Raw genomic sequence first — 72,089 nt, 5'->3', positions numbered from 1 at the left:
AGGCCAGGTGTGACATCAGCAAAATACCTGTATTCCAGATTAATTCAGAATTGCAAAAGGCAGAGTAAACTAGATGGCTCAAGACCCTGCTTCTCAGGTGACTGATGGCAGGCTTGGATAACAGATAAGACTGTACTTTAGATTAGCAGAGCCCCTACATTTCTCATGTTCCTCCACTGCAGCGCTCCTTAGCAAGAGATCAGCTTTTTTCTCAGTATCTCTGAGCTGTGATGATGTGAGCCTCATAGAGGAAAGAACAATATCAACTTTGTGAAAGAAGATCTGTAAACAACGAGTAGCATTGCATTGTTGCATGATTTATTTGAAGGATCACACAGTAAAAGCTTACTGAATCATACACAACAATCTGGCTGAGCTTCACCAGTCTGAATTTGGCCCATTGCTTTTGTCTAATACCCTGTACATGTTGGGCTCTGCACATTCATGTTCATGGTGTAACAGGCACAGAAAAATATCTGGATAACTAATTAATATTTGGAAAGCATTTGTGCGTTCCAAATTCTTTGGTTGTATATAACAATTTAATTTTCATGTTTAGTGCAACAGCTTAATTGTTTGAACTGGCCATAAATTACAAAAATCTTAATAATCATTTCACCACAAGAGTGATTGTATGTCACATTTTCTTCAGAAAAATCTTTTAAAAAGTATGAGAAGTGCCTTATTTATATAATGAAAGGAAAAAAAAAGTGTCCATTCAACTGGGTTAATGAATTTAATTAAACTGATTTTAAAATACAGATAATGCTCAGATTAGCCTTCCGTCCTGTGTTCCAGACAGAATCTAGATGCTCTTCTGATGTACATGATGATTCCCACAGGATTCCATAGTGACAACACTGTGTGTATTTGTAGACTATCTTCAGTTTCCATTTTGGTGGCTTCTAGAAGAATCTGTCTCTAACTGTGCATGAATCTGCCAATTCCTCACATCAGCTCTGACAGTCCACAGGCAATCTAGTGAGCTGAATTAATTAGGAAACGTTGGGGCTTTTTTTTTAAATTCTACATTTGGATACTAAGTCATTCTGGATGCTCTTAGGCATCATGCCTGATTGCTCTTAGGCATGTCACAATATTCTCAGACAAAACAGACAAGGTTTCCAGCACTGTGAGATGAAATCTGACCTTGCATTTATCAGTCAGTTAAAACTTCTATGTGATTATTTGCTTCACTCAACACACTTTTATAAGTTAATTTTGCCAGTGTCTTTATTGCATCCACTTCCCATTTTGACAATGCCCAAGAACTACATGAAATTGTTTCAAATTAATATTGGGCTTGGCACATCAAACTGATTAGTAGCTGTTACTACGATTTTATATTCCAGCACTGTGAGCTCAATTGTTTTCCAGTGCATTGCATGTATTATTTTACAGCAAAGCTTAAAAGACTTTTTTGCTGCTGAAAGCCTCTTGCAAATTCATTCTGTTTTGACCGGACGACAGGATATCAGCAGGGGATGACTAAAAACCAGCAATAAGAGAAAAAAGTTTCCCCCTAGGAGACTCAGACTCAGCTGGAATGCAGACTTCCCTTTAGATAGGGAAGAATTTTTAATTATGTAGAAAGAATAACTGAGAAAAGAAGAAAATGCAGATAATTAACGAGTGGCTTCACTTAACAAGAGCAAGCATTCATCTGACTATTTTCAAAGAGAAAGTAACTATAACAATATTCAGAGTATGAGCAATAAACTACTTCTTCAGGTACTCTTTTCTGTCTTCTAGAATAAAACACCCCAAAGTGACTGTGTCACTTAAACTTTTGTAAAGGGAAGAAAATCCTCTGAGTCTTCTTATGCATATTCTGATCAGCTCGTGGAAATGTCAGAATCTTCACACAAGTAACTGGTGTGTGAAAGTCTTCAGCATTCAAAAGAAAAGGGAAGAAAAAAGCCTGAATAGTCTGCCTTCACTGTAATCACGTGGGTTTGTAATCAAATGGTATTATCCCAATTCAAACAAGTTGAAGAGCAAGTCCAGAACAGAAGTCAATCAAAGAAATGGGACAGCAGCTGTTAGAACTTGCCTTCTTTGACACAGGGATGTACACTGTTGGCTTTTGTTCATCTTGTCCCACTAAAGCCACCATGTCCTTCTCTGGAAAGCTGTTTTTCAGCTGTTGGTCCCCAGCCTGTGTTGGTGGCTGGAGGTTTTCTATTCCAGAATTTCAAATTTGAATGTTTTATTTGGTTTTGTTTGTTTGGTTTTTGTTTTTGGTTTTGTTTGGTTTGTTGTTTTTTGGTTGGTTGATTTGGTTTTGGTTGGTTTTTTTTTCATTTTTGAGTTTTTTGAGGTTCTTAAAAATCCATAAGTCAACCTATATTCAACCCTAAACTAACTGATTTTTTATTAGATTAAAAAATAAGTTAAAAATTAAAAGATATTTTTCTTCAGATGGAAAAATTTCTTCCCTGAAAGGCTTGTCAAGCATAGGGACAGGCTGCCCATGGAAGTGGTTGAGCCACCATCCCTGCAGGTATTAAACAGGTGGGATAAGATGGGTATTAAGATGCGTGGATGTGGCATTGAGGGACATACTTTAGTGGTGGTCTCGGCAGTGCTGTGTTAACAAAGATCTTATCCAGCCTAAAAAGTCGCATCATTCTGTGATTCTACAGTTCTCAAAAGCATTTCAAACCTGCAAGGCTGCATTCTGCTAACCACTGAGTAAAGTCTGAATGCAAGTGGTGATGCTAACAAATAACCCTTGGTTAGAGAACTGTTTTCAAGGAGACAGAAGGGCAGTAACTCAGACACAACACTTGAGTTCATCTTCAGAGCCACCATTTTGCTTTGACCGAGCAGCAGTGTAAAGATTTCATTTTAGGAGGAAATGTAGGGCTGAATGAACCTTCTCAATTTTTTTTTAATTTTTTTTTCAAGCTTAGGCTACTTAGATCAAACATATTCATACTGAAAGCAGACATTCTTACTCAGGAGCCTGATATCTCTCCATTGTGAGACAGCTTTATTCACAGCCTGTAGATATGGGCAGCTACAGCCATTTCAGGGAAAAGGGTTACTGGTATCTTTATCATGATTATGCAGGAATTGCTGCTAAAATAATTTGCTTTTAGGCTCTCCATGGACCTAAATGGACACGGAAAAATGATGGATAAATGATGGTAGTCTAAACGGCCTTTAATCTTCTTATTGGCAAGAATTATACTTCTCTGGGAACTGATGGGATTTTTTTATTCTGCCTGGAATAAAAAAAAAAAAGATTATCTTATTATTGCTATTATCACTTGCAGCACAGTTTCTCCTGCTGATGGCAAGGGTAATCAAGGTGATGGAAACCCACACACTTGATTCTCACTCAGTGATATTAAAAGATGTGAAGAGGCAAGTCCTGGGCTCCTTAAATTAGAAAAACTTCTACTGAAAAAAAAGGCACCTGAAGAGTAATTTACACTTAAGATTAAATTAGGCACAAAATAGCCATTTTTTAGTCTTGCTCTCAGCTTATATTTGTGTCAGTTATAATTATGTATGCTATATATAAACTAACTTTTAAAAAAAAAAATCACATTTTACCCTGCCCAGATTACCAGACATTTAACATAACATATTTATATGACATGTTAGGAATTTATTGTCACAAATTTCAAAATTTGCTTTACCCTGATAAACTCTCTCTACATATAGATGCATATTCAAACTATTCTGCAGTGCTTCCAAATGCTAACTGGGAAAAAAAAGGCTTTAAAGATAGTGATAGATAAATTCTCTGAGATGAACAAAGGGACAAGGAAGGTACTTAAAAGACACTGCTGATGCATTTTCAAATGACAAGAACTGTTGGCAGCATCAGAACAAGCTGTTCTTATAATAGTGGTCTTGTAAGGTTTTATTGATGCTTACATTTTTGTGCCTATATCAAACCTCAGGACAGAGACTGCATCCTTTGGTTAGGCTTTGTTTGTCATTTCACTTTTACTGATTTCCTGTTGCTAGTAAACTAAAGCAAACAGTACACACTACCCTAGAAATAATGTCTCTGGTCCCTCCTGTGCACACCACAGCAAGGAAGGAACTCTGGTGGAGATGGGCTAACCCACACAGAACACCATCCCACCTTCTCCTAAGAACCCCTGAGTTGTATGAGTCCATTCCTGTGGCTGTCCTGATGTGGACATCTGGGCTGTGATTGATAGATGGAAGCTGAATCTAATGGACAACTGCCTTTCCATTCCAGTTAGCTACATGGCCTTTACTTTCCCTGAGTCATTTACCTTCCATATAGTTTTTCATTACACACATCCTTACACACATTCATGACTGTTAATTTCAGGCACTCAGCTGAGTTTTCTCAAAGGTGAGAGGGAAATGTCAGTGAAAATGCACTTGCCTCAAAAATGGAATCATTTTCTAGGAGCAATTCTCTCACTTTCTTGGTCTTGAGAGGGAATCTTAAGAACATTTTTCCAGCTTAAGGAGGGGTCATCACTCCTCTAGGCTTATAGTTGGATAAGTTCCTGAACATGAGGAAAAAAGAAACCCACATCAAATCCCCCCAGTCAACAGATTGTCCAAGTCTTTCTAAGATTGCTGGAGCTCACTGAAGTAATACTAAAAACATTAATTCAAGTAACAGCATTAATAAAAAAAGACAAAAAATAGTGTCCTGACCAGTCAGATTTTGTCATCCCTGACAACTGTATCTCCTGCATTCATGAGGTGCTTTCACTCACGAAAACCTCTCTCAGGAAACCTCAACTTGCAAATATGGAGAAATGACAAGGTTCTGCTTGGTATTTCTGCATGCTTTAAGAACTGGCTGAAAGACAGTGGTGAGGGCTGAAGTTAAAACAGTCATTAAGGAAAGTGGGATGCTGGCATGAAAAACTAGAGCAACCGACACTCACCCACCATCAGAGAAAGGAGTAACTTACGGTCTTTTTAACTGCAACTGCTTTACTCCTTTTTCTGTATCTCCATGGAGCTCAGCTGCAGACTGGCTGGCTGACCTGACAGGAAAGGGAAGATGGGTACTTGTGTAAAAAAAAAAATTACAGTCACACACGGCCTGTAAACCAGCCCAGCCAAGGTCTTCAGCAAGATCCTCAGGACAACTGAAAGCCAAACCCATGCTCAAAGCATCTTTATTCCTTTTTGATTGTGAATGGAAACCTAAAGTCAAATCTGGTCTAAAGTCACTTAAGCCAAATCTGGTTTGAGACCCATGAAGTAGCAGTGCAAGCTACATCATTTCTTTGACAAGGGTATTGCTAGTGGCTTGCTGCAGTCTTGCCTTGTGTCTCTTGTTGGCACAAAGCCCCTTTGGCAGCTGTGAGGAATGAAAATTCTCCCTCTAGGCTGCTGTGTGGTCATTTCTATGGAGTTTCTGAGCCCTGTATTCTGGTGTGTTTTCCATCTCATTAGAGAAGGTGATACATAATCCTGGGACAGAAGTCTGGCCCTGGCTTCTGGAGACCAAAGCACTGCACAACATAAATATAAAACTGTCAGAGCTGCTTGTGGGATTGCTTCCAGTTAACTCAATCAGGGTGCCAAGGGACTTGGTCTCAGGCAGCAGCTATGACAGATCTACATAAACTTGGTGCCATTGAGATGACACCTACAGCCACACAAACAGCACTCAGAAGAACAATGATCCAGGCTATTTTAACATTAAGAAAAACTACTCCTGATGAGGGGCGGGTTATACACTTGCCAAGATCATGGAATCACAGAATCTTAGAATGGCTTGGGTTGGAAGGGACCTTAAAGATCATCTTGTTCCAGTGCCCCTGCCATGGGCAGGGACAGCTTCTCTAGACCAGGCTGATCAAAGCCCCATCCAGCCTGGGCTTGAAGACATCCAACGATGGGGCACACATAGCTTCTATGTGCAACCAGTGCCAGTGTCTCACCTCCCTCACAGCAAATTCCCTCCTAATATCTAAATCTACCCTCTGACAGTTTAAACCATCACCTCTTCTATCACTACATCCACTTGTGAAAAGTCTCTCTCCTGCTCTCTTGCTGGTGTCCTTTATGTTCTGGAAGGTGCTATAAGGTCTCCCCAGAGCCTTCTCTTCCCCAGGCTGAATAATCCCAACACTCTTTCTTAAACTGTCTTGCGCATGATGAGTAGACCTGGTGTATTGACACTCAGCAGTGAAGAAGCATAATTGAGATACAGATCCTGAAGGACCCACATCTGTCAGAAATACCTCTGTGACATGACACAGGCTGGTGATGATGGAAGCCTAGGCATCAGATGTCTCTTATGAGTCCTTTCATTGCTTTGAAGTGTTTTTGTGCTGTAATGAAACCAGTTAAGCGCAGGGAAATATTTTTAGGCAGAGTGTACAATACTTTAAAATATCTAGAATGAGTTCTGAGTGCCTGAAAAACCCTATTTTGGATATACGTTATATAGCCAGATAGGACTTGAAGAATTACTAAAACATCATTTTCACCCCCTTTATTTGCTTTAGGAGATCAAAGTAATAACTTCATAGTAATACCTTCATTTGATCATAGTTTAATACTAATAACTTCACTTATTTTCTAGTTAAAATAATCAGAAGAGTTTATATTCTCCTTGAAAGCAAGCTGTGTTGTAGTAGCTGCTTAATGAATTAGCAACACTCACCATCTTGGCTTCTTCTGGTAGGGAGAAAGCAGCTCAAGTTCTTTCCAAGGAAAATAATCCCATTTCACTACATGTGTCCTTATTTTGTACCCCAGTGGAGGAGCTCAGAGGAAAATTGTTGCATTCCTTGAAAATCAATGTTCATAGAAGTTGTGCATTATGACATCTCAGCATGATCCAGTTAAATTTTTCCAGTTAAGTCAACTTAAATATATTGCTTAGTCTTCTGTGTCCTTTACAGACACTCACATGTAGTGTTTGCTCTTTTTTCAATATTAAATTATGAGATTGTAAAACCAGCACTCAGAATTTTCTTTCAAAAATTCAGAAACTTGGTAAAAAGAGAAGCCAAATAAATTATGAGTTTGAAAATTCTTTAACCTCCACTTTAAGTGCTCCATATTGTAGTGACAAGTCATAATCTGATAGTGGGAGACCTTTCAATGTGTTGTTTTGAGGTTTTTTTCCTAGAAATCTTGCATATTGGAATGATTTAAGTGTGTTGCATCTTTTTCCTGCCAACACGTGGTAGTTTCAAACCAGCCAGGCTGATGTGCATGGCAGTTCTGCAGGGAACTCTGCAGTGGCAGTCATGGTGTTTTGTTTCCAACAATAAATTCCTGCTAACTCATTAACTGGAAGTTTGAAAATGCCTTGAAAGAAGACAGGCCTGTGCTTTCATCCTTCTAAAAGCTGGGGGAGAAAGAGTGTGTGCTATCATTACAGTCATGTGGTATTTATTTCCCATCTAGCTAAATGTCAGCCTTTTAAAAATCCGGCTTAAAGACTCATTTCAACAGGACACATCAAAGTCAGATTCTCAGGTGAGCTGGATGGTGTGGAAAAGTAGAAAACAAATAGCGATTTGCAGACATGGAGAGTATCCAGCTGTGAAACCACATTTCTGTGTTAATCTTAAAGGGAGTTCAAGAAAAGTTGAGAGTTTAATCTGCTCTTTATTCTTCTGGTCCATTTTTGCTTTGGAATGGGCAGAAAGGTGGTTTCACCTTTCAGTTCTTATGCAACAGAACAAATTTATAAAAATGTTTACATTTTTTTCCCAAAGGTTTTTGCTCTGACTGTGCCTATTATAAAAGTGTTGTAACAACAAGAGCTTAAAAAAAATGTTTCTTGCCCTTAGGTTGTGCAAATAGCAGCACTGTGTGCCCTCTGCCAACACGACTCAGTGACTTTTAAGATGAATAAGAGGGCCTTTACAATTCAGTTGGTTCTCCTTCCTTAATAGCTGCATTTTCCTAAACCTACCAATTTTTTTTCTGATGAAAAAAAATTCAAAGGGAAAGAAAAAAAAAAGAGAAGCAAAGAAATGGAGGAAAGCATGGACCACAGACAAGGCTAGTTCAGTTTCCAGCTCTTTGAAGAAGGAAGCAGAAGGCAGAAAGCAGAACTTTGTAATATAATTTTTTGTTATTTCCTCTGCTTTTCACAGCACCTTGGCTATTTGATCTCTAGCAAAGAGGCACTGTAGCCATTTTTACACCAGAGGCTTGTCTTTATATACCCCTTTTTTTTATACCCCCCTTTTTTTTCACACTGAATGGCAAGAGAAACTACTGAGTGATCTTCAAAACCACTTGCAAGCAAAATGGCAAGCTATCACACCATTGTTCTCGTAATTTTTCTTTCTGAGGCTCACTTTAAATTTTTTCTTTTTTTTTTGAATTATGCTCTCCCTATGAATGCAGTGCTACTTGACCTTTAAATATCAAAATCCCTTTGAATGGCATTACTGTGAACTCTGGAGCCATACACCACATGTGAATGGCTAATATACATAGGAGTCAATAGATATATTTCATCATGCACAGTCAGGCTTATGAATTAATTTTATTATTCCTATCACCTCCCCACCCCCACGAAAACAAATTTTCAGCTAGCTACTGCTATTTTAAGAAGAGAGCAGGGAGAGAATATACTGGCAGGCTGATTGACATAAGTCAGCCAACTCTTCCAGCTAAAGGTCTGAGTCTGCAAGCTGTTCCTTGTGGGTGGATCTCTGTGCTTAGATTGAGAAGCCTGAAGAATTCAAACAGAAATCAGCTACCGCTAAGTTACAAGCCATAAACTCACACTTTAAAGTTATTCAAGTAAAGAAACACTTACAGAGTGCACTCACTTTACCTACTATTATTATTATTATTATTATTATTATTACTATTTATTACTATTTTCCATTTGCTCCCAATCAGTTTTAACATACAAGTGTTCTCCGTATTTTTTGTGTGCGTTTCTCTCACTTTGGGCAGTAAGAGGAGGAGTACATCTACCTGGACAAAATCCAAAATCTGAGCCAAATATCCTAGCTCTTTCCTTGGAAAGGTATGGAGAAAGTCAGAGCAGGGAAGCCAGAGATGAGAAGGGAACTGAAAATATTCCCAGTACAGTTGACAGTTTCATTCAGGCTCATGTCCTTAACCTAAGGGTGTTTGGCAAGGATTCAGTCATAAGAGATGTTCTGTACCAATCTCAGCTAGGACAAAATAGCAAATTTGGTCCAGTTCTCATGCCAGTAAAGAAAGGAAGAAAAAAGGGCCCTTTCCTCCATCAGTTTCTGAAGCAGAACATGACAGATCTTGAAAATATTAATTCAAAGTAATGGCCATGGCACTCTGCAGAAGAGACTATGAATTTCTACTTGTGGCTGTCCTTTTGCCTGCAAAAGTGGACTGCTCTGTTTTAACCTTTGGAGGACCCTTGTCCCTGCAGAGAAGGCATTTAGCCTTCAGGAAGGGAGGATGAAAAACATTATTAACTTGCTATGATTTCTCACACTCACTTGGTCTAGACTGATGGAAGTGGCTGTCACAAAGAATCAGGATCAGGGCTCTGCTGTGCTGCAGAAGCAGTCCATGGCCTGAGCAGCCTGCAGGAAACTAGGCACTGCAGAAATCTGGGTATTACATCTTTCTAGGTGGCCAGCCAATAAACCCAAATAATCCCATCTTTTAATGTATGAAAAATATTACCATGAACAGTTTCCACCATTCATTCAATTTTCTTGTTTCATTTTTCTGAGTTAGAGGACTCTTGCAGGATTTAACCAGTAATGCCTGTCACGTTGAGTTGGAAACACCTCTAGAACACGACAGAATTATAGTGCTTACAACGCCCACAGGAAACAGTTGTTATCCCACAGACAAGTGAGAAATTGAGTCACTGTATCATCATCATCTCCTACAGCCCAGCCGTGTCCTAATTATAACATCATTCCACATTCAGGACTGCCTAAATAAAATGAAGCCTTAAAGGTAAGTGCCTCCATACACTGCATTGTCCTGCTGTCTCACATTTGAATTACAGACCCTAGGCTGGGTCACCACCTCAAGGTGACCAAAGTGGTGGTGTAGACCAAAGTAAGGCCTTCAATATTCACCTTCAAAAGCTTCAAAAATGCTTTATCCTGAGGATCCAGTCTATGGCCATCACTGGAACTTTCCACCCAGCCATGCGAAGCTCCCTCCTGTGTGCTCACTAGTACACACGCTGACCCAGCACTATGTTGGTTTACTGAGTTTCCTCCCAATCAAAGGAGCTCACTGCATTACTTAATGGCCCTTAGAAAGCAAATTTAGAAGTAATCATCTATTCTTAGCTCAACCACTTCCCCTTTTAAAAATGTTTTCCAAAGAGCCCAGCCCAGATGAATGGGATGTCATCCACAGAGCTTTACAGCTTGCCTGCAATTCCTACCCAGCAGCCTGAAGAAGGTACCCAATAGTTAAAGGTACAATACAGCAACAAGAATGAAATCCCTCTTTTTATGAACCCAAGAAAATCCTCTTCCTGTTAGATAATTGTCACCTGAGAACAAAACTACAGGTATTGCAGATTTGTCTGCAATAATAGTTTGTGAACTGTGGTTTGTCATAAACCAGCTTCAAGTTTTCTCATGGAATGCACATCTCCTCCAAGTGAGCAGACAGGCTGTACATTCACTCCCTACCGAGCACGATTCCACTGGTAATAGTGATGGCAATAGATAATCCCAGAAAGCGATACCTGGATTCCTCCATGCCAAAACCACTGCGTCCAGCAGCTGAAATAGTGCCTTCTACCTGAAAATTCAAAGACAAAACCAAGACTCATAAATATGAGTCATTAAAAGTCATTAAAAACCTTTGATATTAAGTACTTCTCACATATGTGTCCATTTGTAAAGTTGAAAATACAATACATATTTTAGAAAAATAAGCATCAACATCTGGTAGTGTGTTTTCTTTTTTTCTTTTTTTATTTCTTTTTTTTTTTCTGATATCAAATACTGTCTTTATTCCAGAAAAGCTACATGCACATGTTGTCTAGACTAACTTCAATTTCCTACCTTTTCTGCCAGAAAAATCAAACAGTTTTTCTTGAAAACTATTTGCATTTCTCTGGTTTGTGTTTCCACTACCCAGTAAAGAGTCAGATGCCACAAAATAACTTTAAATGTTGTCATCTTTAATGCTTCCAGCACAGCTTTGGTTTAAAACAAGATGTATACAAATAGGAAATGCTTATTTGATAACAGTGTCATACCTGGAAAGAAAATGTTCCAGTATTTCTACGCACACTGAAGAAGCCTGAACTTATCAAGAGTCACCAGCCTGATTAATCAGCTCATAGACAAAAGACTTTTCATACCACTGCCTTGTAAAAATTTTCAAAATCACAACTTCAGGCTCTTAAATATCAGTTGTATATGAGGTCAGTGAAAAAATAGAAGAGGAAAACTGACCCGTTATATTTAAAATAATGATTCTTGGGCAACAACAAAGTGAAATAACTAAACTGGAAAGAGCATCCCTCACGGAGATGTGCATAATTGAAACGTTGATTTGCCTCTTGATTTGAGTGGGTGAAAAGGTTACACAAAACCTCTTCAGCATTCCTTAATAAGGAAACCTTTTTCTTTTCCTTGATTAAGATTACTCTCAGTGTTTTTATACACATACATTTCAAAATGTGAAATGCCATTTTTTTAAAAAAGGCAACTAATAACCTATTTTATTTAACCATTTCAGCAGAGTGTTCTCTGTTTGTCAAACACCAGAGAATTCTGATCAACTGAAAAGCATGTGTGCTGCAATGTGCATGCAATGACATCAGAGATGCATTCATTTCTGCTCTGTAGAAAACTCCAGTAACAAGAAACCCTCTGCAGGCTAAACTGTTCCAAGGACCTTTGAGTTCTGAAATGGAGCACAGTACAAAATTTTCTGGTTAAGTCTCATTCCATTATGAAGTGGCCAATAACTGAAATGGAAGCTCTCCCCACTTGGGTTGGATAAGATAAAGCAGAGTTGACAGGAGCTCTTCATCACTCCTGATCATCACCCTGGACTACTGGCTGGCTGGCTTAGGCTTCCCCCCATTCAGCATCTTAGTACTGAAAATCTCATCCTACAATTTTTAACTTTTCCCATGCAACATACAGTGTGTCAGCAGCACATTCCCCTTCTGGAAAGTAATTTGTCAGTCCTATATAATTCAGGCCCTCTTTGAATATACTCTCAAAAGTCCTTTGAAAATCTGGCTCTTAGCATAAAACATATTCTATATTATCTGGACCATTTTTTTAGGGGTCCAGAAGTCTACTAGATGCTCTTAGGCCATCTTCACACCATTATATGGGTAAAGAACCTCAGATATGCTTGCACTCCACAGCTCAAAAGAATGCCAAAAGCATGCAGGTTTACTTTAGAATACCTACTTTTTTCTTTATATAAGAATATTACTAGTCCATTAAACTTATTAATCTTTATCTTTACAAGTAAAGAAATTATGGCCTCAGCAAACCTCTTTTGTTCTGTAGCAGAAGTATCTTCCTTGCCTCTGAGCGCTATTTTAGATTTAAAATAGTACCTCGAATGTATTTCTTAAGTAAACTTTTCAAAGGCTTTTATAGGGTAACCTTCCTTCTCTCCCCTGCTTTGTGCCTGTTTATTTAAATTTGAAGTTTATATGAATTTTGATTCTACAGTGTTTTTATAGTCATGCTGAACTTTTCCTCAGAACAACTCAAAACTTATTCTGGCTTTCATTGCATATACCTGTTATTTAGATTTTAGGGGGGGTCATTTGGGGTTGGGGATTTTTTGGTGGTGGTGGGGTTCTTTCATTGTTGCACCTCATCAGAGCACTGTCTGAGAAAGCTGCAGGATGCTTAGTTCTCTGTAGTGTTAGCATGTTCTTTTTCCCATTTCCTGTATATTTGGGCACAGACTGTTCTGTCTTTCTTATTTGGAAATGCCATGGGTGCTGTTCCTAAGTGAGATTTGTCCATAGAGCCATCCTAAGCAGTACAATTCAAGGAATTTACAGTGAAAGTTTTGATAGTGAGAGGACAGAGGACAGTTCAGAGAGGACATAGCAGGCACCGCTGTGGCACTGGCACTAGGAAGCAGATGGTTACCAGGCCAAAAAATAATAATTGAACCCTTCTTCTATGGCTCAGGCTGCAGGTGACCAACTTTAATAAAACAAGTTGAAGCCCTAAGCCTGCAGCCCTGTGAAATGCTGCAGTGAGAAAGGATGTGCTGCAGACATCAGAAAACAGAAGAACCAGCAATTTAAACAATTAAGTAGGCAGGGGAGATTACCAGGAGTGAGACAGCTATTTTTGCCAAGATTTTTGGAATACATGCCCTAGAAAGAATTATAACTTCCCCCACTGAATGCCAGCCCAGGGGAACAGCATGAAATGCCAGATGTCTGCAGAGCCTTTCATACAAGCTCCATCTTTTTATCCTTCTTATTCTTCTTAGGAAAGGCTAATTGCAATGATATCCACATTGTGACAAAATGAGCCAATGGTGGAGAACGTGCTGCTGTCCTGAGCCATGAGATACTGTCAGGTGCTGATATCTACCATTAAAAGCCTTCATGTTGATTGAATTGTAGATTTTTCTTCTGATTGTCACACGTCTAAAACGTGTGGCTTCTGGTTACATGTGAGATCATGAAGCAGGGTCGTGGAGAGGACAGGGCAAGTGCATGAACCCACCACCCCTGTAAGGTAACTCTTGCACAAGTGCCATGTGCTAACACTGTAAACCCCGGGCTGCCAGGAACAATCTGGGGCATGATAATCCCATAATGAGCAACAGCAGGTGCTGAAGTGCTTAAAGTAAATCACTCCTGCAGTCAGCGAATTGTTATTTATGTCAGCACCACCAAAGAGTGAAAATCTGACAGGATGGGTGGCAGCCAGTGACCCCTGAAACTGGGGACTGGGAGCTGCAAGGGATCCCTGGGCAGGCAGGGCAGGGACCATCTCACTGCCCCCACCAGGAGCAGCACAAACTGGGGATGGAGCACCAGGGGCATCTCCCTGGGAACAGGGACAGCCAAGGCTGGGGCAGGACAGCTGCCTGCCACGGGAGATGGGGATCAGGCCCTGTGAGGGGAACCAGGGTCAGGCCCAGCCCACGATGACTGAAGCATCAATGCAGAGCCAAGGAACTGAGAGTTTTATAGTATCAAGTTTGTTGTTTTCTAATTTTGATTAGGCTGGAAAGAGAGATTTCTTCTATCTCCCTCAAGTCTTTTGTTGATTTGTATTGTGAGGAATTCCTAGTCCTTTTCCAGCTCAGCGTGTCTGTGGGTACACCCGGGAACACCAGCCACTGGGTGTATTGATACAATATCAGCCAAGGCAGCAATGAGCACAGCATAACACAGAATGTTTCCAGGATTGGTGCTTTCTTCCAGATGTCTGGAGTAGAAAATTCAGCACAGACATACGGTCCTCCATTCCTCGCCTCTCCAGGCAGTGAAGGACCCGGGGCTCGCGCACCTCTCTGAGCCGTGGCACAGGAGCAGCGTTCATCCTCACTGCACAGGTGTCCATGAGACTGAAGGTCTGGCCTGATAAGGGATTTCTGATGGCAGCCTAAGGCAACGTAGATGATTTCATCCAAACACTTTAAGTGTATTTGGCAAAATATTCTTGCCCTAGGAATATATTATACTAATGAAATTATGCTGTCAGCCATTGCAGGCCTGGCAGGAATTTCAAACTATTTTAATCCTCCAAGAACACATTTGCCCAGGCAATAATTTGACTTGCCATCAGTAAATCCTTAACTCAGCTTTTTAAGAGACAGGAAGACACAAAAAGGGGATCGATCGGTGGGTTATTGATTCCTATCACAATTGCATCTAATTTTCTTCTAAAGTCTGTAGCAAATTGATCTATGGGTTGTATTTTCCCACCTGTATATTAGAGGTCTACAGGTTTTAGGGAGGGATTTTAGCATAATGCAGCAGCTTGTTGGTTTGATTTCAAAAGAACATGGAGCTTGCCAAATGTACTCACAGGGAAGAAAAAAAAGGAAGGTAATTTGTCCTTGTAAGTACTGATGCAACATGAGAATAGATCTGTGGGCCTTCTAAATTCAACGCCTAAAGAACAGGTCCTCTGTTGAGTGATGGGATGCTGCAAGAGAAAAAGATCAGCCCAAAGGAGTCAAATTGCAACTCAGTATTACTTCTTGGCTGAGACCCTCTACTGATCTTGGGTGTCACTGTCCCTAGCCAGAGCAAGAAAAATAAAGAAATTTACAAGAACAGGGTTCAGCTTGCCTTTCTACATGCTGAGCAGGTTATTCTGAATTTGTCATCCTATATTCTCTTTCTAGTCAGGGGAAAGAAATCCAGTTGATGTGTCATCTGATCCATTTTAAGCATCTCTGTTAGAATGGAAGGAGCTGCACTCTGAAGGTGTCGGGTTTTTTTTTCCCATTGACTACTCATTGAGTATACAGTGATTAGCTCAGACTTATACATATGACTTTTAAGCTGCAAACTGGGACAAATGATTCCCAGGCTAATTTTCCTTCTTTTCCATCTTTTTCAAAGATTTCTCAGTATCCTATTCCTAATCAGCACAGGATGAGTCAAAAGTGCACAGCCTTGTTGCTTCATCCTTCCCCCAAAATAACCCTTCAGCTGTGCCTAATTTTTCTGGTCCCAGTCTGCATTGCTCTGTTACACCACATCATTCCTGAGCAGATTCCCCATGGGACACTTGCTAGTTGTGTGGAGGGATCACACAGATGCAGGGGGAAGCGCCTGCTGTAGGGTGTGGTTGTGAGGCCTGTCCTGGATCTCCCATGGAGTCCTTCTCTTTTCAGAGCTGACATTTTTCCCTTTGACAAGACATGCACAGCAACTGGTGCCACAGTGCTGTGTCACACTGGATTGTGCTCATCAGGAAATACCCTGATATCAGTCTTTGCTGGTAAATCTCTTCAGTCAGATGCAGCAGCCACAGCTGTTTCTGCACCGACAGAGCACCAATATTATCCATCTTCATTGTAAGACAAAAATAAACCCATTTGATTTAGGTCAGACTTACTTAGATTCATTGTGGTTTTACCAGCTGGCTTCCCTCCAGCACCGGTATATATATCTTTGTGTCACTTCTCAGCACCAGAAACATACTGAAACTCCCCAAATTACAGATGGGCTCCTGAAGCAGAATTCATCTCCCAGGCAACAAAGGGAGGGGTGAGAAATTACATAGGAACCAGAGCACAGGAACTTTACCAGCCAAGAAATGGAGCCTGTGAGAGCCCTTTCTGTGGGGTGGTGCATTGAGTTGCCCCCAGAACATGTTGACCCACCTCATGCAGGGGGGGGAAAGCCTGGCCCCACCTGCATGCTACTCCTGTAGACACAAGACTCATTTGAACTCTACGTGGTTCTTAGTTGGTAGTTTATGGCGCAGATTAGAGAAGTGCCGAAAAACTGGATACTAAGATGGAACTTAAGGAACTAAATCCGATGTTTGTACTTTTGGAAGAGAGGGTTAAACTGATCTGCCAAGTAAATAAGGCACTGCCACCTTTGAAAAGCCTCATTACCCAGACTAGAGCTGTCTGCCATTAGTGTGACACCTGTGTATAAAGAGACAAAAAAGTGGCAATTAGCTCTAATTTTAGTCCACGCACATTGTATCTGCTTCCAACTAGAGTTAGTTCAAAGTACAGTTTATGTTTGACACCAGTCTGGCAAAAACAGCAGAAGCTTAATAACACAGAGGTTTGCTTGCTTATTTATTAATTTATTTATTTGCTTGCTACTGTGTCAATCACATTTGGAAAAAGGCCTGCACAGCATCCTCCTCTACTGGAAATGTATTAAGGCTCAATTATGCACTTCATCTTTACCAGTGGAGATGGAATATCATAGGAATCAGGGAAACTGTCAGCTGTACCACCTAGTCAGCTTAAATACAGAGAACCCATTAAACAAAGTATTTAAGAAACAAAATATCTTGTTTATTATTAATGACATCCTGAACATGAGGAAACTCATCACTCCAGTTCCCTGCAGCCTGTGGTTATGCTGCGTAATTACATAATAATCAGCCACACAGTCAATGCCTGTCCAATAAACATTTTAATTTTATTCCATCAAAGAACAGTACACTGGCGGTACACTGATTAATTAAAAACAAATATCATGACTCAATACCATCTATAATCCTGAAACTTTAAAAGAAAAAAAGAAAAGTTTATTTTTAAATAAGGACTGTGTGCTTACCAGCATTTGAGATTCTAAATTTATATTTTCCAGAAACACTGTGGTTAAATACTTAGAATGCCTTAGTTACCTCAAAATCATGACTCATCTAAAATTAGTGGAATTACGTGAATAACCATGTAAAGGAAGCATAGTCTCAAGTGCCATGTTAGGTTATCAAATTTCCCAGTCTGTGAATTAAAGCCACTTACACACTACAATCAGTATATCTGGAATCCCAAGTACATTCTACACTGAAGGAAGAAGTTTGGCCAGACTCAAACCTTCACCTCTGATCCTGTCTTCTTCTGATGTTTAGCTCCATTCAATCACAGACCACAACTGTCAGCAATTCAGTTCCCCATTTTTGCTTTCAGATTCCTTCAGTGTCATGTATGATGCACAAAGACTTAAGAGGAGGCAGACTTCATCTTGAAATGGTTGTCAGAATTACAAAAGATCACTCTGTTGTGGAATCAGGGGAAAACCGGACATCACTACACTCCCATATCACTTTAAATAAACCTAGCTCTTGATTCTGTCTTCTAGGCCTAAAATAATACTGCATACTATGCTTTGAAGGATTAATTAATCCTAAAAGTGCTGAAATATTCATATGAAAGTGTCTTGGTTCTAGAAGACAGGTGTCTGCTAGGGAGAGTAGGAGCCTCCCTTGGGATGAAAGAATGTAGACCCCCTCCCTCCGAATTATTATAAATTTGAAATCAAGGGGCTTTCAGGCAGAGATCTGGGGATAGGAATAACAGTTCTTTACTAGTATAACCAGGCAAACAAACAAACAATAACTACAGCAATAACAAGAACACAGAACCAGGGACCCCGGGACAGCTCTCTCAGCTGAGATGGGATGGAGGAGAGGTTTTGTTTTTCATAAACCCCTCGGGCAGTCAGTCCCGGTGCTCCTGCAGGGCTCCGAGGAACAGTCGGCTGGAAACAGCAGGGATGAGCTGAGATCCTGGGCCGGTGGATGAGGTGTATCAGCAGCTCTGCGGCGGTGGCTGCCACACGTCCCGGCAGGGCAGGGGGTGCGAGGCCACCAACCAAGAGGGGAGAAGGAGAAGAAGCAACCGCTCCGTCTGGGTGATGGCGAAATTCCCTTCTCTCCACCGCAGCAGCTCCGCGCCCCAGCACACGAACGTCCTTCCCCGAAGCCGAAGAAAAGCCAGCTAAAAACTGTCCCCACCCTCCTTTTCTGCCCCCTTCCCCCCCGCCCTGGGCCCGGCTACTCTTTGTCCGTTGTCAATCACCCCTAAGTACCGGTAGTTAGGTTGTCCCAGCACATAATGGGTAAAAATTCCCCGGGCAGGCCAGAACGACAAAACAAACAAAAACAAAAAAAAAGGACACCTAACCCTCAACAGAAAGTTATTATATAAAGCCTAATAATATTAATTAATATCTAACTGTTCATTGCTGAAAATGTCAAAAAACTGCATTTCACAGGACAACAAAACAGTAAGAAAAGCCCAAACAAGGTAAGTCCAGGAATTTCAAAACATTCATTCACCCAAACCCAGCAAATCAAACAAAAAATTCCTACTTGTTTTGAGAAAGCTAGAAGTATAAAAGTTTTATTTAGATCCAAAGAGACACTACACTTTTAAAACCAAAAATTCTCATTCTATTGTTGCAAAGAAATTGGAGTAGTCAAATTTCATTATCAGGTTTGTCCTTATTTTCAGAAAACCAGGAAGAAAATGAAATGCTAAACAATTCAAAGAGTATGAGTACAGAACTATAACCATTTTTCACCAAAAAGATTACAGCTGGACATACAATTAGAATGGTCAAATGCCACATGTTTTGGCTATTAGTTATCATACTACTGCATTTCAAATCCTGAATCAAATCAAATTGTTCCTGGCAAGGTGAAACAGGGACTAAATAAGACATAATCTGCTCTTCTCCCAGGTCATTCCTGTACCAACAAATATCTCTTTAAAGGCTTCAAAAAACATCTCTTTTTAAGTTCTCAGCAAGGACTACCCTTGAGGAAAGCATCCAAGTCTCCTGTTGCAAAAAAAATATTCTGTCCTATTTGCACAGTGTTTCCAGTTACTCTGAGATGCTACACAGACCAGACTTGAGTGCACTAACATTTGATTAGGAGACAGCAGTAGGAAATGTTTGCTGCATTAATCCAAGAACTGAATCTTCTTTATGCTGCAGATGTCCCTTGTATTTTATGCCAATAGAACCATTATGGAGATTTTTCCCCTCTCCTTCACCACAATGACAAACGGCAGCACAAGGAACATTTGGAAATTTTTCATGTGAAAAACACAAACAGAAGAGTGCTAACTTAACCAGCTGTGCTATGCTGTGAGGAAAAAACCAGCCAGGCAGACCACCCTGCTTATGAAAGAATGATAGCACGTACATCATGGTAACATCACAAATATCTGTAACGAATTTCACACTATGTGGGAGAAAAAAATGGGACTTCCATACTGAATATGCTGTACCATACTTCAGGTCTTTCTTCACTGCATTTTAGAATTACACTATTGGTTTCTCTTTTACTGTGATTTTAATGACAGTGTCACTTTAATGCTGCCAGTAATAAGGAACTATTAGTACTGCTCTTAAAAGAGGCAAAAAAACTTTATTGCAAAGAGTTAAAATAATAAAGAGCAGTCAAGCAACCACATTTGCTCTGCCAAGAGCTTTTAAGATGTAACCCAGAGGACTGAGGCTTCATTACCAAAACATTTTTCCCATTGCCACTTGAAAAAATTTTGCCATATTTAATGACTAAAATGTAGGTAATAAAACCACATCAATAATTGCATGCTTAAGAACAAAAAGACAAAGGAGTTCTACTTTCACTGAAGAGATGACTCTTAGAACTGGCACTACTGTGGACCCTAAAAGTACAAGGATCAATGCCACTGAAGAGGACAGATTTTTATGACCCCGAGACTGTGGATACAAGAGTTCATCTGAGAGTTCAAATTTCAAAGAGCAATATACTAATATCAGGATATCTGTTTTTTCACATATAGCGTTTAAAAGAAACAACCATTCCACAAGACAGGCTTTGAAGATTCCTTAATAAAAAGTGCTCAATTTTTTGTTATTTCTATCCATTACTAGTGATTAAATCAGCTGGAAACGGTGCTTTGCTTCCAAACCATGCAGACAGAAAGTGGTAGTCAACACAGGATCTGTGGCAAGCCAGCTTTTAAAAAAAGTTTTATTTAGACAATACTTTTGGTATTAGGTATAAGGTTGCATCAGCCTGCCTTTTTCTTCTTGGTTGAGAGGTCAAACATGCTAGAGGCTTGTTTGTTTTCCGTGGCTGCATAGTTCAAGGATCTACACAGTGTATAAAGACATTAAATATTCTCTAAGATTTCCAACACCCTCACACTCAGAATCACTGATATGAAGCAGAATGGAAAGGGTCAGAGATCACCAGTACAAAGATGGCAACTAGAAGAGAAATTCCATTAGGCAGAGGAACACTTACACTAAGGCAGCCAAGAAGGCATTCCAATCTGTGTCTGGCATTGCAATAAGACACAAATACTTTCATTTTCGGTTTAGAAACTTTCAGTCAAATTAAATTTTTTAAAAAGTGACTGGAAGTTCTTGACATTAATATTAATTCAATGCTTTAGTTGTGGAAGCTGGTTCACTCCTACAGTAATTTTAATTGATCATTTTTGAGGATAAACCATCTTCGGGTTTCCTGGAACACTGTGTCTTCCTCTGAAATAAAATGGGTGAAGTTAGTCAGCAAATGTCACATTGCCTGTAAGTTTTAACTGCTAAAAATGTGCATGCTTTCTACATTTGCATATCTGATTACTACTGTGAATTAATAAACCTGAGAAACAAAAAAAAACCAAGTATATTTCTAGGTTCGCAGGTTAGCAGAGCATCTAATTATTCTGCAAACTCAATCTTCATCTCATGATTCCTGTTACCTAAGTGATGTCATTGTAGAACATGAACAGAATACTAAATATTGACACTAGGAGAGTGATAACTGGCTACAGAGACATTTTCATCAGTTAAAGAATTCCCACCAGAAAAGGGGAAAACACTTCATGTAGATGTAGTTACAGCTCTCTGCAGGTATTCCACTCTGGAGAGCCAGGCTCTTGAGCCCATGATCACCAGAAATGCCTGCAGGAGACCTGCCAGCAGATTTTTGAAGTGGTACTTATCATGGATACAGACACCATCTACATGAAACCAGCTAGAGCTCCATCTTGATCTTCTAAGAAATCAGTGGGAATGTAAAAAAATCTCCAGGGAAAGAATGGTGATTCCCCAAGCTGGAAGGGTCATTCTCCTGACCAAGAAGCCTGCCTCTCTGCTCATGTGCAACATCCCTTTGTTTCTCTTCCTGTTCATTACCGCAGAGGAAAGGCAGCACTTAACATACTCTAACAACAATATACAGAATTTCAGTGCCTTTCTCAAGCAAAGGCATTTTCAAGGAAAATATATCACCACATCACACCATTACATTTGTCGTGATGCCCAGGTATGTGATAGAAGCTACAATGATGGTATCTGTGTAAGTTTCAAATTTGTAGGGAAAGAGCCAACGAAGTCAAACCTAGGGCTCACTAGTCTTCTTGGGATTGACACATCCTTTGTTTCAATTCTTACAAGCAGCCTTGGTCTTGGAAAGGAGAACTGTCTCCATACAGATATGGAGCTACTTCTACTCAGAGCTGGAAGATCACAATCCAAGACCCCAGTGTGCTCGATAATTAATTATTCAAATTCAAATCAGTTGATTACTCAAAACCAATTGATTAAACTGTAGATCACTGTACAGCTGGACAAAGCAAACAGAAAATGCCTGTGTGGAATTCTTCAGGCAGCAAAACCTCTTCCACCCAAAATCAGCTGTACTTACAGGCTTAGAAGCCAGATAACTGCAGCAATGCAGTGTTGAAACTGAGCTAATAAGCCCCACCGAAAATCTCAGTGCAACAGCAAGGGTCAGAATGACAATAAATTGGCCACTCAAATTACATTAGAGATATAAACCATCAAGATATCCATGTCCTTCCAACTGTCAGCTAGCCTATCTTCTTGTTCTGTAATAACCACAAAAAGCAACTGCTGAACTTGCTTCTGTTTGGGATGGCCAGGAAACTGAATGTATCAACAATTAGTGTTCACAACTACTACCCAAAAATGTTTTCAGTGTTGGTTTAATACACAGGTTGGGCTTTCTGTACCTGTTGCTATAGTTAAAACAAGCATTAACCAATTTCTTAGTGTGGTTTGAATTCCAAAGCAGATATTTTGTAAAAGAGCAGCAGAGGTGAGATAAGAACTCTAGACAGAAAATTCTCAAATCATTCTCAAGAACATACGCTTCTTCTCTTATTTTACTGAAATTACTTCTCATTATTGTCATCTTGAACAAACAACCCCCAGGCTATAAATCAAAGCATAATTAAAAAGGAATAATGTAAAAATGGCTGTAGTGACCTTGTGATGTTTATGGGATGCATACTTATATTCTAATATTTTCTTAAAATACTAACTGTGCCAAATCTCCATTCTTACATTCATGTTGCCAGCAAAGATCAAAGTTTGTCCTGAAAGTTCTAAGTCACTGAGTATAAATGCCAATCGTTTGAAAACTAAGTGCTTTTATACTAAGGACATTTTAAAGGATGAAAATTTATCTTCATGTGTTTAAAGAACATTGAAAAGTAAAATAAATCCTCTTAGGGAAACTGGATTGAAAGGGGATATATATTTTGTTATACCACACATCTTCTGATACCAGTAGTTACAGGATACTTTATTTTCTTTTACACTTTATTTTCTTTTGTTTGATAAAAAGAAAAATACAGAAAGACATTGTCATATAATTTCAGCGTAAGTAATGGTATACTAAAGTAGACTGTTAAAAAAACCCACCATAATCACAGATCAGTGCTAACCCTCAGCAAACCTCTGTATCTGGCTGATGATATTTAATCTCATTGCAGAGGCAGTGAATCCTCCTGGTTCTAGCTTTCTGACCTTCTCCATATGAACCGGGGCCAGAAGTGATACAGCGGCATATGGGGCACTTCAAACCCACACAGTGCTTCTTATGTATTGAGGAACTTCAGCTATAGAAATTAATTCATATTGTACTGCATTAATTCATATTCTACTCATACCCTCTCCTGGAACATGAAGATTCACTGTTCCAGTTTATGAAATCCTATGATCCTGTGCTTACACAGAATGAAAGGAAAAGGCCGGTAAGCAAATTATGTCTACACAATACCATGTTTATAATTTATTCATTACATTTTTAGATGATCCAAATATATATTGTGTATGCACATTTTAATAATACAGGTAAGTGAGATAATATAGGACTGTGAGATGCTAAATACATAGAAACCATACTAGCTTAGGAAGTCTCCAAATATAAAGTATTTGGGAGAATTTCAAAATTAAGTATTATATCTGCTTACTTCCACACTTTTGTAGGCACCTCTCACTGGAGGCACGTGACTGGGTCCAACAAACTTTTGATATATACTCCCTATATTCCTCACACTTTATATTCTTAACTTATTCAGTTCAGTTAAAAAATAAATCTCCAATTTCAAGCTTATTCATGAGTATTACAATCAGAAATTAATTTTATTTCTATATATCTCAGAGCAGGTGGACAGTTTTCAAATTTATATGTCTAATCCATATAACTAAACAGAAGTCTGTTGAACAATGATTTAACATATGTATTTTCAACATTTGCATTAAATAAAACTGATTGAAAAGCAATATAAAAATTATGTTAAGTAATGTCAGTGGGATTATGCTGTGATATTTATCATGAACAGAAAGCTGGAATGTTCAAAACATAGTACTTAGCAAAAAATAATAAACCAAAAAACAGGGAATATAAAGGAAATTTACCTCAGTATCTGTTTTTCTCCTTTACCAGTCACAGCATCTTTTTGTTGCCTTTCAATAATTTTAAGTTTAGCTGAGACCTGCAATAGCCAAATTTTTATAAAATAAGTTAAATCCTAGCCACAATCACAGTTACAGAAGTAAATAGGATTTGCACAGATCTACTTTATCAAAGGCAAGAAATTTTTGTACTTGAGGAACTCCAGTATTAAAGATGATGGCTAGTATAATTTATCACCTTATCATATCTGAGGAGATGTGATTCTGTGACATACAAGGCAAGAGCAATGCCAAGGTTGCCTTCATTGTTTTTTTTAATTTATATGAATATAGAGTGCTAGTATATATGATTATTATCCATAGCATTCTTTTTGCTGGTACAGTTTACTCCAGGCCTATCCCAACTAAAATTAGCCATTGTTGTACAAGCAGCATTCCAGCTGTAGCGTTCTATAACCCTGAGCCTTTTCTGCAAAGAAATCCCAGTCACAAGTCAGGTTCCACTATGCTAGCAACAATTTGTGGCAAAAATCTAGCCTGAGAGAATGTCCTTTTAAAGAACCACTATAGTTCTTCTTTGCTTGGCTCTCACATTGATTTCTGAACACCATCAGAGAGTGCCTTTAAGATCTGTGGATACCAATCCCAAACCAATGCTTTGCCGATTAAAAACAAAACAAAAAAAGCAAACAAGAATACACCAGAAGCCATTGGTGCCTCTAGCATGAGTTCTCAAGACTGTGAAATTTTTAATTTATTTAATATTTAATTTTATTTAATTTTTTTTTTTTTAATTTATTTTAAAACTATCATTTAAAACTGACTACATCCTTATGGACCAGACAAGACAAACATCAAAAGCACTCAGAATATAAAAGAAAAGTATATAAGTACTCAGTAATAAAAAGGTAAATAAAAGAAATGGCTGCTCAGAAGCATCTTTGTCTTCTGTTTCTGCCACAGGCTTCAGGAGGGATCCAAAACAAAGCAGGAAAAACCTAAAACACCTGGTATTTTTTTAATACCTACCAGAAAAAAACTTTCATTCTATGATTTCTTTTCTTACTGTCAGCTATTAAAAAATGACAAACATAATGAGAAAAAACAAAGGCTTAAAAGAACACTACATCCATCCTCTGTAAGTGAGAGGGTGTCACTAGGATACATTGTTGTCACAGGATAGCAATACCCTGTGGCATATTTACTGTGCAAGGTATAGAAATTGTTAGCCTATGGGTAAATCCTTCTAAATTAACCGCAGCCAATATTAGTGTGCAGACTCTAGAACATTGATATTTTAATACAGTTGAAAGTCTGTACTGAATGTAGGTCTACTTCTGCCTCTATTGCTAAAGTGAACTGTTAAAAGAGATATGCAGATTTTAAAATAATATAGAAGTCAAATCAAAGTCATGGCAGAAGAAGACCTGTAGGGAACAGATAAACCACTGATCCTTCTGAAATCAACAGTAAACCACAAAATTACAGAATATCTCAAGTTGGACGGGACTCATATGGATCATCAATTCCAACTTCCTGCTCCTTGCAGGACTACCTAAAATTAGTGTCATCCAGCTGCTCTTTGAAGTCTGACAGGTTTGGTGCTATGACCAATTCCCTGAAGATTATGATCCAGTGATTGACCACCCTTTCAACGAAGACCCTTTTACTATTGTTCAATCTGCACTTCCCCTGATGCAGCTTCATTCCCTTTCCTCATGTCCTATCACTGGTCACCATGGAGAGGAGATCAGCATCTTCCCCTTCTCTGCTCCCCAGGAGGAAGGTGTAGTGTGGGGTGAGGTCACTGCTTAGCAATCTGGTCACCCCTCAGCCTTCTCTCATCACAGCTGAACCAACTAAGTGACCTCAGCTGCTCTTCATAAAACTTGCCCTTGAGGCCACACCACACTGTTCACCCTCCCTGGAACACACTCAGGTAGTTTGATGCCCTTCTTAGACTGAGGTGCTCAAAACTGCACACAGTAGCTGAGACATGGGGGTGACTGCCCTGCTCAGATCAGTAATGTACAAGGTAGATGTTTAATGTAAGCTACTCACTTAGGCTCTGCTTAGAGCTCAGGAGGAGGGACAGAAAAGTCCCTGGGGAAATTAATTCCATCTTGACCTAAAACAGATGTGATACTTTCCACCTTACACATGATTCTTTCTTCAGAGATTACAGATGATTCCTCTACACCTACTTTAGAATGGGTTATTGATTTTTAGAGAACTAAAGATAGGAATATTAATCTGAAGATTATTTTGCTCTCATATGATACTGAAATCATGAGAGTAAATAAGTAATTGCTGAAAGTATAATGCACTAACCTTGAGTGTTGATGCCAAAATCCTAGACCCCAATGCCTCACTATGCAACATGCCAGTGCATATACCTCACTACAAATGGTGTTTTACAAATATTTAAGTGTTTTTACAGGGAGCTGAACATAGGCACTTCTCTTGCTAGCATGTTCAGTAATAAAATCTGCTTTTATTTTCTTTCTTCCTCCAGAATTTCTCAGTTTCACTGCTAATGTAAAGATATTAACAGTTATCATGAGCATTTCCCAGGCTTTTTCTTGGTTTCATGCTGGAAAGTTCATTTAAGCAATTCTTTTAGATTTCCCAAAGTAGCAATGAACCATGTAAGGGAATCAGTTGCCCACTGTGCAAACACATGGCAACATTGCTAATTACAGGCTTTTACCCCAGTTAGCTATGAAAGGGACTCAGTGGCAGCAATTCTTGAATATCACACTAAGCTATTACTTTTACATTATTTAGGAATTTAGAGCTTTTCTAGAATAAGAAGTACTGTAAATCTTTACAGATTCCTTTACAGGTTTCTCCAGTTTGTAGGATAAAATTCCATGTACTACATAATTTGCAGCAATAAAATTTAACCTGTGATTTCGCCAAAACAAGGTGTCTTATCCCTCTTTTATGAAGTTAATGGAAATATGTGTTGTATTTCATTCTGAACTGGTCAGATAGCTTGTCTTTAAAAGAAAAAAAGGAGAAATATGAAAAGGAACAATTACTACTTAAGGTGGGTTTCACTACTGCTGATAATTTGCTTCTGTTCTGTTCAACTGCATAGCACTCTTGTGACTAATGGATGGCCAAGCATCAGAAAATTGCTTCAGTTTTCCCAGTTATGGGCACTTTACTATGCTAGGGAACACAAACTCCAATGGAGACAAAAGCAAAAAGAAAGTATTTAAAATAAATTGTACAGTCTTTCAATTTATGGGTTTTAAATTTTTAAAAAGCAGCCTTTGTAACATATTTGGTATACAAATGAAATGATAGAACACCCTGATCTAATGGCATTAACATGTGTTGTTGTTATATTAAGAAAGCGTTAAAAGTTGCTGAGTCACACGGGTTTCTTACCTTTAAGATCTCTGAGAGGTACATGCGCCGCTCATCATTAACTTTGTGGTAAGCCTACAGTTAAAATGATATATGGGCTATCATTAAGCACAAATTTTAAAAGCTGAATCATACAGAAAATTCAGATATACAGCAAAGACTTTCTTCAGTGACACATTTTGTGAAACTATTCTACTGTGTGTTCTACACGGCGTCTGTCACACAACATAACAGCTTTTATAGTCTAGAGGGATAGAGTGATTACAAACCTTTGCTTCTTGTTCCAGTCTAAGTTCATAGTCTTTTAGCTGATTCTGGAGACTTTTCTTCTCTTCTTCCAGCTGTTTAAGAACCCTCTTCAAGGAACCCTGTGGTTATGGTAAATAAAGCAGTGGTTTTAAACTATTTCCATTCTCTATAAAGATGTCATCACCATGGTCCCTATTCTTCAAGCATTGATGTTTGTCATTCTCTTTGTTTCCTGTACATCTTTTGTTTTTATGCTTCTGGCTGGCACACTGCAGAGACAAAAGCAATTAAGCATATGCTACAATTATCAGCTATGCAATACACATTTCCACTGTGTTAAAATGATGCAAGTACAGTTTTCCACGCTGCTGCTCCCTGGCATTTTAACAAAGTCATCTTGTGGTGACCAGTCAGAATTGCTCCATTGCTGTGACCAAAATTCCTCCTAGTGGCTCTTTTTTGGTAGGAAGATTTCACATCTTACGAGCACATCCATTTATAAAACACTTGCTGAGAGAGCTGCTGGACTGGTTGAAGAGCCACATGGGACATCAAAGGTAACTCACACCAATTTGGCTAAGAAGCAGTACTTTATGGAGAGACTGCCTTAGGTGTGCAGCCATCTACCTTGTCTGCAATTGGAATGAGTAACAGCAGTAGAGTCCATTTGTGGTTGCTGGCACTGGCCAAATCTGCTTGCTGTCTAACGGAAGTAAACCACATACCCAAGCAGGTGCTCCTCTCCTCCTAACAAAGGAAACTGATTTTCATAATCCCATTCATAATTTGATCCGTTCCATCCAATAGAGACATTATTATACAAGTCTCTAACATAGTTTCACCCTCCAAGTTCAGGAACACTGCATTATAACAAAGAGGAATTTGGGCAGACATGTCAGGAGGCCTGTGTGGATGAACAAATAGCTCCTGAACAAATTCAAACATAAGAAGGAAGCCCAGAGTGGGTCAGAGAGGGTAGAAACATAGATTGGTATTCTGGGAGGAATACTAGGCTTGTTTGAACAGTCAGGGATCAGTTTAGGAAAGCTACAGCCCTGACAGAATCAAACACGGCCAGGGATGTCAAGGGCAACAAGAAAATCTTGTATACATATGTTAGTGATAATAGGAAGTCTAGAGAGAATGTGTATCCTTTCCAGAGAATAGATTGAGAGTGGTCTTTAGAAGGACGACTCAGGGATGTTGGCAAATGAAAATCTTGGCATGATCTGGCAATGTGGCTTGCAATCCAGAAAGCCAGCTGTGTCCTGGGCTGCATCAGAAGTGTGGCCAGCAGGCTGAGGGAAGTGATTGCCCACCTCTGCTCTGCTCTCTTGACACCCCACCTGGAGTATTGCATCCAGCTCTGGGGCTCCCAAGATAAGGATCTGGACCTGTTGCAGCAGAGAAGGACCAGAGAAGGACCACAAAAATCACAGGGCTGGAGCACCTCTCCTCTGCAGACAGGCTGAGACAGTTGGGGTTGTTCAGCCTGGACAAGAGAAGGCTCTGGGGAGACCTTATAGCACCTTCCAGTACCTGAAGAGGGCCTACAAGAGAGCCAGAGAGGGACTTCTTACAAAGGTATGTAGTGACAGGACAAGGGGTAATGGCTTTTAACTGAAAGAGAATAAGTTTAGATTAGATATTAGGAATAAATTTTTTACTGTAAGAGTGGTGAGGCACAGATACAGGTTGCCCAGACAAGTTGTGTATGCCACATCCCTGGAGGTCTTTGGGGCTGGATGGGACTCTGAGCAAGACAATCTAGTGTAAGGTGTCCCTGCACATGGCAGGGGGACTGGAGCTAAATGGTCTTTAAGGTCTCTTCCAACCCAAAACATTCTATAATTCTATTATTATTCAAGGTCAGTTTACAGCTGTTTGTCCTTGTACTTGAATGTGTTGTAAATAACTGTTCTTCCTCCCTGGTGTTTGTCCCCTGCATGTATAGACTGAAGACATGAGCATCTCTTTTCCACATTCATTTTACTAGAATGATTATGCTGAACTTGCAAAAATTACCTTTCACACAGCAGGCTGTCCTTTCATTGAATCACCTCAGTAACCTCTTTGTACACCAGGCTGGAGCTCAACCTTCTTGTGGCTGGAGAACAGAACTGGCCTACAGTACACAGTACTCCAAAACCCATCTCACTGCCTTGAACAATATCAGTGATTCTATTTCTTTACCTATATAAATTTTAGGATTGCATTTTCCTTTTGCACAGCTGCACAATGATGGCTCACAGTCAACAAGGCATCAGCTAGAATAACCAGATACTCCTCTGCAGTTGTATTGGTTTTCAATTCAAAACATAATTTCTTTACTATTTTCTAAATCCTTTGGTATACACTATTAAATTTTACTCACCTCTTTAATAATCTAGCCTTCACTGTCTTTCTTTTTCCAAACCACATCCAGATCCCAATTATATTATATAATTGGTTTCAGGAGAGAGATATCACAATCTAATTCTACTTTGTGTATCAAGGTCATGCATTAAATATTAAGATTCATCATAAACCTGGTCCTGGAAGACCTCTGCTTGTACTCTCCCAGCAGACTCCTTCACTAATCACTGCTATCATGTTCCATTTGCCAGCTCTTTACTCCTTTCACAAATCTACTCATTTTCATTTTCTCCAAATTAATCAGTCACTTCCCATGCGACATGATATCTTTGTCAGAGGTCACAGTGAACAAGATTACTGCATTTATAGTGACAACAAATGTATTGTTTTATCACAGAATGTCAACAGGTTTGCCCACCATGGGCCCCTTTTAATATATCCATATTTCAATTTCATTTTGCAACAACTATTCCTCTCTTTATCTTAAAACTTTAAAAAGGTGCTTTTCTCCAGTGCACATAATGTGCACATGTTTATTAGATGTTTATTACTTGTTATCAGAGCAGTGATGTGACAAGCCAGTTCTTTCAGAATCCTGAGATATGGATTACCCATTCCCCTCATTTTAAGTGTACCCATCTCTTTGAGTTTTCCTTAGGATTTCACTATTGTCATTTCTTCTTCCAAGCCCTTACTGACATTAGCTATTTTTCCTTTCTCTTGCATTTTATTGTTTCTTCCTTTATTTAAAACTTGGGAAATATATACATGTTTAGTTTAAAGTGAATGAATTTGTGATCACTTGATCTGACAGATTTTTTGACTGTCTTTTCTGCAATGTTCTTGTAGATTTTAAAAATCAAAATAGCACTGTGACCCTTTTATCTGCTATTTTCTGATAAAATATGTTAATTATTCATTGAGTTTTCTGCCTTATCATTATTAGCACTTGGTTTTTAGTCTTTACTAGTCTAACATATGATACAATTTCTGTCAGTAGTCTAATAATATTATATCCAAATTCATCCATCCAAATATTATATTTATATGTATATTTGACAGGAAGGATGAGATTCAATCTGAGGTGTGTGTATCTGCATTTGAGGGTCCAAATGTGAACTGAATTCCTGCTAAGAGTCACAGTGAAGACAATCAATGATGTGGAGTTATACATTCAGCTAAGCAGCTAAGGAGCTCAACTCAGTTCCACCTGAGCTGTTCTAGAGAGTCCAAGATGTTCACATGTGGCAAATATCACACATGAATTACATAAGACACAACTTTCTGGAGCAGTAACGGGCTATTGTGCACTGAAACATCTTCAAGACTCTTTGCTTACACAGTTATACCACTGAAGATGCCAACCAAATAAATCTAGATACAAATCTCTTTACTCAGCTGACTGTAGTAATAAGACCTGTAACTGCCTATAGTAGGAATTAAAAGACCTAGCAATGAGGTAAACATCTACATGTAGAAGAGCAAATATTTAAGAGAGTCATATTGTATCAATGAACATTTCTATATTATTTCCCAATACCATTGTGACTAAACTTTGTTTTCCAAACCATTCTCAAGATGAATTCATCCAAACAGCTGATGAAGAAAGAATCAATAACATTATTGTCAAAGTCTCTCACATCTGCTACATACCACGTCTATCTCTGTTTTGTTCTTTCCTGCATTCCTGGCAAGTGTGTACCTTTAATACTTGTTATGCCTTCATGTCTTTGCTATCAATGTTATTACATTCCTAGTCAGTCAGGTTCTTCCATATGTTTGCTCAGGTCCCCTGTGTAAAATAAATATCTGTATCAGAATTCTTTTCTTTTTTTTTATTTCTAACACAAGCACCTCCTTAGTCAAAACAGATGAATCCTTTCTTTTCTGTACTGATTACTTGACCATTCCCTTAATAATCTGTTATTTCTTCTCATGACCTTAATGCTTTGCTAGGCCTTTGTTTACCAGATTTTCCTGGTGAGCATTGAAACAAGATAACAATTCTCAAAATATTTTCCCCTTCTTTTTCCATGGGAATTTTTATATTTTTCCCTATTTATCATGCAAGTCTCAAGTCCTGAAGGCCAGCATCCATATATGGTTTATATCTCAAAGGGTTTATGAATGCTTGCTGTTGGTAAAAAAGTTACATCTGCCTGTTTTAAGTCTCCAGTCTTTTCTAGCATCTGCAGATTTTTGCAACTTTTATTCTTTTGCATAATTTTCTGCATAACGTGTTACTTATTGGCTCCAAATTTTATTTTTAATTTTAAAAATTCTGTGTTCCATGAAGATTTCCCTAGGAATAATTTCTGTTAAAATCAAGATTTTGCAGGAGCATAGCAAAAGGCACAGTACTTTTAAAACGTGTTGGGAGAGAATAACCCCTCCCACTGTTCAAAAAAAAAAAAAAGAGATACAGAAGAGCTGCGTTTTTGAAGAGTATTTTTCCCCTGATTTAACTGTTGTTAACTTTAATCTGTTACAACAGACATGCTGGAGACATGAAAAGACTTGAGGGGTAGTTGCAGGGTTTTTTCCTAATTAAAGCAGAGGTATCTTGGATGCAGATAAAATCTTTGTCCAAATACAGAAGGTTCCTACAGTCAATTCAGGCAATGTTAGCCAATTTAAGGAGAAAAAGTAAGCTGCAGATTAAAGAGATTTGGCTTAATTCCACTAGGATCATGTGCTATTTCATTTCAACATCAGTGTCTCTACAGAATTAAACAAGACAGAGAAGACCTCAGCACTGTTGAACTAGGAAACTAAATTTTTTTGCCTTCTTGACCTCACTGCACATTAAAGATTATAACCATGTGACAGCATATTTTGTACAAAATCTTTTGTACAAAGACTACCTACTACATATTTTGTATCACCACAGTAAGCTCAAATACAGTAAACACAAAAGTTCATGCTGCTGTCCTGACTTGTTCTATGTAAATCCACAACACACTGTTTATTTCTTTACTAGATTGTCCATCATTATGTAAGACAGCAAGAGTTGGTGCTGCAGCTGTTACTTACAACAGAGCAATTCGGTATCTCCTCAGTGATGGTACTCATCTAATTTCTTTGAGTTCTTTCACTTACAAAGTAAACTACTTTTAGATCTTTTTTTGTTAGTCCTTTCAGAAGCACAGTCTATTTTTTGCTGCCAATGCAGCTGGTCCACTGCAGATGCCTGGGCATTCATTCAGCTCTGGAGCAAGGATATTATCCAAATGCAAGCAAACAAACCATGCATTACACTGCTTTTGATGAGCAAGCAGACGGAAATAGGTTGGTAACATGACTAAAAGTATACAGTTACCTCAAAAATTGTAATAAACATGCCTCATAAATTGTAATAATCCCACGGTTACAAATCTCTTGTGAAATAGGAAAGCTATAAAATACCCAAAATTTACAGATTGGGAAGCCCAAAATCAAAATAGGACTGGAGTTGCAATTGCACTTCAGGCAGAATTTAGCATCTTAGTGCTAATAAAGCAGTCTATGCAATGTCTTACATTCTTCACATCTGCTTTTGTCAAATAACAGGGAGTCATCTGAGCTGTTGCTGTTGTGACTGCCCATAAGACCAAGCTGAATTGAGCTGCCTGGTTTGCTGCTGAAAGCCTTCATGGAGTCTCAATACAAAGTTGCCCAGTGGTCATCCCTCTAACAGGGCATAACCTGGCAAGGATGCTCTACACATAATACCTGGGGAAGAAAGCCTCCTCTATCTAATAGCCTAAAATTTAACCCAGAAATAAACTAGCTGAGTTAAATTTTAGTCCTCTGCTTCCCCAAGAAGCTTGCATTCTCATATCTCATAACCTGAGAATGCCCTTGCCACCATCGCACTTAACCAGTGCTGAGACAATTATTGAAGCCAGGCAGCCAGTGAGTCAGAAACACAAATATTTGCATGGAGGGAGATGGAAAAAGTGAGAAAGACTGAAAGGTCATGTCTATTTCTGCAGTGAAGGCAGGATTTCAGGCACACTTCTTGGGCTTTTCTTACCAACCTGCTGTAGGTTTTCCATCTCTAATATGCAATCTGTTTGAATCCCTATCTAGCTGCCTTTCTCACAGCTAATACCTAGGAAACTTACTGAGCTAACCCAGCCTGAGAACTTCTATTTCTGCATCCATGAACCTAATTGATGACATAGAGCTCACTATGGCAGTATGGAAGTTCTTGTGGAAATCTCGTAACACAGATGTTCCTACCCAAATAAAAGACCTTCCCAAGTCCCCAAACACTATAGAATGCAATTTCAAAACTAAGCATGAAGAAACTTTAAAAGACAAAACTTCAGAGAGGTTCTAGAGGTCTACATTAGCCAGGATTGGTTATAAGTTATCTCCCACTCCTACCTTCAAGGCAGTTATGGGGGAACTAGCAGAGTCCTTGTATGTCTGAAGGTTTTAGCTGCTGTACATCAATACAAATCAAGAAGTGAGAAACAACAGCATATCAACCCAGCCAAAATATTAAGAGCTGAATTTGCCTTTCCTGAATTCAGTGGGAAGCATGCAGAAAGAAATCTCACCAAAACAGTTTCAATGCTCATGGTTGTATAATCAGCTTAGTGCTTCATACTGTAAAACAACACAAAATAACTTAAAGCATACAGCAACACTGACTTATAGCATAGTTCTTACATCATGAAAAAGCCTGAAAACAAAGCAAGGACCAGTGAGAGCTCAAGAGAACCAGAAGGAGATTCCCAGCTATACAGATTTCCCCCAGAACAAAAAATTGTCAGCAAAACTCCAGGATGAACCAGTATGTTAAGTTCTGGAGAAGCTTTATAGAAATAGTTTAACTGAATCCTGAATTAATTTTTTTTTTTTTTTTAAGATAGATTCATTACAAGTTCTTCTACTAAGCCTTGAATAGAGGGACATTGTATGGCTGAAAGAAGGCATAAGCTGACTAAGGCATTTAACCTGAATTTAAGATCCTTAATCATCCTTACATCATCCATGTCAAACACTCTGAGCAAGCTGGTAAAAAGCAAAAAGACACTGAGATTTTAAATGAATACTTCCTTTATATAACAGAATTTTATGGTGCTTAGCCTGATTCACTCTCAGAGCAAAGACAGATTAATCTTGTGTCCAGCAATGATGAAGCCCAAACTTTCACAAAGGGTACACCTATTCTCCAGTTCTCTTTTTTCCACCATTTCATTTTCACTTGACTGAAGTTACACATTTGGCTTAATATTGCAAGAAAATGAAATTATATGGAAAGATATTGCCAGTGAATTTTAAAGCCACCCATACAAGATTCTGGATTTTTCCTTGTCCTGCTCAGTGGCAACAGAGGTGACAATTTCTAACAATCATTTCACAACAGACAAGGTGACAAATCCATGACATCATCAAGAAGCTCAAAGTTGTTTTCATCAGAGCCCTGCTCATGCAGACTAAGGATACTTATGGCAATTTGCTTCCTCTTTAATTTTTCTCCATGATTTAGAACAGAAGCAATATATCTGTCAGTTGTGCAGAAAAAAAAAGTGCCACACAAGAAGGCTTTTGCATGCTACTTGATGTTTTTAATTAAATTAAGTTTTTTTTAGAAAATAAGCCCCCTTCCCTCCAAGACGAGGAGCTGACATTCATCAGGTGACTTAACTGAATCTTTAGCATATCATTTTAAACTCATTAGTAGCAAAACCAAATAATACTTAGTTTAACTGAACTGAAAATTGATTTTAGATTGGTATCAATAAAGGAAATTTATTTTAGATTGGTATCACGAGTCATACATTGCATAAAAAATTATACCTGAAAATTATTTAGAATAGCATACCTCTCCATGCAACCTGGATCCTGTAAAAGCATCAGGGCAGGCGAAGAAAGGCTCCCTGCACTTGCCTAAATGCCAAGTGCCCCCTTGTGGTCAGCATCAGCCTTAGATTCCAAACCAGACCAGGAGTGGAACCGCTTTAGTGCACTGCAATAGGGGTGGGATGCTCACTCCCTAAATCCTTATTTCAGTGGTCTCTACACAGTGCTCACAGGGGTTATGCGCTGACTTGGGCAGGGGAAGTTAAAACTGAGACCTCCAGCGCTGTGGTTCAGATTGACAGAAAAAGGCATTACTGATTCAGAAATGCCTCACTTGGCATCTTCTCCTAGTAGGCCTGAAAAGGGCTGGATTCCTTAGACATTTTCTCTGGAAGATATCCCAGAATCCCCATCAATTGCTAAGGAATTCTTGAGAACAGACAGATAGGAATGTCACTTAGCTCCAAGATTTTTCTCTGATTGTTTTCTTTGAAACATGAAGTGTACTCTGCCTCTGGGCACACCACAAAGGGATTTGAGTAAAAGTCTCCTGGTTTGAGCAAGGCCACCAGGAGAAACAACTAACTTTGAAAAGGATAAGAAAAAAAGTCTCTTGGAGGTATTCAAAGTATTTATTTGAGGTCAAATGAAAGGAGTAGGAAGGGGAAATCTGTGGAGAGGCAGGATAACACCTTAAGGCAGTCACACCAGAGACAGAACTTTATCCAAAATATTTCCAAGTTTCATGAACAGGATAACAGATTTCTTCTTTCCATAGAGCCACCAATGACTTAACCCAGGAAGAGCAACAAGGTTCATGTAAGAGTCACTTGCCAGGAGAATTGTCAACATTTCCTATGCCATTGTAAGTTCTGATGTTCCCTATAGGCAGTTATCAACGCCTAGTGAAATACAAAGTCTTCACTGCATGTTGTCACAAACCCAAGATTCACTTCCTGTCATATTGCAATCACGTATGCCTCCAGTGTGACAGTGCCACACATTCTGCTCATAGTTTAAGACTGACAGCAAAAACCCTGAGGTGGTTGTGTGAGGCTATCAGTTCTGTGGTCGCTGTCCTTACAGAAAGGCAGATTTGCAAAGCAAGTATCTGACCCTTCGTGTCAGAATTTTCTCCTCTGTGGTGCTGGACGTTATGAAAAAAATGGTGATTTATCACAGAAGCCCTGGTTCCTGGGCTAATCTTAACTAGAGCGTTGCTAAGGCAATGCTATCAGGAGTGTGCTCTTCTGAACTGATTTTGCAGTATGCTTTTCAGTATTTGCATACTAAAGCTGCTATCTAGGGATTTGCTCTTGCAGAAATGGTGAGAGAGAAAGGAATAGTTTTCTTTCTGCTTATATGGGAAATTATGCTTAGCAGAGAACATGTATTTTACCAAAACTCATTTTATGAAAAAATGCAAACAAATGAAAGCAACATGTTTAAAAGAAGCAAGTAAAAATCACATCTTGTTATACTTGAAAGAGAGTGCATTCCTTCTGTAATTATTTCTGAAGTACTGTATGACATTTGTATTATTCATTGGAACATAAAGGAAATAAACAGCTTTCACTTTTGGAACTCCCTTGTGCTTGTCACTGTTACATTTAATCTGCCCTCAGTGCACAAAAATTATTTTCTAAACCCTGGCAGTAAGAATTTCTGTGTTCAAGGTATTGGTTCTGCATTTATTTCTATATGACATCTACATGATTTTTCTGAATCAAAAAAAAAGGATTATCTCATATCAGTAAAAGGACTTCAGAATGATAACTGTATATAGAAATGGTGTAGGGGTGTTTTTAACAGAAAGAAATTATTCATCAGTACAATTCTAATTCTATAGCAAAAATAGGGCAAGCCATCTGCAACAATTACTGCAATTTTTCAGCACAGAAAATCCTCTGTGCTTCCTTGTTCATCACTCCAGAATTTGCATTTGTATTCTTCTGTTTCATTCAGGTTTTTATAGCTTGCTGACTGCCAAGGTCCCTGATGTCTAATCTCTTTTTTTTTAATTTTCCTTGTAGTGCTAGATATCAATAAAATGTTTTATGCTACCTATGTCTGAATAGGTTGAATTACTCTACAGACATGTTTTTCTTCCTCTTTTCACTATAGTAGGACTTTAAATTACTAGCTTGAGTGAGCAAAATCTCTCTAGCATCTTTTAACTCCTCTCTTAAATACAGCTGATTTCGTTTAGCAAATTAGGAATAACCATAATTATAATTTTAAGTTTCTTGGGAAAATAGGTTATAAATGCTTGAAAATAATATTTAATTTTCTAAATGTATTGCTCAAAACAAAAACTACTGTCTACTGCTGCCACATTCAAGAAATTGTATCATCTTGCTGAAAGAACCACTTTTCAATCTTTCCACAGTTTCACACAATAACAGAATCAACCTTTCTGGGATCATCAAGTCCAACCATTAACCAACCCAGCAGTGCCAAGTCCACCACTAATCCATGTTGCCAAATGCCACAATATGTGTCTTTTAAATATCTGCACTGATGGTGACTCAACCACCTCCCTGGGCAGCCTGCTCCACTGCTTATCAACTCCCTCAGTGAAGAAATCTTTCCTATGCAATACACTTAGGATGTATATTTTCATATAGGAACATATTTCCTATTCATATGCAACTGCAAGTTGAAAGCTGAATATCACAGTGTACTTTTGATTTTACAGACACACACACAATGCTTCATATACTCACTCTCAGCATTTTTTCTTTGAGCAAATGTATATTGATGACTGGCTGAAAACACTTTATTTTTCTACCACTCACATCTGCTCTTTATTCTCATCTGTGAAGAAGCTAAATATTCTCCCCTAATACCCTGAACAACTCTCAAAAAACACAAAAGAATTTTAACAAATCTACATGCTTGAACACCACAAAAAATTATCTATGTATTTTTAACAATGTTTTATCTTCTAAAATTATATATATAAAAAGCAAAGTAGCTCTTCATTCTCCATGAGTATCTGTAAATAAACACTGACTTTTCTGATGGCTTCAGTTAAAACCAAAACCAAAAAACAGCAAAGGCCACATAATACCTCAGTATTTTTCTACTTTTTCCATCTCCCAAAAATCAAAACAAGGAAAAAATGAAACATTTAATTAAATTCTTAAAGCACTTTCCTTTCTGGTTAGCATAAACTGGAAGAATGAGAGAAGGACTTGAAACTGCATGGCACAGCACGTGGGCTCCAGACATTCCCAGGCTTCACTAAGTTAGCCTAGGACACTTCAAGCTCTCCTCTAGACTCCTCCTGTCAGTATGAACCTTCCAGTTGGGCTGGCATTCTTCCTTTTATGGGAACAGTAATCAAACCTCTCAGAACCATGGCTCATTAGTGAGGAGGCAATGCAGTATTTAGCAGGGATTAGAAATGTACTGGATTGTTGGGAAAGGAGATTATCTCTCTGGTAATGCCTCCTGGAGTGACTGGCAAGGTGTAGGTTAGGAGAGTACTGGCAACAGGACAGAAATAAATACTTGTGATACTGTAACTATGCACGCCAGTCTGTGCTTTACCAGGCTGACAGGAATAACATGGCCCAAAGCAGATTCTGAGGTAAATTTTCTAGATCAGTGTTCTGTCTTCAAGACTTTTCTTTGAACATAATCCCAGTTGTATTTTCAGATCAACTCAGTGAAACAGGAAAGTGGGATGGGGAAGATTCTGTTCTTTTTTTAATTGACTGTTAAAGAAAAAAATCTTGCCTACCTACAAAACACCATTGTCTCTAAGACAATACTAAAACTGGCAGAAGTGTCAACTGTTTGAAAGCCATGGGTCAAATCAGAAAAAGCAATTAATTATTCACACCATGCTTACAGTAGATAATTATCCTTCCCACTAACAGAGCATGCAGCCTCCTCTAGGGTCACTAAACTCCCATTAATCTTCAGAATCTGAAGCACCAAAAAAAGTCAGAGGGTAACACTTCTGTAAGCATAAGCAACAGGAATAAAAATCGTAACAGCCCTGCTTCATAATGTTCATTATCCTTGTTTGTGTTACAAGGCATTATCACATCCTTACCTAACTTCCCTAATTCTAAAAGTGGTAAGAAGCAGAAAAGGTGTAAAATATTCCAGCAGATGACAGGCTAAGGATAAAGCAATTCTGAATCTAAAATCATTTTTACTTCATTTACTACCTTGGAAGACAAAATGGAGATAATATTTGCCGGGGATTTTTTCTTGCAATTTTCTCCTCAGGATTGCAGAAAAAAATATTTTATGCTATGTTGAAATAAAGGACATGAAGTCTGAGTGCATTAAGGAATAAAATTTTAAAAATGGAAACAGACACTTCCTTCAGAAATGCAAAAATTTACTGTAAAATGAGAAGTTTTCCTGTGACTATATTATGCAAAACGTTACTGCAACTATTTATCTAGGTTATCACAGCTGATACAAAACTGGGAGTATTGGCTGATATAACAGAGGATTGCATTGCCATGCAGAGGGGCCTTAAGAAGCTGTAGAAATAGACAGAGAGGAAACATGTGGAGTGGAAATGCAGTCCTGCCCTTGGAGGAGAAATAATCCTAGGCACAAGTATATGCTGGGGCTGACTGGCCGGGAAGCACCAAGGGAGACAATGACTTTGGGGTCTTGGTGAGCAAGGTGACCCCAAGAAATCAATGCACTCTTTCTGCAAGGGCGGCCTGTGGCTGCCTGGGCTGCATTAGGAAGATGCTGCCAGCAGGTTAAGGGAGGTAATCTTACCCTTATCTTTAATGTTTGTGAGATGTATCTGCAGTGCCAGATCCAGTTCTGGATTCTTCAGTACCAGAATGATATGGACTCCCTGGAGCAAGTCCCAATACGGAGCTATGAAGATGATTAAGGGACCAGAGCACCTGACAGATGAGGAAAGGTGGAGAAGTCTGCAGCTGTTCAGCCTGTGGAAAAGAAGGCCCAGAGGTTCTTATCAATGTGTATAAATATGTGATGGGAAGGAATGAAGAAGAGGAAGCCAAGCTCTTCTAAACAGTGCCCAGTGACAGCTGGAATTCCATTTGGTCACAACTGAAGACATTTTTTACAGTGAGAGTGGCCAAAGACTAAATGATTCCAAGAGGTTTAATGTTTCTATTTATTCATAGATCTAGTCCAGCTATTCTATCTCACATGCTGTACTGTAGATTCAATTATAAAACCTTCACTCGGGAAAAAATTTCACTACATAACTCTTCCCAAAACATTCAGGTTTTATTACTTCCTACTTAAGGATTTTACTCTACATTTTATAAGCAATTGCATATATGAAACAATAAAAACATAAACAGAACTGATTGCTTTGGCTTCTAGACCAGGCTGCTGCTATTTTTTGTCATGAAAAAACCAAACACTACACGAGTTTTCCAACTAGACTGTGATTTGTTGTTAAGCCAACTAAATGTCACAGTACTTACCACAGGCATTTTATCAAAGGAGCAAACAATGGACAGTTTATCTACAAATAAGCATAAAATTGTGACCCGTTGATATAATTTCAACATATCTAATCATCACTAATTATATTGAAAAAGTTATGAATAGCCATTTCTACCTGCTGTACTTCCACGAATAAGCTCCACCTTATCTCAAAGAATATTAATTTGCCTTTCCAGCTGTTTTTTCAATTCTACTTGAGTTTCATATCTGATTTTCCATTCATTATCTTAAAAAACAAATACAGAAGTATTGTATTTCCCAGATTAGTTCATGTCATTTTAAACAAAAGCATTTTTTAAAACTGTTCCTTTTAACTAACTGGAGACTGAGAAAATCTTCACTTAGTAATCCTCATAACAAGCATCTTGCATATAAAAGACATTGAAAATATAAATCAAGAAAAATTTTCACTAGGCTTACTGTGGTCAGAATAATAACCAACTCTGTGAATTCATATTATTCATAGTTTCATTAATAATTAACCAAAAAAAGCTAGCATGGCCACATGTAGCATTTCTTAATTTCACATGTGAAGCACCACAGTTTTAATAGTCATGTTTGAAAAGTGAAAATTGAAATTTCCAAATAAAACATTGAACCCCTGTAGGTCCTTCCCAAAATAATTATTTTTCTGGATTTCCTAAGCAATTAGCAAGACTGTTGTAATTCACTTACTTTCATTTTCAATACTGTTAAGACTTTTTTCCAGTTCTGTTACAGTGTTTTTCAGTTCAAATATTGAGCTTTCAAGCATCTGCCTGTGGTATTAAAAGAAGTCAATAAATTACTACAATAGACAATAAATGGCTCTTGTACTAGTCCTATTATTGGAATTTTAAAAAATCAAGTCAAATATATTTTTAGAAGAAGTATCTATTGATCACTCCTATGTAGTTACATTATCTTGTCCATTTTTAAATGTATTTTTCTCTATGGTTACAATGCCTTTAAAACAATGAAGCATTTCTACTTTATGAATAAAATTACTTCCACAAAAACCCAAGACAGACATTTCCTAAAATATAATAATTTTCTAGCCAACCATCAGAATTTAAAAAAATGTAGAGGGAACATTGACCCTAATTTTACATCTAAAAGAAGATGCCCAATGAGTATGTTCTTTAAAAGAAGAATATGCCTGAGAGATGTGCTATTTGAAATTCTGAATTCTTCAATTTGACTTACTGCTCAGTGATTAGTAGTCATTTCCTAAACTGCATATATATCAAAACCAATCAAAACAAACGATATTTTATGACTATTAGAAAAGGAAGTGAGTAATTAAAGTCAGATGAGTGTTAAAAAATAATACAGGACCCGAAGACACCATTTTTTAGGAAAATATATTCTTGCCCATTGATTAATTCTGTATCCTGTATATTCAGCCAGAAAGCTGAAAGGTACCATGAAAACCAGGCTCTTTCTGCCTTGGAAGGTATGACCAGAAGCAGAAGGTAGCAGGGGACTTTGATGAGAGCACAACCCACCTGGCGTGCTTCAAACAAGGTGCTGGGTGATTCTCATGCTTCAAAGTGGCCAGATGGTAGCTTAGTGTCTTACAATGAACCCTGTGATCTTGATCACATCAAAAGGACGTTATTGGTAAATTATTGACCATATTCATGCTTTGAGGAGATGTCTATGGAGAAATGCTCTCGCCTGTGAGGTCTCAGAAGTCAGAAAACATCAGGATATGTGCAAGCAAAAAACACAATGCATGAAAATGCAGAGGCAGCTTGTGGTTTTGTCCTTTAAAGTTAAGTTTGGAAGGCAAACTTCTCAAAAAAATAGTCAATGGTTCTTGGGTACCTCAATTTTTCAGTGCCCATATTGAGATATTCCAACAGAACTGAGAACACAAACTATACAAAAAAGGCCCTTTGGGAAATGCTTTACAATACCAATAGGCTGTAATATTTTGGGGGGTGAGGGGGGAGTTTAAAGGAGAGCTTCCATTGTCAACACAGATACTCATTTTCTAAATATGTCCATAAGAAATGCTCTTCAAGAAGTAATTAACCTCTGAGAAACCAAAGCTCTGATGACAGATATTGATTACTGAGAAATTGCATCACCTCTTGAACTCCTTGTGCTCAAATTCAGTGACATTTCTTCATAGCTTGAAACAACAGATTTCAATTGCAAGCTACAGAAGCAAACCAACTGCTCATATGGAGTTGAACAGGTAAGCTTGGAATCAGGAGGGATGAAGAGCTGAAATAGTGAAGAAATATAAAGAGTAATTTAAGGTAAGCCAAGTTTGTTTTCAGTGAAAGAGACACACTGGAGAACAGTAGGACAGACATCTTGAATGGCAAGGCTTCCAAACCCTCCTTGCTCCATTGTTCTTTTTTTGTCTTTATCAACATTAATTTAGAGAGGGGTCATACTGGCAAAAAATAATGACAGGACTGGGAACTTGTTAGAGACAAAAATGTCAAACACAGCCAAAGATAGCATTGAAACATGACTCAAAAACCTTTAGATGCAGGAAAACAAAAGGAAATCTGATTGCTGCTGCCTGTTTTCTCCGACTCGAAATAAAAGGGGCAGATGGCTAGGAAGAAGAAAGACAAAATTTTACGACATTGCTGCTATCATTTCAACACAGATAAGGTTTCTGCAAAGCAGATTTCTATCAACTTCTCAGAGCTTGGAAAAGAGGAAATTATGACGGCAGTGAGTGCTAAAATGGGATTTTTTGAAAGGAAATAACACTGAAAATTAGAAACAGTCAAAGCTGTAACCAGAGCTGAGCTGTATCAAAATGAAGTTGTTTTCATTTTCAAAGAAATGTTAGGTAAGTGCTTAGATGTAGAGGGAAAACACAGGAAGAATGAGTTCTTTAAATCCAGTGGTTCCGGTTTTCAATTTCTGTTACCATGCCATGACTATATACAAAGTTTCTTTTATTAGATTTTATTATTCTTTCTGCACCATTAACAAAATTGGAAGACAAATTCCAATTATATTTTGTTCTGATGACATGTGTACAGAAATGGTAAATTGTCAGGTGTTACACTGTAATTGCTACACTGACAGAAAGCCTTTTTTCCATGTGGCAACAGAAACCGTTTTTTAAAAAAAATATATAATTGTTATTAAACATTTAATATTCCCATAGCACCCAGAATGTATGCAGGGTGAAACCACTCTATTTTAGGCAGTGTATAAAATGCAATCTCTGCCCTGACAGAGAAGGGATGTAGAACTAAATCACTCTGAGTGGCTTGTTAAGTATTTCTGGGATTTAATGTATTGGCCTATTTTGCATTTCTGGAGTTATTTCTAATTGTGATAGGAAGTGAAGGTCATGCCACATATCTGTTACAGTGAATTTAATGAAGCTGTGTATAGCTGCCTACCTGCCCAGAGACTTGGTCTGTGCTTCGAGGGACTGCGCTTTTTACCTGCAACTTCACCTGTTAAACATGATTAGACTATTCAAGGCCTATAAATCTTCTCAATGTCAATGGACAATTACAGTCATCACAGAAGGAAGCCTGTAAATCCTGAAACCTCAGATTTAAGTCATCATGAGAACCTAACCACATGCTTGTATACTAAGCATAAAAAAAACCCTCCTGTGAAGAAAATAAGAAAAAAATGTGCAATTCAGATAAGAATGCTCTGATTGAAACTATAAGAGAAAAAAATGCTAGATTTCTTTTTAAGGCTATCTACAGGTGTTATTTTACTTGACAATGGCAGCCACTTAGGATGAAAAACATTTTCCTGCAGATTTTGCTGCCCAGGTCTGGATATCTGGAACATGTATCAGGCTGCCTGAAGCGATTTTCTATTGTCAAGAGAGAAACTCAAGAGAAAAGTCAGAAGAGGCTCAGGGCAAGTCATCAGCTCTAGGGCATCAGCTCTATAATATGGCAGATCTTTACTGAGTCCTGTAGAAGATAAGAGGCACAGATGCCTTCAGAATCTAGGAACAAAGCAGAAACAATATTGCACAGTGCAGGGGCATCACATGGAAGAGCACACACAGTATTGAAAGCTACGGACTCCTGACACTTGCAGTCAGCAGCGCCCTGGGAAAATGCTGCAGCTTTCCTGGCAAGGAAAACCGTAGGAAATGAAATCTCACAAGCTGAAGTAACATACAGTTCCATCAACATTATTAAGTAGCTGAAATGCATATGTCTTTACGACCTCTTTGTCTAATAAGAAGTATTATATGCCTGCAGTATTATATGCCTTCTCTCTCTCCCAGAAACATTTGCCATGACATTTCCCAATCAAAATGTGTACTGAATCTTGATCACAACAATACAGAGCCAGATTTGAGCTGACTTTCACTACAGTCAGAAAAAAATCTGAAAGATTTCACAGTACTACATCTACAATCATTGAGAATCAGTAGGTACATTAGGAACAGACCCCTTATGGACAGGGATGATTCAATTTACTCTGTGAAATAAAAATCTCTTCTTCATGACTGCTAAATGACAGTGGTAGGTGGGCTGTTAGCAAACTGCCTAATTGGCACAATAATCAGATATGCCAGTAAAAAGATGACAAGGGTGAGATGGCAGTGAAGGAATGCAGACATCTATCTGCAAGCCACTCATCCTCAGCTTGTTTTCTACCCAAGGGAGAGAAACTGGCACCTCCTAGGGTGTGAGTCATCTCATGCTAGAACAGCCAGGCAAAGTAGGGCAGATGAATCACACCTCAAAAAAGCTTTTCTGTATTCATTGACTATACATGCCACTGGTTTAGATAGAGATGTCTAATGAGCCTGGTCATTGGCAATTAAGATCAATACATAACTCCTGGGAAATTGACAATAATAATATTGTTTATTTGCACACAAAGAAAATAGTTGTAGAACCCACCTGGAGCTGAAAGTCTTTTACTGTCATGCCATCACCATAAAGGTTTTAATTAAATATATATTTTGTTTTATCCATAAGGAAGTCACCACAACTCAACTTTTTACCTGAATACCATTAATGTCAGGATCATGTGCCAGATAAAAGAAGTGGTGCATGTAGAGGACAACTGATCTCTTTACCCTGAGATGCTGCTTAGTCAGATTTATTAAAGGTCATTTGCTTACACGTCAGTGCAAGTATGTCCAAGCTACTTTTTGTGCCATTTTGAATACATAAGGTGCCATTTTTGACTCTGTTAGTACTGGGTTTTCCCCTTCCATCAATGAATGAACATTTTATACAACTGCAGGACTAGTTTGAAGAGGTCTGCAGTTCAAACACTGAAAGAAACTGTTCAGGCAAAAAACCCACTATGAATAGAATGCTTGAAAATGGTATGCAAATGTAAATATTAAGGGTCTGAATTATGGCAGCACAGGAGCTTCTAACATTTCCTGTTTTCATTTATTAACACTCAAAAGGCAATCATGTTGTTCAACACAGGGAAAAATGTGTAGCTTCCTAAGCAAACTGGGAAAAAAAAAAAACAAAAAACCACCAGGCATGAGCATCAACAATTATCACAGCACTGAAACAGCTGCTGCTTTAGCAAGGAAACAGACTGCTATCAGGAACAAGTCCTCATCCCTGCAAACTGCATGCAGAGATTGCATACCTTACCTAGAGGTCTCAGAGGTATTTACTGACACTAGAGGTAGGTAAAATCCAGCTTTCCACTTTTACTCAACATTGTGGAAAGAAGTGTGCACGAAGAGAATCTTGTTGTCCATTTCACTCTTCTTCCCCCAGCAAGGCATGCACCCGTGTAAATGTCTACTCTGTTTTTCCCCATAGTGGCTTCCCAACCCAGTGTACTGTGCTTACCTTGGATACATTTAATTCCCTCCGTAGGAGGTAGTATGGGACTATGTTTCAGATTTGTGATGAAAACTGTGTTAATAGTACAGTGATGTTATAGTGTCGAGCATTGTTTACACTGGGTCAAGGCCTTTTCTGCTCCTCACCTCAGGAGTGAGAGGGCTGGGGGTGTGCAGCGAATTGGGAGGGGACATGGCCAGGACAGCTGATCCCACTGACCATACTATATCATGTCATATTCAGAAATAAAAACTAGGGTGTTGGGGCTTTTTGGGGCTGCTTTGCCTCGGGAAAGGCATTGTCCTGCTGGTGGTTTTTGCCACCAAGAGCACCTGGAGGTTTTTGCATCAGTTGCTTTTCTTGGGTTTGTTTCCTTTTCGTTGTTGCTGTTCCGTTATAGTTATTAAACTCTCTTTGTCTTGACCCGCGAATTTTCTCTCGTTCCCCATTCCTTCCTTCTCTCGCTCATCCCACTGGGAGGAGAGGGAGCTAGCGGCGAGCTGCCTGCTGCGGTTAACCACGGCAGCCGCCCTATCTCCCCTTTCGGCTGACATTATTTATCCCGCTTCTTCTGGCTCCTCGTGCCTCTCGCATCCCTTGGGCCAGCCCTTCCCGGTGCCCAGCAGAGCCAGCGGCGCTCCCAGCACGGCCGGGCCGCGCTGAGGGGCTCCGGGCAGGCCGTGGGCCCAGCCCGCCGTGGCAGCGGCCATTTTGCCGCAGGGAGGCGGCGAGAGCCCCCCACGGGCGGTGCTGCGAGGCCGCGTCCGGAGCCGCCGCCGTGCCCGGCCTCGCCGCGTCCCCCGCCGGACTCACTGCTTCCTCCTCTCCCGCCCCAGCTCCAGCGCCAAGCGCTCCGGCTCTGCCGCCCGCCGGCCGCCTTCCCCCATTGCCATTGCCGCCGCCGCCCGTCCCGCCCGCATCCCCCGCGTCGCCGGCGTTGCGCGGGGTGACGGCTGCGAGCGGCCGGCGGAGCCCGAGGGAGCGGCGCGCTGAGGCCACCCCACCCCCGGCTCGGGCACCGTTTTCCCCGCAGTCGTCGCGGCTCTCCCGCTGCCCCGGAAAAGCCGAGGGGGCAGACGGGTTGCCGGGCGCCACCGGCAGCCGGCACCTGCCCCGGCCCCGATGGGCGCCGCCCCGTCCCGGCCGCTGCTGTGACGGCCCGCGTTTGACGGGCTGTTCTGCCCTCTGTCCAGCGAAATGCCCAGCGTGGACTCGGGCAAAACCAGAAACGGATGGGGGAAATAGGATACAGCTTAGGCCCGGTTGAGAGTTTTGACCCTGTAGGTTGAACTGTGTGATGTACTTTTCATGACCTAGGGAAACATAAATGTGTGCAGATTTTTTCAAATATTTCTTTTGGATGGGAAGTAGCACGACTTTAAATAGTACAATTTTAAGTAGACGTTGTGACCCACTGAAGGCGGGCACAGTGCTGTGGGAGCCTGGCCTATGGCGTGCCCAGCCCATCTTTTAGCACACTCCATAATTGTCATGTGTGCTATTCACAAATCAGTGTGTAAGACCCTAACTTGATACAGAAGAGTTTAAAATAATCTTAATCATCATCAGTGATAAGTCAATGGTGTTAGTTAGTCAATACATATTGGAAAATACTTCAATTACCTTACATTGGTCTCGATTGATGCTTTAAAAAGTGTTTGATGTTGCATTTTCCAAACAAGGAGTTTCAGATCAGTTCATGGGTTTGTCAAGGTAAATCTTTACGGGGTGAGTTAATCAGATTATTGCTGGTATCACCCCTGTCAGGTTCTCCCCGTCACCTCTGGCTGCTTCAGTGCCAGCTCTTGACATTTGTGTGACTCTTCAGTGAGCCAGTACAGCTCCTGAAACATTGAAAACTTACATAAGGGAAAATGTTTAATGTTTGCAGTTTCTGCTGGGTGGTGATCTGAAGCGGCTTACCAGCTGCACAGGAAAGCACCAGACTTGATGCAAGGGACAGGGTGAAACTGGGAGTAATTAGTGCACTCGTATATCAACTCATCATTTCTCACTAGAGGAACTATCTGTTCACTTTCCCAGGAAGGGGGTGGACTTTAATTTTCCTTTACTGATGTATTACGAAAAAGGATATGGTTTTCTTAGTTCAAGTAATTCTGTTGCATGAGTAGTAAGCCAAATGCTATAGCCCTACCACTTGCTAAGTAGGTAACAGAGGCACTGCTCTAAAAGTTTAAAACATGGGTTATGCATTACCATTACTTGAACACAGCATGAACCAGCATTGCCATCCACAAGTCAGTCCTGAAATGATGTGAATCATAATCCTAAAATGGTAGTGTTACACTGGAATTGCCCAATCTAATGCCTCAGCAATCTAATGCAACAGCAGGGCACTAATCCAGAGGGATCTAATGACTGGGAGCAGAACAGTAGGATGGAGAGTGGGAAGCTTGATTCTAAGAAAAAGTAATTTTAATTTCACTTGTCTGATATATATTAGAGCAGGAGATTATTTTTGAGTTGCAAGTTATCAAGCTGATGCTATCAGCTAATCAATGAATTATCATCTTTGGTGTAGGTTGAATTCAGAATTTTCTGATATAATTTAATCAAGAAACAAATTTAGAAGAGTGCTGCACTGTAACTGCATTTAAATTTAGCTGCTCATTTTGCTTTCATGTTTTACTGAATGCTACCTTTTTAAGATTCATATTGAAAACACATTTCATAATAAACCAGTAATTTAAGTAATGACTTGGACATAGGTTAGCATTCATAACTCACTGAGTGTGCTGACTATTAACAGCAGATCACTAACCATTTAATCAGTAACCATTTTTCTTGTTAGCAGGTTTAGTGAACAACTGCTTCAAGATTAACATAACCAGCCTGAAGAATTGTTCTCAATGGGTGGGCATGTTCAGAAAGAGCCCTGGAATCAGAAGTCTGAGAACAGAGGGCACAGGGGAACTGAGGGCTGTATCCCTGCCCACAGCGTACCCTTTCTGCCCCAGGAGACTTTAATTTGATCTCCTCTCCAGGATACTTTCAGGTCCCACCCTCACCCAGGGATTACTAGGTGTCTTAACCGGGTAAACTCTCAGGAAGCAGGTCACTGTGCACATAAGGATGAACCCAGACCACTGGCTCTATTCTCTGATAGAGCAACAGCCTTGAATCACGTCAGAGTTGCAGGTTGGAGAATTATCTCACAGCAGAAGTATTTGACAGTTTGATTAGTTTGTCAGTTTGATTATTTTCATCTCAGGAACATCATAAGCCAGCATAGTATCAGTAAAATATGTAACCTCATTTAAAGTAGGACTGTAGCTTACCCAGTACAGTAAGACTAAGAACTTCTTAATGTCTAATTTTTTAGTTTGCCTGCATGGATTGCATAATTTTTAACTATTTTTTTTTTAATTGTGCAAATATATACACTGCATCTATTTAAACAGTTTTTAAAAAAGGCAGTAGCATGCTACTTTGGTAGACATTATTTCTGAAGCTACGTTTTCCCCCCCATTCCAATCAACATGCATATGATAAGTATCTCTTCCATCCACAAGGGTGCTGCAGCTAAGTTTTAGCCATTTTTTTATTTAGAGACACTGATGGTGCTCCTTTAGCTTTGTTTCTGTTAAGTGAAATTGAGCAGGTCTGGGTGCTTTGCCTGATGGTTTGGGAACCGGAATGAGAGAAAAGCAGAATAATCTTGTTGACTGAGGTCTTGTGTGAGTGTGTAAAACTTCAAACCATAAACATAGTGAAACTTACAACACATAAGAATTTTCCTCCATTTCTTTATTCCAAATAAATTGGTTAAAATTAAGTATATGGATACCGCTAAAGGCATTATCATTTTTGTAAGGCTTTAAATGGGTTGAGATCAAAAATTTTAGTAAGAACAGTTAGGAAACTTGGTCACAACACAATGTGTTTTGAAAACAGAATTTTATACTTAAATATAATTATGATATGTGAAAGCACTAAACACCTAGAGTTACTTGAAAGCAAGGTAGACCAGTTGCTGAAGGCATAAATTAATTTTTAGTTATTTCTGTAGCACCAGTAACTAATGATGAATGGCTGTGTGGGCAAGGGGAAACTTGTGGATGTTGTATATTTTGACTTTACCAAGGACTTTGATGTAGTCTCCCACAGTACTTTTATAGCTGAATTGGTGAGTTCTAGATTGGATAACTGGGTCAATAAGGCTGCTGGAAAATTGGCTAGGCCATCAGGCTTGAAGTGTGGTGATCTGCAGTATGACTGCTTGACTCTGGGATCAATACCTGAGCCAATATCCTTAATTCCTGATTGACAACCTGAAGACTGAGCACAGGCTCAGCAAATTTGATGACAATGATGAGTTGGGAGGAGCTGTTAGTATGCAGGAGGAAAAGGGTGACCATTCACGGGTGGGTGTACAGACTGGAGAAACATAATGGAATTCAACAAAAATGAAGTACAAAGGCCAATATCTGGCCTGGGTAAAGCCCATGGATCAGTGTCTCAAATGCAATGTTGTAGAAGACACAGGCTCCCTGGTGAAGAAGCTGCCATGAGCCAGCAACAGTTTACAGCAAACAAGACTGAAGGGCACCCAGGCTGCCACAGCAGGGGGGGCCAGGAGCCTGAGGGAGACAATTCTTCCACTCTGCTCAGCACACGCTGAAATGCTTAGCTTTTGACTCCCAAAAAAGTCCCAAGGGCTGCATTAAGTCAGGAACCTGGCTTTTTTCAGGCTGAGGAAGACAAAGCATAAGGAGAGCTTAGTGCTGTAATCAGCCATGAAATGTGAAAGTCTAAATAAGATGGGGAAGCCAAAGTTTTATCCAGTATGCATAATGGAAGGATATGCAATAGAATGCGTCTGCATATATAAGTGTTTGGCTTAGTATAAGGGGAAATGTTGAGCAGTCAAGCTGGGCAAAGGTTGCCCAGAAGGGCTGTAAAGTCTCTATCCTTAGTGAGCGGAACTGGGGCAGAGTACTGTGCTCCAGGCTGGACCTGTTTTGAGCAGGAGGCTGATTACAGACCAGGGGGTCCCTTCCAACCTTCACCATTCTATCGTAAGCTGGTCAGCATGGTTTTTGTAGTGGAAGGTAGTTTTACCAATTGCTTTTAAAGGATTATGGATTTATTCAGGGAACATTAAAAATAGGCTATTCCAGGTTGGTTTTAAACCAACATTAAACAAACCAATCAAATGACCCTTGGAATCTAGAGGAATCCATTCAAACACAGAGGTTTAGATTTAAGAGCCGTTTACATATGCACAATGAGGAAAATGCTAGAGATGGCAGTAGCTTGGAATGACTTGGAGATCATTGAAAGTGGTCCTCTCAAGACAAGATTTGAGACCAATATTGTAGCAGAAAAGACTTTGAATAGATTTGGAAATAAGAATGCCTTAGGAAATCAGGTAGTAGCTCCTGCACTACACAGCTTAGTAAAACTTCTAGGACTGCCATTATCAAAAGATGTTCAGTGTTCAAAGAAACAAAACGAAGCTGTGAATAGAAAGCCAACCTAAGACAGGACGTTTGGGGAGCTTAATATATAAAAAGGGAGTTGAGATAAGGCAGTAAATGTGAGAAGGCTGTTGTATATGGTAGAAAGGAAGAGAAGCCTATGGAGTTGCTACCCTGGGCCCAAGAAGTGGCAGGTGAAGCAAGGTAAATTCAAGAGCACCATACTATCAGCTGGGAAGATTAACTAAACTTTGGAACAATGTAAAAGGGAAGATCATGGATATATCACATTACAAACTGTAAAATGGGGTAGGCATCATTCAAAAAAGAGTTTTAATCCATTTTGAAAGACTGGATACACATGCAGAGAACTACAGCAGGTTGGGCACGACACCACTGCCTGATACTGATGGCATTTAAATGTTGTTTTTCCTCAGTGTGCTCCAACATGGTCTCTTGAAGACTGTAACACACCTTGATCTTAACTGTTGTTTTAATACAATTTTTTGTTTTGATGATTTATAGATGAAACTGAAGGTAAATGCAAACTAAAGCTATATGCAAAACCTCTAAATGGGAGGGAGAAAGAAGATACAAATACCTATATTCGTATTGTAAATACAGCTTATAGCAGTAAAAAATGTTTTTACTAGAGTGAAGTCTTTAGCAGTCTTTAACTGGTTAACTTAAGCTGGCAAGTGGCAGATTATAGTAACAGAAATTGTTGCAGTGTACTTTGGATGGAACTTTTTAGTTTGAAATATTTAAGCCCTAGTTGGTGAGCTTGTTTATACCACAGATATACCCCAATACTGCTATTTTATTACTTCTGAAGAAGTCCTAGTTTTTCCACTTATGGATCCATAGAGTAGTTTCATATCATAAAAAGGTCAAGCACAGATTTTATCTTTATTTCCATAAATCAAAGTTACACTTCAAGTGGTTAGAGCCTTTTTTTCATGTTTCTCAACCAAAGCACACACCTGCAGTAGCTACCACAAAATATGCACCTATTACCATTCTAACAGAGTGTAGTTGTTACTCTATTTTTTCAATCTTCTACAAGTATTACTTGCCAACAATAATTTATAGTTATTTTCTCCATCTACATGAAACGGAGATAAGTTTAAGTTGTTCACATTCTGTCTGTTGCACGTTCAGACAATATCTGAATGTGCAGCATCTTTAAAACTCAGTAGTAAAGTGTTAAATAAGTAGCAGTATCAAAGCATCTCAAGGATTTAATATCTTATTTACACTTTGCTACAAACAGAATGACAAATCTACACAATAGTGTCTATTCTACACAACTCTTCAATAAAAGGGTTTGTCTTCATAGTCTTTTTAAACACTTCACACCCTTGTGCAACTATGAATTTAATGGAATAAAGATGAAGACCATTAGAACTATTTGTTCAAACATTAGAAGTCTTCCATTAGGAGGTTGTGATATATAATCTGAATCTTTCTGGAGCAGCTGAAAAGTACAGAATGCATAGAATTTCCTAGTGCCCTCTAATATTTTCACAGAAAAATACTTTGATTTATGCAAAACCATACTTATCCTCTCTACATAAAAACCTGAATTTCAAAGAATCTTTGTATATTCCTTATGGAGTCAACTGGAAAATATATTTTTCTAGACATGCAAATACCCTCTTTTAGAAATGGTTGGTATCTTTGGTTTACTTATATGTTGTATGAGAAAGAAAAAAAGTCTAAAATGGAATGACTACCTAATTACCTGAAGTTCACCTTTCATTTCTCCTAACATGAACTTTGGATAAGATCACCTATTTTGTAGGTGAAAAGAGAAATTCTCTACAAAACAATGAAACACAATGCTTATTTTAGTAGTGCATATTAAGTAAGACAAGGCTTGATTAGTAAAACTAATTCTTAAGGATGGTTATAAAGCCAAAACTGGTAATTTTACTTGTTCCAGAATTAGTAATCCTACTCTTTCTGCATCACCACCTCCTTTATAAATATAAAGTGTTACAAAAATATTAACAATATTATTTCTAGATTAATCTATTATTCCATATATTATTTTGAAAAAGTGCTTAAAGAGGCAAGTATATGAACTGCAAACTCATATCCTTCCAGTTGCCTGAAGCCCTGATCCAGTTGTTTAAAACCCTTGTTCAGTACAGAACGAGGAGGTGACAACTTTCATTTTTCCTCCTACAAATGCTCTTCCTACTTTTACATTTTCCTGTCAAATTAAGTAACAGTTGCTTGAAAAGTACAGTGTGACTTATGTTCAGTGTCAGATGAGCAATGTAGTTACTTCTAAATAGGAAGTTTCATCTCTAATGTAAGGCTTTGAGAAGTATTTAATTGCTTTCATTTTTTACCCTTCTTCTCATTATCTAATACCTTATATTCATCTAGCACAGCATGGCCAGTTTCTTTTGCAGTTCTCTTTACAACAGATTTGATACCAATATTTTCAATGTTAAATGCTGTAACACCAACATTGATTGCAGAATTCATAGCGTTGTCTGTAGCATGACCAGCGTCCTCTCCATACCTAAGGAAAGAGAGCAGTTTCATAGATTTATATACTTAGTATTTTAAGCTTCACTGGAATTCTTTCGAGAGCAAAAATTCAAGCATTACCAAGAAAAAATAGTAAGCACAGTGTCTGAATGTCTGAAGAATAAAATTAGAATTTATAAAACCATTTGAATAAAGGCTGCTCCTCTATCAGATCAATTGCTCTTTGAAAATACCAGTATGCTTCTACTCTTTTTCTTCGAGAACACTTCCAGTCTTTCTCCCTTTTTTCCCTCTAATTTTGAAGAGTAAAAAGCCTGTCTATAGAATGATAACAAGGGAAGGCAGAAAAGCATTGTGCAATAACTAAAGGTTCTTTTTCACCTTAGTTCTTAGGTAAAATCCCTACACCCTCTGTAGAGAAAGCCAATTGTATCCTGGGCTGCATCCAAAGCAGCATGGCCAGCAGGGCAAGGAGGGTATTCTGCCCTTCTACTCTTCTCTTGTGAGACCCCACCCTGGAGTGCTGCATCATACAAATCCCCAAAGGGCCCAACAAAACTATCTTGAGGAAACAATGAAAATTATCAAGAGATAAAAACCTTCGCTCTCTGCCATGGACTGTGAGTCCAGCTTCTTTAAGCTTTAGTGGGCAAGCTGGCAGTCTCAGACTAATGACTCAATTGTGCACAGAGAGCACAATGAAAGAGGACAAGGGTTCAGTGAGAGCAGTAACTCCAACTGTTCTGGGTAGCCAGACATTTCTCCAGAGAGCACTGCAGTCAGACAAACCAGGGCAAAGGGAAGTATTCCTGGCAGCGTCAGCATCCCAGCAGTCAGCAGAGTTACTTTTTCCCTGGGCTTGTTATGACCAGAGATTCTTTGAGGACCTCAAGATAAGGCTAGAGGGAAGCAAAGAATATTGAAGAATCAAAAAATCTATAACATACCAGTACAGCAGCCAGAGCATGTGGCTGGAACTATCAATGAGACCAAATAAAAATAATTAGTGTGTTTCTTGTTTTGCCTTTAATTCTCTGATAGAGCAACAGCCTTGAATCACGTCAGAGTTGCAGGTCGGAGAATTATCTCACAGCAGAAGTATTTGACAGTTTGATTAGTTTGTCAGTTTGATTATTTTCATCTCAGGAACATCATAAGCCAGCATAGTATCAGTAAAATATGTAACCTCATTTAAAGTAGGACTGTAGCTTACCCAGTACAGTAAGACTAAGAACTTCTTAATGTCTAATTTTTTAGTTTGCCTGCCTGGATTGCATAATTTTTAACTATTTTTTTTTTTTAATTGTGCAAATATATACACTGCATCTATTTAAACAGTTTTTAAAAAAGGCAGTAGCATGCTACTTTGGTAGACATTATTTCTGAAGCTACGTTTTCCCCCCCATTCCAATCAACATGCATATGATAAGTATCTCTTCCATCCACAAGGGTGCTGCAGCTAAGTTTTAGCCATTTTTTTATTTAGAGACACTGATGGTGCTCCTTTAGCTTTGTTTCTGTTAAGTGAAATTGAGCTTATTCACTAATATTTTGAGTAGCAGACATCTTTGTCACTGAAATAAAAAAACCAGCTCACAAAAGGGAGATTTATATAAAATTTTAATATAATTGTAAGGATAGATTTTAGAGATTACATATCAAATATTTTCAATCACTTTAGAGTTAGCTGCAACAGGTAGTTACTTATTGTTTTTCACTCTTAGTGTCTGTTGTCTGCTGATCTCCATATTTCCTATATTTGTATCTAAAACAAAAACATTAATGTGAATTTTTGTGAAATGAGTACCAGTACAACTCCTCCTGACATTCCTACTGCAAACAAACATTAGCAATAAACCACAACTGACTAGAACTTTGGTATTTGGCCTCTTATTTGAAATGCATCACAACACAACCCTGAATGCCAACCTGTTTAATAGAGTATGCTGATGTTTATCTTGTTACCATGGGCTTGTAGCCTGTATGCACTTTCAGCAATCCTTTTAATATCTCTTTTGCTACATTTATCACCAATTCAATTTAAACTGCTTGCTTCTGCTCACTCTTCACTTTCTATTAAATCTACTGCCCTCTTTGTGAGGGGTGCATTTCATGTCTCACAGTTATTTCAGTAAATTCCTTTGTACTCCACAGCATATTCCAGTACATGCATACAGCTTTCATCTTTCCATCAAATTAGTAACATCATCTTGATCCCAAATGTTATTGTCCTCTTCCTCCACTATCTATTCCTAAGAACATTTGTATTCTACAAGTCAAGGCTGTTCTACTATTGCTATATATGCCTTAGATTTCCTTACAAAAATTTATCTTTTTGTACAGCTTTGCTTTAGCCAAACCTGCTGATAGATGAGGTTCTTTCATTTTTCATAAATTTAGCTAAGTTAGCATAAATTCAGGATTAGAGCTGGGAGGTTTAAACTAGTAATTTTTTTTCATAATGATATAATACCACAGAGCAAAGATACAACTCTGAACATTATTTGTAATACAGCCTGAAGCTGTAATACTTCTACAAAATAAGAATATAAAAATACAATAAAATTATTTATGTATTATAAATTATTATTATAAATTACATATAATTAATATTATTACTATAATATACAATATAAATATGTAATATATTAAGTATATTATAAAATAGAAATATATAATTTAACAATATATAATCCTCAATATAATCTTTAATAGAATTATATATTATATATATTTTAATTGTATATTAATTGTTATCTATTATGGTATCTATTATATATTTATATAAAATTTATTAAAACAAAAATTAAATTTAAAAATACTTCCTACAATCATTTACTTGTTACAGATTTTCGCATACAGGAGATGCTCAGTACTGTGCACTTACCACCTTATCACGTGCTACATAATTACAGCAAAGGAGGCATTTCAGTTAGCTTCCCTGCACTTTCATAAGCTTTTTTTTGCCAGTATTCAGAGATAGTAACAGTGTGCTGTAGAAGGTGAAAATAATAAAAACATGACTTACTTGTATTTGACTGTTTTTACAGTCTCAGTTGAAACACTTTTAGCAATGCACTTTGCTGCACTTTCTAAGCCTTGCCACACTGTTGAAAACCCTGTAGAAACAATCAGCTTATTTGAGTTCATATCATTAAAAATATGCCATTAAAAAAAGTCCAAGGAATTTTTATTACCTTGAACTCCACTTGCTGCTACTACCAGAGCACCATCAAAAGTAGATTTGCCATCTTTATCCTTCTTTAGGGATTCTGGAACTAATTTGCTGCCATGCTTCTTCACATGTGGAGCCAGCTCCTTTCCAACACAGCTCGCTATAGAACACACCCCTTCAACTACCATAAAACAATAGTATGTAGATTATTTAGTAAGAACATAGAACATCCTTCTTTAAAAATCTTTACTCATAATTAACAGGAAGCTTCACTGAAGTCTTAATTGATGCTTCTTTTAAATATATTTATATGAAAGACATTTTAATTCATGTGTAAGTGCCCAACTGATACAGAGCAAACTTATATTTCAGGTTCTACACAGCTCCAAATCCTAAGAAACAAGTAAGGTTGGCCTTGTGACTGAAAAGTGTCTTAAAAGACATACATACATCTCATAAATTTCAAATTTCATGAAACTGTTCCCACTGCTTTGTTATCTCCAACTTGTAGATAGAGAACAAGCTGCTGCTTTCCTGACTTCCAGCTCTTCAAAGCAGTTTTATAAGATAGCACAATTTACTTTTAAACTTGGATGAGTCACTGTATTTACTATAGTAAATAAATATAAACATTATATGCAAATAAATAACAAATAAATAACAAAAGTAAGTTACTGAGAGCTGTTAGGGTTGCCAGGCACCTCTGAAAAGGCCATTTCTATTTTGATATTTATACACAGACTTGTTTCACGTGTGCGTGTTTAAAAATATGCACACACACATTCTCTTGTGGTACTGTGTGTTAGTAACCAGTGAGAGTAGAGTTTTCAAAAAACATGGTTATCAACTTTAAAAAAAAAGAGACACCATTTTTAATTAACTGTCCAAAATTTTCAAAAGCATGTCAAACTTGAGACTATACAAACTATTATTTTAGGAGAGAAAAGGATGTCACAAGGCCAAGCAATACATACTAGTCTTAAAGCATGTCTCTTGCAGGAGATAACTAGGCAAAAACCACTGATGTCTGAATTTTACCAGGTCAGTACCTCCTCTAGTTTACAGGCTACAGAAACCAGCATGCATTTTACGAAGTTTTTATTATTTAAGGCAAAAATATTAAATTCTATGAGATGGAAAATTTTACCTAAGAATTGGCTGACTTTCACAGCTCCTCCAGTAGCCTGTTTTGCTACGTGAAGTCCCTTTGCTACAGTTGGGTTGACTTCCACAGGCTTTTCTTCTGGTTGAATGTGCTCTCGCAGTTTAGAAGCTCCTTTGTGAATAGCTTTACCCGTGTATTCTGCTCCTTTCATTAGGCCCCAGCTTACCCAAGATGCACCTTCAAGGCAAAAATTGTTTTTCTTAGTATGTACAGTTTTATAGACTGGGATTCCTTCAGCTATCCCTCCTCTGTCTCTGCAACAAGGAACGTTTAGAAACATTCCTGATTACAGTCTGCAATTATATTCTCCCTTGAATGGGCCAGAACAGAAGTCCTGCGCCTATACCATCAACTTTTACATTCATTTTGTTAAAGTTTAATACAGCCAGCCCACAAATTACAGCCAGCAAATGTCGTCCTAATACAGATACTCAGTTTTTTAATGGATATGCAAGCACCAGCTGAGTCACATCTCCATGCTATTAACAATCAGGGAAACATACAAACCTGACTCTCTAGTCCTCCTTGAAGATATGTTTATTACAATCAGCTAGTGGTGATTACTATATTCCAAAGGTTCTCAGAGGAAAAAAACCACCTGTTTATCTGCAGAAATCACAACAGATGTCTGCTATAGTATGTGTTCATACAGGGGTAGAATTGTTCTGTGATAGTGGTTTGAGTCCCAGCAGGTGATATTCCAACAGAGTCAAATGAGGAGCTAAACTCATTTGCATGTTGGCAATAGATTTATGTTCTGCATGGTTTTTATAAAGCTCATCAAGGCATCCTTTAGAGGATCAACACTGGAACTAGTGAACAACTACTTCTGATCACTCAGCTTCTATCAGCACCCATAGCACCCATGCATTTAGGTGAAAATACTATTTAAATGTCACTCACGTTGGTTTCTATTTGACACATGCCCCTTATTACAGCTGTACCTGACAAGATTCCATGGGCAACTTTCTCACTCCATTCTGGTAACTCCTTCTGTTCTTCTGCTTCTTCAGGTTGTGGCTGGATATGTACAGTCTGAGGCAAGTGAACTGCATCACTAGAGGCGTCAGAAGGCTGACAAGTGAAAGCAAACATCTGAGCATCTACTTTGCAACATATCACTATTTCTGGTTTTGATCATACACATCCACTATCAAATAATACTAAAGTTGTGCATGCCTTGGGTAAGTGTACAGAAACTCAAACTAAATTTAACACTCAATTAGTTTTTCCACAGAAATCCTAGACATCCAAAAAAGCTTATCAAACAGGTCAGCTTTTTTGTATGCTTTTTTTATCCAGCTACAATGAAAGTATTTGCTTGCCAATGCAGCCATATGGCCAAATAAGCAGAGAAAATTTACACTAGTTCACCAGCAAAACAGATAAGAGACTGTCCATCTCTCATTTTTATCTTCTCAGGCAGAAGTCAACTCTGTTGTTATTCAGCATGGAAACTGCAGTCTTTGGTTAGAGAATCCAGCTGCATTAAAGGAATGCAGCTGTTGAGGTTGTTTTGTTCCTCATCCTTTCCTCCCAAATTCAGAAATAAAGGAGATTATTCATTCTGTGTGCTGTTGCTGCTTTTTCAGACTGGCACAGCCAAGGAAAACATCAAACTGTGCACAATACTGACCCCTACTTAAGGCTGGGTGGACAGGTTCTGGGTTACTTCATGTCAAGCTCTACAGTTTCTGGAGTAGATGTTAATCATTCAAACACAGCAACCACTACTATAGTTTGCTTAGCGCTTCTAAAACATGTAACACCACTTTACACAGTTCACAGACAACGTATAATTAAACTTTAATTACAGAAACCTAAAAAACTGTAATAGGTTTAAGTTTTTGTTAAGAGAACTTTTCTAATGTAAAAGTAAATAAGCCCTCAAACATTTCAAAGATTGAAAACACTGCTCATTAGTGACAGAAAGAAAAAACATTTTTGTTTAGTCTATAAGAGTCTAAAGTGCTCTAGAGAGCATTTATAGATTAAATCCAGGGGCAGATCAGAACACACAATACAGAACAGTATTTGCTATTACAGGGCATTCTTAAATTCCCCTGAAATATTTACTGGATATAAAAGCAGAGTGTTGCACATAGATGAATGTCGTAATAAAACCAACATTAACAGGAAAGAGTAAATTAAACCTCAGGAGGCTGGTACACAGAAGGTTAACAATGATCACTGATAGGTGCTACATCATCATTTACTGTGTGACAGCAGTGTGAAATCATTCAAAAAATGTCTTCAGCATGTGACCAAAACACTCAAGAGGGCTGGGCAGGAGAAATAACGTCAATAAACAGCTATAGGTAAAAACCAAACAACAACAACAACAACAAACTATTAAAAAACCTAAACTACGTTCCAGATGTAATTTAGTTACGCCACAGGTTGGATCACTATAAAAAAACAGTCAACAAGACTTCTAAGATCTCCACTAAGGAGGAAAATGGATTCTCTAGTAAGACAGGGGACTCAGTATTGCAATTATATTCAATACAATTTATCAATTAGATCCTCATGATTACTACATAAAACAGACACTTTGAATGGCCATCAGACTAGGCATTGGCATACTTGTGCTATATTACAGTTTTTAAAACTTCAGAAATACGCTGATTTGAAAAATGTGGCAGGCTGCAGTAACTGAATTGATGTTTGACAAGAAACCAAACAACAACAACATCACAAAAAAGCCACCCAACAAAAAATAACTACAAGATACAGCATACACAGCTGCTGTCAATCAAATCAGCAGTTCTACATGCATTTCTGTGACAATTTTTTTTTTTATTTTTTTTTTTTAACTACAGGATTTTGGAATGTCCTGGGATTTACCTGGACTTTGTGGCCAGACCTCTGTTTAAATTTATCTTCAAAATGTGCTCTCTTAGCTGCTGGGAGCTCTGAAGGTAACCCTACTCTCTCATGGGATCCTGGCACCTGCGACATTGTATCAGGGAACATTAACAAAAACACAAAAGTTTTAGGGAAATGAGGAACTAGTAAGATACCAAATTTGAACCACTTCTACGCAGGAAAAATGACAGAATTTTATCCAGTGAGTCAGTATCACATAATTCTGTAGTACTTTCCCCTTAAAAGTAAAAATTAGTGGCTTCCTGTACTAGTGAAATTCCCTGCTGAACTCATCAGGATTTACACCATAACAGAACTCCACCCTCATGGGATGCTCCAAACTAGTCCTTCATCATCACTGCACTCACATTTTGTGATTCAACAAAATTCTTGCATGAAAAGATTTAATCCTGCTAAAATCTTTTAAGTATTTATTGATTACTGCTCTTCCTGAAATGATGCTCCAGGGCTCTTACAGTAGTATTTTCCACTTTGCTACAAATCACTTTATCTTACTGCACATTTGTTAGACCATGGGGGTATTTTTTGTATCCTCTACCTGTCAACATCTTACTGCAATAAGGCACCAGATTAATCTACTTTGAGATCCCATTGGAAGGCAGATTTTTGAGGTACTTATTATTTTCACAGATCTTCTCTATGGCAGCTTAACATTTTTGAACTGTAAACACATTTAGGCATGATATTCCAAGAACGGCATCACCAAAACTACACAGAGTCGTGTGCATGCACACATATAAGGAAAAGCATGCTTTCTCCTGAACACATAATTTCATTTTGGGTCCTATGTTCATTTAGGGAAAATAGAGAAAATATAAAAACTGGTCTCCAATTCTACTCTGTGCTGAAAATTTAGTATTTTAAAATTTCTGTTGTCTTATCTCATAAGACTTACAGTTTCATTACAAAGTTGCCTCATCATGGCTACTTTTATCTATTTCTCACAGATGACTTTACCAACCAAGACAAAAACCTGTCTTTTTATAGGAGTAAATGTAAATGTAAGAATATATTTATGATTGACACCTTTCCTTATTGGCTTATAACAGATTGCCCAGAAATTTACCTGGATACGTAGGTCAGACATCTGTTTCAAGAGATCCTCAAACAGTTCTCTGTCAGCTGCTGGAAGTTCTGAAGACAGCACTACTCCCACGTAGGACCCTGGTATCTGGGACATTGTGTCAGGGAACATGTAGACCCCAGTACTGCAGCACAGCACAGGAGACTGGGTACACATCAGAGGATACAACCAGTCACAAACCTAGGAAAAACAAGTACATAGAATCAAAGGATGCATTTAAAAAGAAAGATAGGTAGACCATACTGATACACACCATAAACCTGATTTTACATAAAGTTTTTAGTGGAACCTTCCAGTGAAAGGTTCCCTGCTGATGGCAGCAGTGGTGGAACTAAATTATCTTTATGGTCCTTTCAAACTCAAACTGTTTTACGATTCTGTGATGAAAAATAAAAAGCCTTATACTATCTTGACAAAAAGAAAAAAAAAAATCCCCATGTGATTCTGGAACTATCACTCTTGGTTAGTTCTGACAGTCTAATATACAGAAAATATTAATTTTCACCAGACTAGAATTCAGGCTGGTACCCTCTTAACTGAGATCTCGCTTTGAGGCCCAGATGAAAAGAACTGCCAAACAAGTCAGTATTCATAGTGCCTGTACCACTCTGGAGATCTCAGGACAGGTTTATATGACAGGACAAATAGAAATGCATGGCTGTCACTGGCCTACTGTTGAAGACTGCTAACATGAGTGGAGCTGAACCAGCAGACCTCAAACCAGCTAATCTTAGCAGTAACAAGGACATCCAAAATCAGAATCCAGACCAGAAACACCATGTTCGTTATAGAACATGCCCACATGAAACAAGGACTGAAAAAGTACAAATAATGCATCTCTTTTTTTATTTTTTTTTTTTTAGTTCTGAGTCTGGATAAACATGGACCCTTAAATTTCAAATTATCAGTTGTCGTAACTGCAATACCTTATCATTAATGAAGAATGAGATGGGTAGCACCCCAACCCCATTTTATCCTGATTTGTTACAATAGGTAAATCAAAATATCTTCTCTAGGTGATAAAATAAGTCTATTTTATGAAATGGAAAGACATGTTAAGTCCTTCACATACTGGAATTCACCAGAACAGTGAGCACTTGAAATTTTTGGGAAGACACAGAGAGGCTTTTCACAGATAGAGTCGTAAAAGTATGTATTTGCAGAAAAACGTTTCTGCAACACCTGTAACATCCTTCGTATTATCCCAGGGATATTTAAGCTCAGAAGAGCAAGAACCTAAGAAGATTGCCTGTTAGAGCTTTATGACAGTTCTTGAAATTTTAGTTAAAGGAGAAAATTATTTTCCTGTTACCTGAAGAAATGCCGGTGGACGATTCCGAGCAGCTTCACTATCCGTATCCAAGAACTTCACGATGCGCAGATATCCAGGATATGAAGGAGCACTAACCTGCCCATCAGGAGTCACAAAAAATATCTGTACTCCTTGGGGAATCAAGATCAGCTCATCTGCATCCACTCCCAGGTTTTCCAGGGGAGGTGGCTGAGTACATTTGTTGTTGTAGTAGTCCTCGCTGACAGAAGAAAACTCCCCGGAGTCTGTGCCATAGGACACAGTGAAGTGGCCATTGGTAGCTTGAGGAGTGTAGGCAGGAGGTGCCTCATTTGGCACACAAAGAGGTTTTGCAGAGGACGGACTCATAGCTGGAAATTGCCTTTGACTCACAGCTGCAACACTTCCACCTGCTGCTGGCGGCTGACTTGGTACAAACAGAGAATTAGGGGGAGGAGGTCTTTCTGGCTTTTCTTTGGAAGGAATGGAGGGGTATAACTTGGGTACCCCAGGAGGGGTATCCATCAGAGCAGGAGATGCTTGGGTGTTTTGCTCTAGACTGTTGAGTCGAGTGTGAACATTTTGCAGGGTCTCCCTCATCTTCTGTTGCATTTGCCTGGCAGAGTCCCACTGGGACCCTACACATGCAGGACCCTCTGACGGAATGCTAACTCCTCGGAGCAGGTGGTCAAGCCCTTGCTCATAGTATCTTCTTGCCTCTTCCTTCTGACCCAGTTCATCTGTATTCAGTCCTTTATTGATAAAAATAAAGGCTTTCCTGTACTCTTCATTAATGGCTTTAATATTTGCATCTTCTTGCGCGACCGGATCCTGCAGTTGTTCCATCACTGCAAACTGGGATAAAAATCAATAAGAATATACAGAGACAAAGCCAAACAATGTTTACCTTAAAATAAAATGTCCTCTTAATGACGACTCTACTGCATGTATTAGCAGAAATCTGTCTAGTTGATTGGAACAGTGTCCGATATCTTATGGTTATCTCCTAATAACATTCAGATTCAGCTGACATGATTCCAAGACAGCAAGGAATCTATAACCATCAAATCTAGTTACATCACAGATTATTTATTTCTTAAAAGTTAAACCTCAGAAGAACACGGATATGCCTGATACTAAATTTTTCATCTTTAAGATCAGTAGCAAACAAGAGGAATAAACAAATAACTTTAAAAAATCTAACTTTTAAAAAAATCTCTAAGGTATTAAAAAATTCAGTTACCATTTTGTCTATTTAAATAAAGGCTGAACTTACAAACAGTACATTTCCATTTGAATAATTTAAGAGAAAACGCTCAACAGATTTTTAGATCTTGATCAACTAACATCAACACACAGAACTGTGAAACACTTTGAACAGTTAAAGCTGTGGTTTACAAAATAAAAACACAGAATTACTTATTTACTTTACAGTGTTTATAGAGAGAGAAACGGAAATTGGTATTTTACACTCCTTGCTCCCCTGGCGACAAAAACTGAAGTACCTATATGTACAGAAGTTTGCAGGTTCTAGGTCTCTTTTGGAATGTATTCCTCAAACTCCCTCATGTATTTCAACTGAAGAGCAGAAAAGAATCCAGTAGGTTTGTTTGAATTCTAAAATGTGTTAATTCATTGTTTTAACTGTACACAGATTGTCAGCCTTGGCCAAACACAGGAAATAGAAATAATTAATTCCAATGAATTTGGGTTTGTTTTGGTTTTTTTTTGCTGGCAACCTTGAGAGGCATTGTTAATTCAGGAAAATCAGGCAATTATACTAGAAGAGAATAATGATCATGGACAACAAAAATGGGTTACTATATTAAATTAAAGAGCAGATATTTTCAAGCAAAACCATGATTCTCTGCTTTAAGACAGATGAAAGAAAGGAGACATTTGTCAATCACAATGATATTAAGCCACAGAAACATGGAGGTAAGTAAAATACTAAGTGCAAAAACAAAAATACTTCCATTATATGGGCAGAAGTGTTAACACAACCATACAGGGCATTGGTGAGAATTCACACACTGAGCCACACTCAAGGAAGCTCTGCCAAAAGAGGAAGAGGTGGGCAGGTTACTGATTTTTTTTATTGATGAATCAATAACTCTTCCCTAGAAAGGTGTAGGTTTGGCTTACCAAGGCAATACAACAAAGGCTAAGGGATTGGATTAGTCTCTACAAATACAATGGATGAAAAGAAGAAAGTAAATCAGTAAAGAAAAAATAATTATTGGGAAAGAAAAAAGAATTCAATCCAAACTTGTAATAAAATCCTGAAATAGTACCTACAGTACTTTAGGTTTACTTAATGTCTCTTCTTGTTTTAAACTACCAAGAAACTAAAAAAATAATCTGGGAAATATCCTTCCTCTACTCCAACAAAAACAGAGAAAAGACGAAAAGATTTTAAAGAGGCAATGAATGCTATGTTCTACTCCCACGCTCTTTATAATCAAAATGCAGACAGCATTTAGGTGACTGCTGCATTTGCAGTCACACAACAGAAGTGCCATGTCATCTGGGAGGCATCTGTTTTTATGATGCTACAGAATCCAGTTCCACGTAAAAGTAAAGATGTGTGGTTTCAGTGTGGTGAGAGACATGTAGCTCAGAAGATAACAGGGGTGGCTTGAGAAGGCAGCCCAGTAGAGTGGGTCAGCAGCAACTCAAGTCACCAGGTTCACTGCCCATCATGTAGCAAGTTTTGGGCTGGAGAAGATTTTTCTGATTGATTGCAGTCACTTGTTGCCAGACAAAGCTCAGCATCTTTAAGCTAAAGAACAACACTGGCATAAGTGTGTATTTACTAATCACCAAGGACATCACCTTTAGAAGTCAAAAATATGCTCCTGACCAGCACAACAGCAAGCAATTAGAGTAAAAGCAATTGGAAAGAACTCCATACAAGGTTGTGAATATAGCTGGATCCTTACAGCAAAAATACCTGGTGACAGCCAAACCACATCACTGTATGTCAACACTTGCATTTACTATTGAAAAATCCACCTTCCCTTTTAAGTAGGGTATGAAGATGAAAACCAATTTAACAGTAAAGACCTCTGATTTGAGAATTGTAGGTTCTTAAAACACAGAAAAAGTTTATAAGACTGGGAAAGACAAGTTTAATCTATCATCACTGTTTACTTCTCTATTGAGCAAAATGTACTGGTTTGAGATTTTTAGTGCCTGTATCCCCAAGCCCATATAAAGTCTCAGGTTCTTATAAAGTTCTCAAGGCTTGAAGTAAATGATTTATTTATATGAACACAAGTGCAGTACAATAGTCCCCTTTGCCCCATGTTTATTGATTTTTTTTTCTGGGTGAGCCTAATGCAAAGATATTTTACAGATTTCATATCATTATTTTGCTAGAGATTGTTAGCATATAGAAGAGACATCAAGTAAAATCCTAACTAATTTCAACTTAATATTTTATTGATTTACTCTTCACTGTATAGTTCTCATACTGACAGCAGCATTGTTCTTGCTAAAGCCCAGTCTTTACTGACACTAGAAAAGGTCTGTAAGGAAATGGAGATGTCAGCACCATCAGTGGCCACACAGCACTGGTGCACAGCAGAGCTATAAAAGCTGCCTCAGGAACTCTGATTGTCTGAAACATCCCAAGTTTGCAGTGCAGTTACCTCCAAATAATGCATTTGGTTGGCAGAGCACTTGGAAATAGAGGAAGGACTTCACAGTAGATTTCAAGATAAACATGTAACTAAATAACTAAATGTCAGCCCAAAGAACTGAATTTCATTAATTCTTGGTAATTGATTAAAATTAATACAGAAGAATGGATGGTATTAAATAAGCTTATCTAATTGCTCCCTCACAACACAAGAATAAATATTCTCTGAAAGAGAACATTTAAATAGAAATCTGATCATATCCAAGGAGTATCCTCATACAGTATTATTTTCAGTGTACGATCTTAAATAGCATTTAAGCGTCCTGCATGTTTTAATATTTATCTGTAATCCACTTCTGTACAATGCTGAATATTATTCCCTCTGTAATTAATGTAAGCTGTAATTAATTAAGTTGCAATTAATGGAAAAATGCATATTACTGAATATTGAGAGCACTGCAAGCCAATCTTTGGTCCTATGGCCTGTTCAGAGCAGCCCAGACCTGTACATTTAGTTTTAATTAAGATTTAGAGGAATTTGTGTCAGAGAAAACCAGCCCAACCCTGAGATAAGAGCTAAAGGGCACTGTAGATAATCACAGATCAATGCAGCACTTGAGCCCTTTTTCTTTTATCAGTCCAGATATACTCTGTGGTTTTAAGGGACTTAACCAAGGGAGGCTACAGTGCAACAATGAAATGTGTTGTAAGCTAACACCTCACCATCCTTCCTCTGAAGTAGCAAAGCTTACTTCATTAAAAAGTAACATATATTAACAAAAAATACAGGTCAATGGTGGATCTCACCGCTAGACTTTAAACATGAAGTCTAAGGCTTATTAAGAGAATTAAACAGCCTGACTAAGGTAGGATACACTTGCCAACTCACTATTTCTGAAGGAGAGTAAGGGAGGAAAATGCATAACAAATTTTAAAAGAACTCAAACTAAAACACCCTTAATCCAAGACGTCTTCTTATCTGTCAACTGCTTTTCTCTCAGCCACCAATGCAAAAAATTTTTAAGCCTTATTTCTGTATGAAAAGAGCATGTAAGAAAGTATTAGTAACTTTCAAGAATTTGAATAATTAAATGGTATCTACAATATAAACTAATACAAGCCAGCAACTAGCTAATAAATTTACCTTTTTATGCTTTTGGTTTATTTAAATTAATTTGTTTAAAGAAGCCTTTGAATTTTTCATTAAGTGGAGGCCTACTCCTAGTTTTTAAGCAAAGAAAAAAAATTGTCAGGCTAGACAATATCACAGACTAGACAACAGAAAGAGTTAATTAGTTACTCTCAAAATTACCAAATACTTCAGTAAACTGCCATCTTCTGACATTTCAACCTACACCTTCTTCTCAGGCCGGTATCCTAGCACCTACATTCACTCAGCCAGCACGTCTAATTTTCCTCATCTACTGCTATTTTAAGATTATTTCTGTTCAAAAAAAAGCGCTTCCTTCTTGACTCTTTGGTCTGCACCTCCTTCACATGCTGTCACCACAGAGCTTTCAGGCCCCGGGTGCCTACTTGTCACTTCTCCAAAAGAGAAAGCAGAAAACCAGGTAATGCCCTTCATCTCGCAGCTGCGCTGCCCTGCACTGACATTTTTCGCGGCACCGAAGTACAAAGCCACTGTAGTACCATTCCAAAATAATGCAAGATCATCATGGAAAATTCAGTGTTATGTAAGACTGCTATTTAATACTATTTCATTAGCTGTGCGTGCCTGCCGGTTTCTGATCACCACCAACAGATTCAAGAAACTCAGAACTGCCTGACACGAATCCTTTAAAAACAAAACAACGAGACAAAATAAAAGGAGCATTTTTCCGAAGTATTCTGACAAGGAACCTCTCAAGACATTCAATGCATTATTTACCATCAGGATTACTTCAACCTGCCCAGATCACGGCCCCCCAGCCTGCCCGCGGGGGCTCCCAGCTCTCTGGCCGTAGCTCGGCCGCACCGCGGGGCCCACGGTAGTCGCCCGGCCCCGGCCCCGATCCCGGCCCCGGCCCGCTCCGGTGCCTCCCGCGGCCTCCCCTGCCCGCCCGGCTCCGCAGGGACCCCCGACAACCCGGCCCGACCCCGCCGCCGCCGCCGCCTCACCGAGCCGGGCGCCTCCGCCGCGCTGAGGCCGGCCCAGCCCCGCCTGCGCCCCGGTCCGGCGGCAGCGGGCGGGGCCCAAAGGCCGCGGCTCCGGCGTCACCCGGAGCTGGGTGGCCTGAGCTCCGGGAGGAGCTTTATCAATTAATAAATAACACTGAGCTGTGCAATTTGTCCTGGTTTTGGTGGGATTTTTTTGTTTGTTTGTTTTTATGTTTTTTTTGGTTTTTTTTAATTGCTCTTGATGTGTGGAGGAACCGAAAGTTGTATGTTGATTTCACTTCACTATAAATTAATTTAGCTGGAAACATGGAAGATCGCTTCTCTTTTGTCTTCTGGTTTCTGTGGCTGACACCACCATCTAGGATGAACATGTCAAACTGATAAATAATGTGTAGCCCCAGTGATACCATGGGGGATTTTTTTCCCTGTTGTTTTTCAGTAGCCAAGTGGCTTTGCCGTTTGTAAGGAATTGAGTTAGTAATTTATATCTATATATCTGTTCATCTTTTAGCAAGAATCTGTAACTCTAATTAGCTGTATATGTGTGTACAAAAGCACATATACCTAAACCCTAGTTATGTAGTTGGTATGAATATCCAAAAAATGGAAAAATAAGACCTAAAAGCTATCATTCTGAAGTCTTCCCTTTCATGTCATACTTTCACATTTCATTTTGACTGTTACTTTAATTGTGCCAAAGAGGCAGGCTGTGCTGATCAAGGTTGTATTTCCAAAGGTGGCTGCTTCTAGGTGAGACTTATTTACCAGCCTGGGAAAGCTGGAGCTGTTTGCTGCACTAAGTGCAGGCCTGTGGGAGGGGGAACTGCATTTGTGCACTGCTGCTGTGAAATAACAAAAGAAAAATGATGTCATTAAACATCCAGCACTTGCCTTAGAACATGAACACTCATGTTCTCAGCCAAACTTCCAACTTCTCAGTGAAACAGCTGCTCAAACTACTGGATATAATCTGGCAGTATGTCACTGATTTGCAGCTTTGATGATCAGTGCTAAAAATCTTCTGCAGCTTGACTTCCAAGTTGAAAATTTCTAGCCTCGTTAAATCTAGCAAAGTAGCTAATATTCCGTGGTGCATAACTCTTTACCCGTGCTAGCTCTTCCAAAGCTTGCTGGGTTCCAGCCCTGTTAAGGCTCACTAATTTGATTTCTTGGGTACTGTGTGTGTATACTGACCATGAATCAAACACACTCAGGACTACAGACCATAAGAAATTCATAGTAAATATTGACTTCAGGTGGTGGTAGCCCTGTCCAGCACTGCCTTTGGCAGATGGGTTTACCTCTTGGCTTCATTTAGCTCCAAAGTATCTCTAGAAATTTGTCACACATTGTGGTTTCCAGCATAACACTTTTATTAGGAATTCTGTGTGCCAAACTTCACATGTCCACTCTTCAGTCCTTTTCCTACTGATAAGAAACAGAGAACAAGCTGAAAGAGAGAAAGTTGTCAACAAATCAGGAAGAGTTCCTCTTTCTGAACAGCAGCGATGATGAGAGACAAGCTGTCCACACATCAGGGACTGCTTTCCAAACAGCAGTGAGGATGATATTTGTGTGTGAAGCAGTGTATAAACAGATGAGGGTTTGGACTGATGGAGAGGGCCCTAAACATTTGTTTAAACAGATGGTAGGTTGTGCTCAGGTAACTCCTAGATGTCACTGG

At 38.7% G+C, this 72,089-nt stretch overlaps 2 protein-coding genes across 4 annotated transcripts; both read right to left on the bottom strand.

The window, feature by feature from the left end:
- Nucleotides 1–20,793: 20,793 nt before the first annotated feature.
- On the bottom strand, nucleotides 20,794–47,981 carry CCDC169 (coiled-coil domain containing 169). Its single transcript, XM_088052205.1, is given in 8 exon segments — nucleotides 20,794–20,896; nucleotides 24,083–24,159; nucleotides 27,479–27,532; nucleotides 27,727–27,825; nucleotides 41,305–41,345; nucleotides 41,442–41,552; nucleotides 42,002–42,084; nucleotides 47,908–47,981. Coding segments are annotated over 8 exon segments (642 nt in total).
- A 4,859-nt stretch (nucleotides 47,982–52,840) lies between these two features.
- SPART (spartin) lies at nucleotides 52,841–70,297 on the bottom strand. 3 transcript variants are annotated; one of them, XM_014251771.2, is made up of 9 exons: nucleotides 70,176–70,296; nucleotides 64,666–65,499; nucleotides 63,336–63,533; nucleotides 62,228–62,332; nucleotides 60,325–60,454; nucleotides 59,363–59,557; nucleotides 58,238–58,396; nucleotides 58,069–58,159; nucleotides 52,841–55,071 (listed from the first exon to the last, which is right to left on the bottom strand). In XM_014251771.2, the coding sequence occupies exons 1-9, from the start codon at nucleotides 70,176–70,178 to the stop codon at nucleotides 54,885–54,887; spliced, it is 1,902 nt and encodes a 633-aa protein (XP_014107246.1). In that variant the 5' UTR covers nucleotides 70,179–70,296; the 3' UTR covers nucleotides 52,841–54,884. The 3 variants fall into 3 exon arrangements, with proteins under 3 accessions (XP_014107246.1, XP_087907963.1, XP_014107258.1); XM_014251783.2 differs by lacking the exon at nucleotides 52,841–55,071 and adding an exon at nucleotides 56,727–56,805 and having other exon boundaries at nucleotides 70,176–70,297; XM_088051837.1 differs by lacking the exon at nucleotides 62,228–62,332 and having other exon boundaries at nucleotides 70,176–70,293.
- Between the last annotated feature and the right edge of the window lie 1,792 nt (nucleotides 70,298–72,089).

Source organism: Pseudopodoces humilis, chromosome 2 (genome assembly GCF_049639895.1).
Source record: "Pseudopodoces humilis isolate 2021_Gansu_Grassland_sample_001 chromosome 2, ASM4963989v1, whole genome shotgun sequence".
NCBI classification, from domain to species: Eukaryota; Metazoa; Chordata; class Aves; order Passeriformes; family Paridae; genus Pseudopodoces; species Pseudopodoces humilis.
Note: the sequence above shows the minus strand (reverse complement) of the source record. Positions and strands in the feature narration are given on the sequence as shown.

Excerpts from the sequence above, each read along its gene's own strand:
- SPART (XM_014251771.2), bottom strand. Across the intron at positions 63,534-64,665 it reads GTCCACCGGCATTTCTTCAG|GTTTGTGACTGGTTGTATCC; the intron begins GTAACAGGAAAA and ends TGTTTTTCCTAG. Across the intron at positions 60,455-62,227 it reads GGTCTGGCCACAAAGTCCAG|CCTTCTGACGCCTCTAGTGA; the intron begins GTAAATCCCAGG and ends TTCACTTGTCAG.